Source organism: Aquarana catesbeiana, linkage group LG13 (assembly GCF_042186555.1).
Source record: "Aquarana catesbeiana isolate 2022-GZ linkage group LG13, ASM4218655v1, whole genome shotgun sequence".
Lineage (NCBI taxonomy): Eukaryota > Metazoa > Chordata > Amphibia > Anura > Ranidae > Aquarana > Aquarana catesbeiana.
The window spans coordinates 167164540-167236628 of record NC_133336.1 but is presented as its reverse complement, the minus strand read 5'-3'; positions in this window follow the sequence as shown (position 1 = coordinate 167236628).

Sequence of the window (72089 nt, the reverse complement as noted above, 5' to 3'; positions counted from 1 at the left end):
ATTTGAACAACCAGATCAAAATAGGATAATAATATAAACTAGGGGGCGCTATATTCTATGACACTTTGTGATTGGTTGAATTAAATATTCAAAAGACTAGACAAACCACAAAATCAAAACACCAATAAGTAAATTGCAATATGATTGCTGTGCAATTACCAAAGAATAATATTGTGTGGAATTAACATTCACAATAAAAAGTGAAAACCTTAATTGCAAAGGTAATGTTGACTATGTTGATATTAGTTATCTCAAACCAGTGACATATAAATGAGAAAAAAACAAATACAAATGCAAAAATATAAATATAAATTTCTTCATAGATGCATTCAATTCTTGCTGATAATGTAAAGATTCCGCCACCAAAAAGGAAGAGATACACCTTGAAGTAATAGATATCTGCTTACCAGATACCAATGACTCTTTTAACTAAAAAGAGAGTCATTAGCGCTTGTACAGGATTGTGCCTGTTCACATAGATAGCTGGATGGCTGCGTGGTGCTTTAAGCATAAATCCTTCCCGTCCCACTATAAAAGATAATAAAAATGGCCGAATGGCCGCTTACATTGAAAAGTGCCTACCCGGCACTGGGACTGCTCGCATGTCAGGGTAAATGGTGTCGGAGACACGTCGCATCACTTCATGTTCGGCGTGCGTACGCATAGTCAACCAGAGAAACCGGATGTGGGTAGGCAAGACGGCAAAAGGACACGTGACCACGTACCGCTCCGACGTACGTTTCATTGTGAACGTCTTCAGGGAAGCGAATGGATTTTAAGGGGAACCCCGCGCCAAAAAAAACGGCGTGGGGTCCCCCCAAAAATCCATACCAGACCCTTATCCGAGCAAGCAACCTGGCAGGCCGCAGGAAAAGAGGGTGGGACAAGAGTGCGGCCCTCCCCTCCTGAACCGTACCAGGCCACTTGCCCTCAACTTTGGATGGGTGCTTTGGGGTAGCCCCCCAAAACACCTTGTCCCCATGTTGATGAGGACAAGGGCCTCATCCTCACAACCCTGGCCGATGGTTGTGGGGGTCTGCGGGTGGGGGGGCTTATCGGAATGTGGAAGCCCCCTTTAACAAGGGGACCCCCAGATCCCGGCCCCCCCTGTGTGAAATGGTAAGGGGGTACTTACCCCTACCATTTCACTAAAAAACTGTCAAAAATTTTAAAAATGACAAGAGACAGTTTTTGACAATTCCTTTATTTAAATGCTTCTTCTTTCTTCTATCTTCCTTCATCTTCTTCTTCTTCTGGTTCTTCTGGCTCTTCTGGTTCTTCCTCCGGCGTTCTCGTAAAGCATCTCCTCCGGGGCATCTTCTATCTTCTTCTCCTCGGGCCGCTCCGCACCCATGGCATGGGGGGAGGCTCCCGCTCTTCTCTTCATCTTCTTCTTCATCCTCTTCTCTTCTTCCTTCTTCTCTTCTTCTCTTCTTCATTTTCTTCTCCGGGCCACTCCGCACCCATGCTTGCAAGGAGGGAGGCTCCCGCTGTGTGATGGCGTCTCCTCGTCTGACAGGTCTTAAATAACAGGGGGCGGGGCCACCCGGTGACCCCGCCCCCTCTGACTTGACGGGACTTCCCTGTGACATCACGGGGAATGCCACAGGGAAGTCCCGTCATGTCCTGTGCGTCAGAGGGGGGCGGGGTCACCGGGTGGCCCTGCCCCCCGTTATTTAAGAACCATCAGATGAGGAGACGCCATCACACAGCGGGAGCCTCCCTCCATGCCAGCATGGGTGCGGAGCGGCCCGGAGAAGAAAATGAAGAAGAGAAGAAGGAAGAAGAGAAGAGGATGAAGAAGAAGATGAAGAGAAGAGCGGGAGCCTCCCCCCATGCCATGGGTGCGGAGCGGCCCGAGGAGAAGAAGATAGAAGACGCCGCGGAGGAGATGCTGGACGAGAACGCTGGAGGAAGAACCAGAAGAGCCAGAAGAACCAGAAGAAGAAGAAGATGAAGGAAGATAGAAGAAAGAAGAAGCATTTAAATAAAGGAATTGTCAAAAACTGTCTCTTGTAATTTTTAACATTTTTGACAGTTTTTTAGTGAAATGGTAGGGGTAAGTACCCCCTTACCATTTCACACGGGGGGGCCGGGATCTGGGGGTCCCCTTGTTAAAGGGGGCTTCCAGATTCCGATAAGCCCCCCGCCCGCAGACCCCCACAACCACCGGCCAGGGTTGTGGGGATGAGGCCCTTGTCCTCATCAACATGGGGACAAGGTGTTTTGGGGGGCTACCCCAAAGCACCCTCCCAATGTTGAGGGCATGTGGCCTGGTATGGTTCAGGAGGGGGGCACACTCTCGTCCCCCCCTCTTTTCCTGCGGCCTGCCAGGTTGGGTGCTCAGATAAGGGTCTGGTATGGATTTTTGAGGGGACCCCACGCCGTTTTTTTTTTTTTTTTGGCGCGGGGTTCCCCTTAAAATCCATACCAGACCTGAAGGGTCTGGTATGGAATTTAGGGGGAACCCCATGTCATTTTTTTTTTACATTTTGGCTGGGGTTCCCCTTAATATCCATACCAGACCTGAAGGGCCTGGTATAGAATTTAGGGGGACCCCCCACGTCATTTTTTTTTTAAATTTTGGTTCGGGGTTCCCCTGTGGGGAATTCCCATGCCGTTTTTATCAATGAACTTCTATGTGTATTGTCGGCAATGCAATAGCCTCGGGTAGTTTTAAATGGGTTTTTTCCTTCGAAATGTCATTTTGCTGTCAGACTGTTCTAAACACGGGAAACATGCGCCCCTTTACAGGCATACTATAGACACCCCCCAGCTACGAAATTTAAAGGGATATTACACTTTTATTGTTTGACTTTAAGCATTATTAAAATCACTGCTCCTGAAAAAACGGCCGTTTTTAAAACTTTTTTTTGCATTGATCCATGTCCCCTGGGGCAGGACTCAGGTCCCCAAACACTTTTTATGACAATAACTTGCATATAAGCCTTTAAAATTAGCACCTTTGATTTCTCCCATAGACTTTTAAAGGGTGTTCTGCGGCATTCGAATTTGCCGCGAACATCCGAAATTGTTCGCTGTTCGGCGAACTTGCGAACAGCCAATGTTCGAGTCGAACATGAGTTCGACTCGAACTCGAAGCTCATCCCTACTCATAGCATATCCCGTTTGTTTTCCTTGTGCAATGTCACCCCAATATCTGTCTTCTATTATTGATCCCCACCGACATCTGTCCTTTGACATACATCCAGCTGGCCCAGAACCACGGTATCATCTGCCTTTATATCCGAGGGAACTTTCATATATCTCAAGAAGCAAAAGCACTTTATATCCCCATTGGAGTACTTATCTGAGCGCTCCAACAAGTTTAATCATGGAACTTTTCACTCCATATTTCACATAGTGAACTTCATATGATCGATATATCATGAATTAAATTCCAGATCTGGGTCTAGGATAATTAGTGTTTGTGTGTGAGACCGGTATGAGGTGTTTGGATCGGGTGTGGTGGCCACCTGTGTCCTATTAAGACGTTTGTCTTAATTTTAACTATGTGTTGGAGGTGGGTGTAGTTTTCTAATATTTCCGTTTATTTGAATTTGGATTATCAATAAAGATATTTAGCTTACACAGGTTTGTCCTTTTTGATGAACAACCTTTGGGCCTTTCCCTTTTTTTGTATGTAGTTCCACTGTGGTTGCACACCAAATTTGGGGTTCCTAGCACCAAGTGGCCCCGAGATACGGCCGGGGCCCCAAAGTTAGTCAACTGTGTCCATCTGCAGCAATGTCATTTCGGGACCCTTTGGGTCCAGAGACCCCAAATTTTGGCTGCAGCTAAGAGGCATCTAGGAACCCTTAACTACCGAGTTTGAAGTTCAGGGGACCTATGGCTGCAAATGGGCACAGTGAGGCATGCAAATGGGCATTGTTGACCCTCTTTTCCACTTACAGTATCTGTGCATTTCTCACCCTAGGCTTATACTCGAGTCAATAAGTTTTCCCAGTTTTTTGGTAAAATGAGGTGTCTCTGCTTATATTCTGGTTGGCTATACTCAAGTATATACGGTTCCTTTATAAATGATATAGCGTCTTGGATTAAAAGTAACATTTCTGTCTTTGCAGATGACACTAAGCTATGCAGTGGAATAACGTCCTTATAGGATGTCTCCAATTTACAAGCCACCCTCAATGCATTGTCTAATTGGGCAACAAAATGGCAAATGAGGTTTAATGTTGATAAATGTAAAGTTATGTACTTGAGGGCTAAGAATATGCATGCATCATACATACTAGGGGCAGTACAACTGGTGGAAGAGAAGGGCAACCAAACTGATAAGAGGCATGGAGGAGCTTAGCTATGAGAAAAGATTAGAGCAACTGAATCTATTCCCAAGGGACAAGGGGGCACTCTTTTCGTCTAGAGGAAAAACTATTTAATCTCCAAATACGGAAAGGTTTCTTCACAGTAAGAGCTGTGAACATGTGGAATAGACTCCCTCCAGAGGTGGTTCTGGCAAGCTCAGTAGATTGCTTTAAAAAAGGCCTGGATTCTTTCCTAAATGTACAGAATATAACTGGGTACTAACATTTATAGCAGTGGTTCTCAACTCCAGTCCTCGGGACCCACCAACAGGCCAGATTTTAATTATTACCTTGGGGGAGATGCAGACTAGAATATTGCAATCACTAAGCAGCAAATTATATCACCTGTGATGTATTTCAGTTATCTTGCAAACCTGGCCTGTTAGTGGGTCCTGAGGACCGGAGTTGAGAACCACTGATTTATAGGTAAAGTTGATTCAGGGAAAATCTGACTGCCTCTCGGGGGATCAGGAAGGAATTTTTTCCCCTGCAGTAGCAAATTGGAGCATGCTTTGCTGGGATTTTTTGCCTTCCTCTGGATCATCTGTGGGTATAGGTTCATATTATTATTTATTTATTTTATTTTTTTGGTTGAACTAGTTGGACTAGATGTCTTTTTTCAACCTTACTAATTATGTGACTATGTCAGAAAAGAGCTTCTATAACAGCTGAACTTTATTTGGGGTTAATCAGAGGCACTTTAAATGATGACAGGTGTGTTCTGACTCCTACTTAACATGAGTTTGAATGTGATTGCTTAATTCTGAACACAGCTACTGTACATCCCCAGTTATAAGAGGGTGTGCACACTTATGCAACCACATTATTTTAGTTTTTTAGTTTTACTTCCCTCCACCTAAAGTAGTTTTTTCAACTGAGTTGTACAGTTTATAAGTCACATTAAAGGTGGAAAAAGTTCTGAATTTATTTATCTTTGTCTAATTTTTTTACATCACAAAAACCTGCCATTTTAACAGGGGTGTGTAAACTTTTTATACCCACAGTGTATGATGTACAGTACAGTTTGCAGAGTGCAGTGGAATGGAATAGAGGGCCTTATCTACAACACAGTGAGCAGACAAGAGCTTACAGTACATTTATTTGGGAGATGTGTTAGTACATCTTTAAGATGGTCTGTCATTGGGGGATAGGGTAATTCTAATATAATATTTAAGAACCATCCATCACAGAAGAGAATGAGATGGTGTAGCAAGTGCTCATTTTTTGTGCACATGGGATGTTCACATAGGAGTTTAACAAGATCTGGAAGAACAAGAATGGGTGTGCACAAATGCCATGGCTCAGAGGTATTGGTTTCAACATGGAAATTGGATTTTGCTGGCTCCTCACTAAAGTTGGCCATACACTGAATGAATTTCACTCACGAGTGGACCTGTAGGCCGCCTCCTAAATGTCATTCCTTGATATAATAAATTAAAGGAGGTGTGCAGAAAATTGTCAGCTAATGCCGCGTACACACAAGCGGACTTCTTGTCCGCCTGAACTCTGAAAGACTTTTCAACGGAGTTCCAACTAAACAGACTTGCCTACACATGATCACACCTTGCGTCGTTTTTGGTCCATCGGACTAGCATACAGACGAACGGATTTTTTGATAGGAATCGAGTCCATCGGATAGATTTGAAACATGTTCTACTTCTAGGTCCATTGGAATTTTCGACAGAATAGGTCCGATGAAGTTCAGGTGAAGCCCACACACGATCGGAATGCCCGACGGAATCGTTCCGTCTGACCTTTTGTGCCGGAAAGTCCGCTTGTGTGTGCGCGGTATAAGAAGCAGCTGCATCCAATGAGATGAAGCTGACATTTGGATATTTCAACAGCTGGCAACAGACATAGCAGTCGATTTGGCCATCCACACTATATAGCAAGGATGAAGGAGTTTTTTTTTTCATTTAGCCTGCAGGTTGAAAGAAAAAAAAAAATTATGTATGGTCAACTTAACAGTGCACAGGTATATGCAGTAAACCTTTTTTGTCTTGCTTGTTAGCTTGTCTAACTGGTATGCTATTTTTTATTAAATTCATAAAATACAAACTAACTAACTTTAAATTTCACTTCATCTGTCATTGCTGAAAATGATAGTATATAGAGCAGCTGATGGAATGCTTTCGAAATTACCGGTAAATGAACAGCATTATAAATTGTGTAGGTGAACCTGTATGTGCTCATAGTGTCTTGAGAAACAATTTTTTCCCACCGTGTATTATTTGCACAAATCATATTTTAAGAGTTAAATTCTTCCTGTGGATCATAACAGCCAAGGCCAAATACCCAAAAATATCATAGAAAGATATTGTCTGGCATGTTAATCCAAGAAGCTCTGTACAGGAAGTTCTTAAACCCAGGAAGTTCTTTACTGTGGACTGTTACTTCTAGGGAGCCATTATATTTGTCAAGGAATTTAGGATAAAAGTAATCTGGAAGGCCATCCATTCCTTCTGCAGATATCCACACTTTCTCTGTTATATTAGAAGAACATGTTTCCAAAAAGCCAAGAAGTAAAATACGTGAGCAGTATGATATATTAACTTTGACAGAAGAGCTTGCTAGTATTTTTTGAACTTTTGGAGCATTTTCTTTGAAAGATTGTGGATCTAGTAAAAGGTATGTTATGAAATCTACACATATTCCATGTTTCTCCATCTCCTTTTTCAATTCTAAGCTTGCTTGTTGATTGATGTTTTGGTTTGATGTTATGATTCCTACCCAGGTCCATCAAAAATGGGTTAGCAGCTGAATGATGGCAAAAAATTTGAAATTTTGAAAATTGGGAACTGTATGGTAAAGTAATTTAAACTTGTCCCAATTAAGCAACACAGAGTCAAGTGCTCCATAACTAATCTGAAATAAGTAGATATTTCTTTAATATTTTTGCTTTGCTCACATCTCTAAAGAATGCAATACATAAGCATACCATCCCTTAAAAAAAGAGAGTGAGTTTGGTCTGGGACTCTAGAAGCAAGACCTTAATCACTGAATACCTCTCAAACTGGAGTAATGGTGGAGCTAGAAAAGTAACATGCTCATACAACACCACTTTACTTGAATAAAGCCCACAAGTCCTCTTGTGGTGTAACTGCAACATTTCTAGTTCAACATTGGAAAATAATATTTTACAGAAAATATGGAGGCAAAAATCCAGCAGAGGTAGTGAGTCAGCCATCAGTAAACTTAAGCACTTCACGACTGCCTCACGCAGATATACTGCGGCAGAAGGGCACATACAGGCAGATTAACGTACCTGTACGTAGCCCTTTAAGAGGCAGCTTGCGGGTGGGCGCGCCCACCGGGAGCTCTGTGAACGTGATCGCGGGTCCCGCGGACTCGATGTCTGCAGGCATACCCGCGATCGTCTCACGGTGAGGAAGAACAGGGAGATGCTATTGTAAACAAGCACCTCCCCGTTCTGCCTAATGACACTGTCACTAATCAGCACTCCCTGTAATTGAGAGCGCTGATCAGTGATGTGTCAAACACAGCCCCTCCTCCCACAGTTAGAATCACTCCCTAGGACACACTTAACCCCTACAGTGCCATCTAGTGGTTAACCCCTTCACTGCCAGTGACATTTTTACAGTAATCAATGCAATTTTTTAGCATTGATCGCTGTATTAATGCCAATGGTCCCAAAAATGTGTCAAAATTGTTCGATGTGTCCGCCATAATGTCACAGTCACAATAAAAATCGCTGATCACTGCCATTACTAGTAACAAAAACCTATCAATAAAAATGCCATAAGACTATCCCCTATTTTGTAGACGCTATAACTTTTGTGCAAACCAACCAATAAATGCTTATTGCAATTTTTTTTACCAAAATACGTAGAAGAATATGCATCGGCCTATACTGAGGAAAAAAAATGTTTTTTTAATATTTTTTGGGGGGATATTTATTATAGCAAAAAGTAAACAATAATGTGTATTTTTTCAAAATTGTCATTTTTTTTTGTTTATAGCGCATAAAATAAAAACCGCAGAGGTGATCAAATATCACCAAAAGAAAGCTCTACTAGTGGGAAAAAAAGGACGTCAATTTTGTTTGGGAGTCACATCACACGACTAACCAAACTGTGAGTTAAAGCGACACAGTGCCGTATCGCAAAAAGTGCTCTGGCCAGGAAGGGGGTAAATTCTTCCGGGGCTGAAGTGGTTAAAAATGCTAGGGATTATTGTAGATCTTTCCTTTTACAAAAATATTTTAAAAAAGCAGAAAATGCAATCAATGGTCAATGGACCACTTTGCTTTTTTCTTATACAGTGCCTTGATAAAGTATTCAAAACCCTTTGAAGTTTTTCATATTTTGTCATGACACAATCAAAAATGTAAATATATTTTATTGGAATTTTATGTGATTAACCAACACAAAGTGGCACATAATTATGAAGTGGAAGGAAAATGATAAATGGTTTTCAATTATTTTTACAATTAAATACCTGAAAAGTGTGTTGTGCGTTTGTATTCAGCTCCCTTAATCTGATACCCCTAACTAAAATCTAGTGGAACCAATTACCTTCAGAAGTCACCTAATTAGTTTATAGTGACCACCTGTGTGTCATTTAAATACAGCTGTTCTGTGAAGCCCTTAGAGGTTTGTTAGAGAACCTTCAAGAATAAACAGCATTATGAAGGCCAAGGAACACACCAGACAGGTGGAGAAGTTTAAAGCAGTGTTAGATTATAAAAAATATCCCAAGGTTTGAACATCTCACGAAGCACTCTTCAATCCATCATCCGAAAGAGTATGGCACAACTGCAAACCTACCACGATATGGCGGGCCACCTGAACTGACAGGCTGGACAAGGAGAGTATTAATCAGAGAAGCAGCCAAGAGGCCCATGATAACTCTGGAGGAGCTGCAGAGATCCACAGCTCAGGTGGGAGTATCTGTCCACAGAATAATTATTAGTTGTGTACTCCACAAATCTGGCCTTTATGGAAGAGTGGCAAGAAGAAAGCCATCGTTGAAAGAAAGCCATAAGAAGTCCTGTTTTCAGTTTGCGAGAAGCCATGTGGGGGACATAGCAAACATGAGGAAGAAGGTGCTTTGGTCAGATTAGACCAAAATTGAACTTTTGGCCTAAGAGCAAAACGCTATGTTTGGTGGAAAACTAACACTGCACATCACTCTGAACACACCATCCCCACCGTGAAACATGGTGGTTGCAGCATCATATTGTGTGGATGCTTTTCTTCAGCAGGGACAGGGAAGCTGATCAGAGTTGATGGGAAGATGCACATTCCTCACGCAGCAAATTCTGTGATCTTTTAACCACTTCAATACCAGGCACTTAGATACCTTCCCGCCCAGGCCAATTTTCAGCTTTCAGCACTGTCGCAATTTGAATGACAATTGCACGGTCATGCTACACTGTACCCAAACAAATTTTTTATCATTTTGTTCCCACAAATAGAGATTTCTTTTGGTGGTATTTGATCACCTTTGGCGGTTTTTATTTTTTGCGCAACAAATAAAAAAAGACCGAAAATTTAGAAAAATTCTGTTAAAATTTTTTGTAAATAAGTACTTTTTCTTCTTCAATAACAGGCACTGATATGGCTGCACTGATGGGCACTGATACGGCGGCACTGATGGGCACCAATGAGGTGGCACCAATGAGGTGGCACTGATGATGGGCACTGATAGGTGGCACTGATAGGTGGCACTGATATGCGGCACTGATGGGCACTCATAGATGGCACCGATGGGCACTCATAGGCAGCACTGATGAGCACTCATAGGTGGCATTGATTGGTACTTATGGGTGGCACTGATAGGTGGCACAGATGGGCACTGATGGGCACAGAAAGGTGGGCACTGATGGGCACAGATAGGCACTGACAGGTGGCACCGATGGGTACTGACAGGTGGCACTGATGACACTGATTGGTGGCACTGATTACACTGATTGGTGGCAATTGCTGGGCAGAACTGAAATATAATGGTGCCAATCAGTGCCCATTTGTGGGCACTGATTGGCACAGATTGGGCACATTGGGCAAATGTGGATGGCCATGGGGTACATACCTGGCCATCCATATGTTGCCCCCTTCCCTGGTGGTCCTAGTGGCCTCCCTGGTGGTCCAGTGTGGTCATCTGAGGGGGGGCTGCACTGATAAACAATCAGCGCAGACCCCCCCTGTCAGGAGAGCCGCCGATCAGCTCTCCTATACTCGCGTCTCTCAGACGCGAGTGAGGAAAAGCCGACCAACTGGTCTGCCTATTGACATCGTGATCAGCTGTGATTGGACACGGCTGATCACGTGGTAAAGAGCCTCTGCTGGAGGCTCTTTACCAAGATCGGTGGAGCAGTGTGTCAGGCTGACACACCACTCCACCGATCGCCACGGGCGCGCGGCGGTATGTTATCCTGCTGACGTCATATGATGCCCAGTCAGGATAACGGAACCACCGCCCGGCCATCAATCTGCTATAGGCCGGGCGGGAAGTGATTAATGCAGCACATTCTTTTCTTCTTTATAATGCTAGAATAATGAAGTTGTTTTGGTGCTAATATACACACAGAATTTCTCACAAACTTATTTCTTGATTATTTCTCCTGATCTAATGAATTATCTTTTAATTTTTAAAAGCCAGATCTCCATAATAATGTTTAGATTTTTTTTATAGTCTATTTTTTTATTTCATCAAGATCTCCTTTTTGGATTTTGGAAAAATTATTTTCTAGTGATCTCCATATATAATTTTATTTTTTGTGTATCAAGTTACCACAATAACATTATTATCTTGTATTTTTTATTAACCTCAAGGAGGTTGGTGTCCCTTGTTAATTTGACATTGTCTTTTAGAAATGTACCTGCCTACTCACAAACAAAATGTCCTTTTTGTAGAAAAACACATAGGCAAGTATTTTCAGAAAATAAAATCTCCATTTATTCTGGGTAACAAAATAAAGAGGAAGACAACGCTGGAGAAACTTTTGGAATTTGTGAAGCCTTTTGGCCCCCAGGGCACACATCAAGTCTGTGGAAAATAAAATTGGTAGCTTGAGGAGTCCATATAATTTGGAGTCCAATCTGGTCCAGGACTCCCAGATATTAGGACTAGCAGCAGATGCCATATATGTCCCCAGGCTGTGGTACTATACCAGCCTGCATCTTCTGTCAGACCAGACTGAAGCCAGGTCATCACTTTCTTCTCTTTGCTGCAGCCTTCCCTCCATGCTTCCCTGCAGCCTTCCCTGCACCCTTCCCTGCAGCCTTCCTTGGAGGCTGTGGCTCTGGTGGTGGACTTGTGGCAGGAGGAGGAGGAGGAGGAGGAGAATGGGCGAGCTCACATACGTGGCTGTTCTCAGTCAGCTGGCCCCTCAACCCCTTCTTTAGGGCCTCACCAAAAATTCCCTCACAGGTGAGGTGTTGGCCCTCCTCAAATTTAATCAATCTTGTGGCTAGATAGCAGCCATAGTACTCTTCAGCATTGGGGGGCTTCTGAGGACATCACTTGCTTCCCTAATGAGGCCAAGTGCTGCCTCCTCCATCATCGTCCCCTTCCTGGGCCTTTTTTTGTAAGGCAGAGGGGAGGCACCTGGGATTGGGTGAGGCTCCTACTGGGCCCGCCCACCTCTTGGCTGACACTGGGCCCACCCACATCCTGACTGACACTGGGCCCTCCCTCCTCCTGGCTGACACTGGGCACAGCCTCCTCCTGGCTGACACTGGGCACGGCCTCCTCCTGGCTGACACTGGGCCTCGGCCTCCTCCTGGCTGAGCTCATCCTGTGTATAAAAAAGGGACATAGTTTTAGTTTTGCTTCATCAATCACACACAATTTTCAGCTCATGACTTGCAAATTGAATGTTAATAAATAGAAAAAACTATCATTCTGACCCCAGCATTTTTCATTCTTGTCCCAAACATTTTTGGTCACTACTGTCTATCAATTATAACATCTAGTTAACATCATTAATATTAGGACAATAAATATGTCTAAAAATAATATACCTGACTCCAGCGGGGCACATCCACTTCTTCCAGGATGGAAGGCCCAGGTTGTGCCTCATCAGCCTCTGCTGGGGTTGAGGGAAGGGTGGAGGGAAGGCTGCAGGGAAGGGTAGAAAGTGATTCCCTGGCTTCAGTCTGGTCGTCCAGAAACCGCAGTTTTTGAAGTACCACAGCCTGGGTACATACACTTGCGCTGCTGATGCTCCTGATCTGAGTGATTTCTGGATCTTATTATGCTCCTTCTTATACATGTTCCTCAAGATCCCAATTTTCTTTTCCAAGAACATGATGGTTGCATGGGGGACCCGAGTCTTCACAAATTCCAGAAGTTTATCCAGCGTTGACCTCTAGCTTGTTTATTATGATATAAGCTGTGTTTCAACTCCCACAAATTCCTCATCTCCCTGTATTTGTCTATGAAACTGGCCATGAATTCTGGGTCCTTAAAGTGATTCATATTTGCTCTAAGACAATACACATGACAAAAACACTAATGTCAGCCTAAACTCTCATAATCTTATACCAATATAGGCCTCAATCTTGAATCAGTATAGGCCACAGATGGCCCAAGTTAAAATGTTACCTTCGTTAGAATGTTCGCCCTCTTTCCTCTGCACACAGAGCGTACGTACGACACACGCATGTTAACCTTATATACACTGCGCATGCGTGAAACTCCACCCGCATCGCCCGCCCCTGATGTTCTTTCTAGAATATTCCCCGCCCCTTCTCTTCGGTGCGCAGTAGGAGCGACATGGGGGAGACAGAGCTGGTGTGCGAGAAGAGCAGTAATGAGGAGGAGGAAAGCACGGAGGCCGAAATGTCCCAATCCCGGAGGTGAAGATTTAAGGCCTCAAATATGGCCTTTCTTGAGATGGTGGAGATGGTGGACATCTTGAGGAGGAACGACTATGATGGCAAGAATGGACCATACACCAACCCGAATGTGAGAAAGGACAAAATCATGACAAAAGTTGTGAAGAGTCTGCACACAAATTTTGGGGTATGACGATCAAAGGCGCAAATAAGGAAATGCTGGTCAGACCTGAAACTGAGGAAGCAGGATCAGTATAGAAGGATCAAGAAAGTGCTTCTAAAAAGTAAGTAATTGTTGTGTGTTCCGATTATTATTATTACTTGCATGCTGCGCCATGTTATTTTCGTTACTGTTGTACAGTTTAAAATGGCGACTTTCGTGTTCGTGGGCACATAAATCGGTTGTAGGAAACATTGTTCGCTCATTAAATATGATGTTTTGGGCAGATACAGTTTAAATACATTTGGTCAGGCCTATTTGTTTAAAAATAAGTATTCCAGCTTGGGTAAGGTAAAAAATCAGGTCTTCAGCTTGGAACTCTGCCCAAAACAGACAATTGTACCCAACTTCCCAGCAATGTTTCAAATTCCTATTTCTGGACTCAAAAATCTGTGTGCTAAGTATACCTTTTGTTTCATTCTCATAGGGGAGAAAAGACTCGGAGGACACCACTCAGAGGACACCAGGAACCCCCCACCTGAGAAAGAAGGGGAACTCAGAACAAAAACACACCCCAAGGATCTGGAGGAAGGAGAGGTGGAGGAAGTCGGTGAGATTGTCACCACAACAGGTGAGTGTCTGACACCCCAGCTTCAGGTACTATATGTATGTCTGCATATTTATAATACATGTTTTTAACCAAATTTTTAGGTATGTTCTGGTTGTTGAAGAGCAAGTTGAACATTTCACAAGTGATGGGGCGTACACACGGGTGGACTTTTCGACTGGACTGGTCCGACTGACATTTTAACTGACTTTTGACAGACTTCCCATGGACTTTTTAACGAACGGACTTGCCTACACATGATCACACCAAAGTCCAATGGATTCGTACGTGATGACGTACACCGGACTAAAATAAGGAAGTTGATAGCCAGTAGCCAATAGCTGCCCTAGCGTCGTTTTTTGTCCGTCAGACTAGCATACAGACGAGTGGATTTCTGGGTCCGGCGGAGTTACGATGTAAAGATTTGAAGCATGTTCCAAATCTAAAGTCCGTCATATTTTCGACTGGAAAAGTCCGCTGAAGGTCCGATGAAGCCCACACACGATCGGATTGTCCGCTGGAAAAGTCTGACTGTGTGTACGCCGCTTGACAGTGCACAAAGGCTAATCTGATGAAGCAAATATCAAGACATTTTTGACGCTATAATGTCTGATATTGTCTTCAGTTTTTCTACGTTGAACTTTGTAAGTTTCAGAGTTTTGTATGTTATGTTTCTAAACATGTGTGTTTATACCAAAAAAAAATTGTAAAAAAAAATTACATCAAAATTTTATAACGCACATGTGAATGTGCACAGAGTAAAAACTTTGCTAATCAACAATGTGTGGCTTCTTTCAATGGTCAATACCAGTTTTTGAAGTAATTTTGTGTTTACAGTGACAATGGGGATTATTTACTAAAGGAAAATCCACTTGGCACTACAAGTGCACTAGGGAGAACCTAGGAGACAGCCAAAAACAAACACAAACAATAAAGAAAATTCAAGATTTTATCAGATATTTTTTTTTTTATTAAAAAAATATTTACACATTGTCTGGCATAGCAATGGCTTCCCTACCTGTAAAATAATTTACATATTTCTGCCGAACTTCACGGGCGCTTTGGGGTGCCAAGCCAGGACGGCCAGTATCCAGGCCCATCAGAGGATTCTCAGGAAGTCCCGCCTCAGGCCCAACTGAGGCAATATAATTTTGGGCATTTTTCCTTTAAAAATTGTGCAATATGCAGCAGGATAATATGATGTGGTTGATTTTGTAGTCCACCATATGGATTGCTGTCAGAAACAGGCGGAACCGGCTGGCCATTATCCCAAAGGTATTCTCAATGACCCTTCTCACTCTGGCCAGCCGGTAGTTAAAAACCCTCCTCTCCGGGGTGAGGGTCATTTGGGGGAATGGCCTCATCAGGTGCTTGCCCAGACCGAACGCTTCATCAACAATAAAGATGAACGGGAGTCTTCCACGTTGACTGCATCAGGTGGCTGCCAGGCCACCAGTCTGGAGACGCTGGTAAAACTCCATCTGGGCAAAGACTCCTCCATCTGACAATTCTTCCCCACGTCCACATAGAGGAACTCATATTGTGCCGACACCACCGCCATTAACACTATACTATTAAACCCCTTATAGTTATAATAGTAAGACCCAGAATGGGGTGGTGGCACGATGTGGATGTGCTTCCCATCTATAGTCCCTCCACAGTTGGGAAAGTCCCAACGGTCGGCAAAATGGGATGCCACAGTCTGCCATTCCTGTGGTGTTGAAGGAAACTGTGGAGTCAAAACAGAAAAATATTAGTACTTTTGCACATAACGTTGCAAGCAGATTAGACACAAACATTCTTGGCCGACATCAATATAACATTTTTTTTTAAGGAGTATTTCAAGACAAAAATCTAAGGTCCACTTATCAGATTCCTCACCCCCTCTGATGGCCCATTGTAAAAAATTTAGGGGGGGAGGTTTTGAGCTGAGTTTGGGAGCCAAAAAAAATCCTATGGCACTCTGCCTGAATTTAAGGACACACATAACATTTGTACACATTTTAGGGGGTGTTTAGGGTAAAGCACTACAATGGAGCTGACAAAATACATTGTTAAGTGACTAGGCTATAGGTATATATGGGCCCAGGATAGCATGCTGGGAAGGTTAGTGAAGGCAAATATGCATGTAGGCCAAAAAGGTGCATTAAAAGCTTACAGCATGCATGAGGATAAAGGGGACATTCACAGCATATTCTAATCATGGTAATTAGGGAATGATGAAATAAATACAATACATTGCATAAATAATACAATACAATACATTATAAATACAATACATATAATGTGATGTTAAAGGATAAAACTTACCTTTAATTTAGTCCTTCTGCAGGACCTGAATGATGGCAGAACAGGTCTCTGGGATAATGATCCCCAGAGCCTGGGGGAAGATGCCTGTAGAGAACTTGAGGTCCTGTAGACTTCTTCCAGTCGCCAAGTACCGCAAGGTGGTGACTAGCCTCTGCTCGGGAGTGATGGCTTGCCGCATGAAGGTGTCCTGCTTCATAATATAAGGGGTGAGCAAAGCCAACAGACAGTGAAAAACAGGTCCGTCATCCAGAGAAAGTTCCTGAAATCATCAGAATTATTCTCCTGGATCTCATGCAGCAGAGGCATATGAGAGAATTGGTCACGCTGGAGTAACCAATTCTTGGTCTATGAACTCCTCCTCGCCCTGTTCATGGACTGGACTTGGGTCAAAGTATGAACCCCAACACCAAGCCCCCACACAGCACGAACTGTAGGACAAATAGGTACCTGCAACATGGTTTCATAACGGTCGGCTGGTCAGAACGAATTTAACAGAATGCACTGAAGAACAGCAAGACCTGTGAAGAGCGAGCTGAAAATCAGCAACGAGCGGACAAGAACACACTGAAAAACAGATACAAACTGACTGCACGCACTGAAAACCAGATTCAAACCCACAAGCACAAACTGAACAGCAGTTCAAACGATCTGAAAAGCAGGAAGTCCAAAAAGTGCGAATCGTCTCTAACCAAACTTCTAGTAAAACGAGATTAGCAGAAGGAGCCCAAAGGATGGCGCACTGGGTATTGAACTTCCTTTTTCTAGTCCCATTGTACGTGTTGTACGTCACCACCTTCTTGACGGTCGGACTTTGGTGTGATCGTGTGTACACAAGACAGTTTCAGCGGAATTCCGTCAGATAAAACTTCAGAGTTTATTCTGATTGGAAAACCAGTCATGTGTACACGGCATTAGAGTCTGCAAAAGACTTTAGACTGGAGCGGATGTTAGAGCCAGAGCTATAATGGAATGGTTTAGATCAAAGCATATTCATGTGTAATTTTGACAATTAATTTGAAAATATCCAAATTAACGAAAACTCGTTTAACAAATTCTTCCGAATATTTGTAAATTTGAATATTCTAAAATTCATTAAATTTGAAAATCCGTAAACTTGAAAATTTGAAAATCTGAAATAATAACTAACTAATAATAACTTAACTATTACTAACTATTAAATTATAGGTATTGGAATTTCCTTTCAAATTTGGCTGTTTATGAACGTAAAGAATACGAATTTATCCAAAGTTACGAATTATCCAAAATAATGAATGCCGTATTTAAACAAATGGAAGGTAATGAATTAATAATAAATAACAATAATAAAAACTTTTTATTATTATTATTTATTATTAATTTGCTCTGTTCCATTCGTTTAGATGCGGCATTTGTTATTTCTGATATTATTTTATCTTATTTTTGGATTTTCTCATTTTCAAATTTATGAATTTACAAATTGCGATCATAACAAAGGACCTGAAAATCTAAAAAAAAATATGTGTGAATAGACCTTAAAATTCAACTTCAGTTTAGTAAAAATAATTAGGTCATCAATCTTTAAAGTGAAACCAAACATGGACAACCGCTAGCATATAGATGTTTGGTTGGACTCTGCAGATGAACTGGTAATAACTCTGTATGTCTCTTCTGCGATAAAAATCTTTTTCTTTATTTTAATTTTTTACACAAATATGACACACACAAGCATATGTTATCTTTTAGACATGTGCACACTGAAAGATTTTGTTTCGGAATTTCGTTTTCATCCGAAAAATACATTTATTTAGTTACTCCCGAAATTCATTTTTATTAAGTTCGCTTTTTGTTAAAAATTGCATTCGTCTGAAAATACAAATTAATTAAGGTCGAATCTGTCATTGAAGGCTTATGGTGTCTGTCGAAAGTTCTAAGAAGATTCGACGGAGCAGCTAAACTGTACGTGTACATTTCCGGTCAAATTTTTCGCCTACAAGCTAGCTGTAGTAGAATTCTAATGTTGTATGGCTGGTAATAATTATATTTATTAATTATTTTACTAGTCAACCAACATTAGAATTTTTCTATAGCCTATAGGCAGATGCATTTGACCAGAAATGTACGATTGCAGCGTCGTACAATTTAGCTGCTCCTTCAAATCTTCTTAGAACTTTCGACAGACACCATAAGCCAAAGATTCAATGTTTGTATGTTTTTCGTTGCTTTGTCGAATCTTTGTCATTCATGTTGAATGGTCTACTCTACCCCAACAGTCAGCCAACTTTCACATTTGTTTCTCAATCTCCAAGTGCAATGGCTGGCATTCGGCGTGTCAGATATTGATATGGCATTATACTATAGAATCTATAATAATAAATCCCCCCCACAACACGGGCAGCCTCTGCGGCTATCACAACACTAGCAACACTAGTATCACTATCAAGTTCACAACACTAACACAATAGCAGCAGATTATTATAAAAAAGTTAAGTTGAACTGTAGCTTGCTTCACTATTGTTCTGCTGCTGTGCTTCTGCTTAATTGCTAAATAATTCAGGTTCTCTGACAAATGGACCAGCTAAGATTGACTGTCTTCTGAAATGATTCAGTGTGTGTGTCTCTCTCTGCTAGCAAATCGTAAGTGAAAGTAAGTTGGCTGTACTTGTGTACTTAGTTCTAGCTATTTTACTGCCCCTGCGCTTTGGTTACAATCGGCCAATAACATTCATCATCATCATTATTTTTATTTTACTCCCCCCACCCAATTCCAGCAGCGATCTTTTCTCTTTATCGAATCTTTTCTCTCTATTTCGAATCTTTTCTCTCTATGTAGAATAATCTTGGACTAATAGAGTTAAGATTAGGCACATTCGACCACAGGTTCGATAGACACAGATTGTTATTGTCAGTGTCATGTCGAATCTCCTATCTATATCAAACTGTTGTCGCAATGAAAATAAAGCATTTGTTTATGTTGGAACTTTCAGTTTTCGTATTCTGCACTTTTGTTATCGTTTGTTAAAATGATAACGAAAATACCTGAAATTGCATTCGGACAAAAAGGAATGCACATGTCTATTATCTTTCAATAATGAAATTAATCAAAAGTATGCCTCAGTATAACCTCTATTCACATATTGACCCCTACAAGAACGACAATAAAACCCCCTCTTTTTCTTATCTTCTTGTACCTCAGTGTGATAGCCTATAAGACATTCAGTGCAACTTAGCAATTCTTGCTACTACTCATCAACATAGTTAACAGTAGTCAAGGAGACCTTAACACCTCATCATACTTTGCATTATCAAAGAAGTAGGCTCCAGACCGGGTACAGAGAGCCAAAGTTCCCATAGCATATTAAATGTATCTAGAATATCCCTGTTTTGGTATATCAAACGCTCCTTAAGAAGAGTCAAATTGACATGGGGTCACCAGTAAAGAAGCAGCAAGCAAGCAGCAAGAAATAGAAGTCTGGAATTTGGCACTCCTACATTCCCTAGGATATGCACCTAGGGTGTAGAACAACTTACATTTGATAACCACTATTAATAATATCCAATATAAGACCCCTTTCACACTGGGTCATTTTGCAGGCGCTATTGCTCTAAAAATAGCCCCTGCAAACTGACCTGAAACAGCCGCTGCTGTCTCTCCAATGTGAAAGCCCCAAGGGCTTTCACACTGGAGTGGTGCGCTAGCAGGATGGTAAAAAAAGTCCTGCTAGCAGCATCTTTGGAGTGGTGTATACACCGCTCTTGCCCACTGAAATCAATTAGGCAGCGCGGCTATACCGCCAGCAAAGTGCTGCCGCAGCAGTACTTTGCGGTGCTTTTAACCCTTTCACAGCCGCTAGCGGCGGAGGTGAAACCTCCCCTACTAGCGGCCAAATACCACCGCTAAAACAACCTTAAAGTGGCGCTAAAAATAGCACCGTTTTACCACCGAAGCCGCTCCCGCCCCAATGTGAAAGGGGCCTAAATGTTTGTGTGTAAAATCTGCCAGGTCCCTTAGACATCTCATGCAAGCAGGGTATTTCCCTCCAACCCCATTTACATAGTTACATAGTGTGGTTGAAAAAAAAAAGACAAAAGTACATTTAGTTTAACCAATAGAAGAAAAAACCCACAGTTGATCCAGAGGAAGCCAAAAAAAACCCCAAAAACAATAAAGCATAAATCAATTTTCTCCAGCAGGGGAAAAAATCCTTCCTGATCAACTTTACCTATAAATATTAGTATCCAGTTATTTTATGTGTATCTATTTAAATAGTTTCAGGAGTATACTATCTTCCATAGATCATAAAAACCAGTTGGGTTAGTCTCTATATGGATAATAAAGACATATTTTCAACCTGTTCCAGGATACACTGCCAAGACTCTTCCAGCTGCGCTCCCAGGTTGTTTTCCCCATTCTTTTTTACTAGGGATGGTCAAGGCTTGATGACTTCCCAAAAGTACTTAATGCATTTTTGAAATAAGGCCTCTTTAAGGGCCGTTACTGAAAAAATATCTATGAATGGAGTCTTGGTCAGGGACATTTCACCAATTTTGGCTTGCAATGTATGTGCTTTGGCAGACCTGAAGGTACCGAAAGAATCTTTGATTAGGTATATTATAGTTCTCCTTTAAATCACAGAATACCTTCAGAGAGTACAAACTGATTCCCCATCAGATGCCAGAAGCCAAATTCTTTCAGCTTCAGGGATTAAAAGTAACATTTCTGTCTTTGCAGATGACACTAAGCTATGCAGTGGAATAACATCCTTAACCACTTCAATACAGGGCACTTATACACCTTCCTGCCCAGACCAATTTTCAGCTTTCAGCGCTGTCGCAGTTTGAATGACAATTGCGCGGTCATGCTACACTGTACCCAAACTAAGTTTTTATCATTTTGTTCCCACAAACAGAGCTTTCTTTTGGTGACCTCTGCAGTTTTTATTTTTTGCAAAACAAATAAAAAAAGACCGAAAATTTTGAAATAAAAGTTTTGCTTTTGTTTCTGTTAAAAATGTTTGTAAATAAGTAAGTTTTCTCTTTCACTGATGGGCACTGATAAGGCGGCACTGATAAGGCAGCACCGATGAGCGGGCACTGATATGTGGCACTGATGGGTGGCACTGATATGCAGCACTGATGGGCATTGATAAGCGGCACTTATGGGTACTCATGGGTGGCACTGGTGGGTACTGATAGGCGGCACTGCTGGGCACTGATACGTGGCACTGATGGGCACTGATATGCGGCACTGATATGAGGCACTGATAAGCATCCCTGGTGGCACTGGCAGTGTTAGGCATTGGAGTGGGCACAGATTGGCAGCTGCCTGGGCATTTATTGGCAGCTGCCTGGGCACAGATTGGTATTTCCCTGGAGGTCTATGGGGCACACCTGGCGGTCCAGTGTGGATCGCCATCTTGGTGGTCCTCAGCGGCTTCCCTGGTGGTCCTGGGTGGGATCCGAGGGGGGGCTGTGCTGATAAACAATCAGCAATCTCCTGTCAGGAGAGCAGTCGATCGTCTCTCCTCTACTCACGTCTGTCAGACGCGAGTGAGGAAAAGCCGATCACCGGCTCTTCCTATTTACATCGTGATCAGCCGTGATTGGACACGGCTGATCACGTGGTAAAGAGTCTCCATCAGAGACTCTTTACCTAGATCGGAGTTGCGGTGTGTCAAACTGACACACCGCAACAACGATCGCCGCGATGCGCACCCCCGGGGGCACGCAGCGGCTTAATATCCTGATCACGTCATATGACGTCCGGTCAGGATATTGAAACCACTTTGCCGCCATCATTTTGCTATATGGTGGGCGGCAAGTGGTTAAAGGATGTCTCCAATTTACAAGCCGACAATGCACTGTCTAATTGGGCAACAAAGTGGCAAATGAGGTTTAATGTTGACAAATGTAAAGTTATGCACTTGAGGGCTAAGAATATGCATGTATCATACATAATAGGGGGAGTACAATGGTGGAGAAGAATCTAGGGGTTTTGATAGATCATAAGCTCAATAATGGCATGGAATGCCAAGCTGCGGTTCCCAAAGCGAGAAGTTCTTTCTTGTATTAAGAGAGGTATGGACTCCAGAGAGAGAGATATTGTTTTGCTTCTGTACAAATCATTAGTGAGACCTCATCTGGAATATGCAGTTCAATTTTGGGCACCAGGTCTCAAAAAGTATATGCAAATGTGTTCCTAAAAAGGTATATAGAACTGAATGGGACTTTAATTGTGCCTCTAATAAGTATAAATAGATGAAAAACAATTAATAAAAAAATACATTATTTTATTTTATTCAATATAAAAACAGTTAATAATACATTAAATAAATTGTATGCAGCAAAGTGCATGAAGAGGACGCCCCTTTGGACTTTGTAGGGCAGGAAAAAAGTATGAAAAGTAGTTATGAGTAAAAGGCAAACATATGCCAACTTTATTAGTTTACAAAAATGAAAAATATCCAAAGGACAGAAATACAATAGACTAGGTGAATAATATAGAGATGAGTTGATATAAGACATACAAAGCATAAATATTAAATATCACCCAAAGCCAACGTGGGTGGGTATGGTGGGGGTTGGTGGCTAGTGTGTACATCCGGACATGTTTCGGAAAAAAAGTGATCACACTAGGGATGAGCTTTGAGTTCGAGTCGAACTCCTGTTCGACTCGAACATCGGCTGTTCGCCAGTTCGCTGAACAGCGAACAATTTGGGGTGTTCGCGGCAAATTAGAAAACCGCGGAACACCCATTAAAAGTCTATGGGAGAATCAAAAGTGCTAATTTTAAAGGCTTATATGCAAGTTATTGTCATAAAAAGTGTTTGGGGACCTGGGTCCTGCCAAAGGGGACATGGATCAATGCAAAAAAAAAGTTTTAAAAACGGCTGTTTTTTCAGGAGCAGTGATTTTAATAATGCTTAAAGTGAAACAATAAAGGGGAATATCCCTTTAAATTTCATACCTGGGGGGTGTCTATAGTATGCCTGTAAAGGGGCACATGTTTCCCGTGTTTAGAACAGTCTGACAGCAAATTGACATTTCAAAGGAAAAAAGTCATTTAAAACTATTCGCGGCTATTAATGAATTGCCGGTCCGACAATACACATAAAAGTTCATTGATAAAAACAGCATGGAAATTCCCCACAGGGGAACCCCGAGCCAAAGTAAATAAAAATGACGTGGGGGTCCCCCTAAATTCAATACCAGGCCCTTCAGGTCAGGTATGAATATTAAGGGGAACCCCGCGCCAAAATTTTTTAAAAAATGGCATGGGGTCTCCCCAAAAATCTATACCAGACCCTTATCCAAGCAAGGAACCTGGCAGGCCGCAGGAAAAGGGGGGGGCGAGAGAGTGCCCCCCCTCCTGAACCGTACCAGGCCACATGCCCTCAACATTGGGAGGGTGCTTTGGGGTAGCCCCCCAAAACACCTTGTCCCCATGTTGATGGGGACTAGGGCCTCATCCCCACAACCCGTGCCTGGTGGTTATGGGGGTCTGTCGGCGGGGGGCTTATCGGAATCTGGAATGTCACTATATGGAGTAACCAAGTGCATAGTACTTACATAATCAGACTCATGTGAGGGATAAAAAATATATACAAATAGGGAGTCACATGCTGACTGCGGGGGTCCACATATGGCAAGGGAGGTCCATGTGTCAGTGTGCAAATTCACCAAAGCGCTTTCACAAGGGACGCCTGATCCTCCCTGCAGCGAACAGATTAGTGCCACTGTAGAGAGAAATTATACCAAAAAGGGGGTATATTAAAAATAAAGAAATATAAAGGAAGTCTCACAGGGTATAAAATAAAAAAAAGGAAAGAAACATAGGAGCTGTGGCAAGCGTATAAAGTGAACAGCTATACCTATATGTAACCTAGAAAGGGCATGGTTCTTACCTTAAGCTGAGCATATAAATGTGCTGCTGACAACCCAGTATTGGCTGGTAAATTAACACAGGCTGTCCGGGTGTGAGCACTAAAATACCTGAGTGTTTGTGAGATCAGCCAGTAGGTAGGGGCAATCATGTCGGGACCGCTGTGTGTGAACACAGCAGAACGGCGCTAGGATTGGAGCATATCTCAGATGTCAAGGTGCGCGGGGGGCCACGCCCACTGAGGATCAACCAATGGGGTACAAACAGAAAGCCCTGCCAGCGCAGCTGTGTGTAAGCACAGCGCGATGGTACAGGTATCAGGGGCGTACCTCAGGTGCAGGGGCGCGTGGCCCAACCATGGCCACAGGTGGCGTGATTACGTCACGCATCAACACACCTCCGGCGGGTGAGCATCCACCGATCATCATGGAGACGACGGTGGGAGCGTGGAGATGCTCGTCCCCGCACAGCTAACCAGAGGCAAAGATGGAAGCTAGTCCGTCATTGGCCCCCGCTGCACAGGTAGGGCCCACCCGCCGGGTGTCAGCGCCAGAGCAACAGGGCACAGGAACATAAAACCACATGCCATCTAGTGGACAGAGTGAAAAAAGCAGCCAGCAGGTTCACAAAGGACAAAAAAACAAAAAACAAAGGGGGAAAGAGAGTAAAAAGAAAAAAGGAAATTACATTGGATGCATTGTTGAATAAACTGACATACAGTCATGCTAGGTGAATGTTTGAACATAGCAAGAGTGGCCGCTGTTGATAATCCAACATTACCGAAACAGGCCATATGAGTAGAGTTCAACACTAGTACAGCAGTCCATAAGAAAGTATATTGTTACACATAATAAGTAATGTGAAGAATACGGTAAGTAGAAAAAATATAATCTTATGAGCAGAGGGACTACAGGAGGGGAAGAGAGAAAGGACCAGAGGGTTCACAGATTCAGCTCACAGACCCCGGAAGAGAAGCCAGGGAGGAATGATCTAAAGTTGAAGGCCTTGCTCAATCCGGGTGGCGAAGTAGCTCGTAAATTGTTAATCCACCTGAGTTGAAGGAGGCCCTTGTTGAAGTCACCACCTCTAGAGTGAAAATAAATGTGATCAAGTCCCAGGAAATAAATCTTGGGGATTGAAGTTGGATGTGCTAAGGCCATAGGTCAGCCAATTGGCACATCGGGGTTATGTTTGGAAATAGTTAGAATATGTTGATATATTCTTTTCCAAAAAGTGTTGATAGTCTTCCCAATGTAGTAACACCCACATTCACTTGTGAGTAAGTATACCACGCCGGAAGTTTTACAGTTAATAAAGTGCTTAGGGCAAAATAACCATCCATTTGGTAAATGAATGTCCCTACGTCTGTGTATTGACAGCATAAGCACCCACCTCAGGGGAAAGTGCCTAGGGTTTTGCATGTGTCCCCTCTGTATGATTTATATTTGCTCATGACCACCCGATCACCAACAGAGGGCGCTCTCCTATCAGTCACAGCAGGTGTATCTGTGACAAATGGAGATAGTAGAGGGTCCATCGTAAGCAAATGCCAGTACCTATTAAGAATTTGTTTTAGTTGTTTATGCTGTGTTGTATATGTAGTGATGATTCTAATTGTGTCGTCAGCAGGGGTTTGTTTGTGTGTAAACAGTAAGGCCTGACGTGACAAATTTAATGTCCTTTTGTATGCTTTTATAAGGCAGGAGTGAGAGTAACCCCTTTCAATTAGTCTTAACCTTAATTTGTCAGCTTCATCTTTAAAGGTGGAATCATCAGAGCAATTTCTGCATACTCTAAGGTATTGTGTATAAGGTATGGAAGCCAGCAGGGGTTTGGGGTGGAAGCTGGTCGTGTGTAGAAGTGAGTTTCCTGCTGTAGGCTTGCGGTATAGCTGGCTCGAAAGACTGCCATCAAGTTGTTTTTTCACAAGCAAATCCAGGAAAGTAATCTCTGTTGTACTATACGACATGGTAAAACTGAGGTTGAATTCATTTTGATTGATTGCGACTAGAAACTCATGTAAAAGCTCAACTGTGCCGTCCCATATAAGGAACACATCATCTATATATTGACGCCATGTAAGAACATGGCACATATAGATAGAAAAAGAGTCGTTAGTAAGCAGTGAATGTTCCCACGCCCCCGGGTACAGGTTGGAGTACGATGGGGCACAACATGTCCCCATCGTAACGCCCTGTACCTGGAGGTAGTGGGAACCATCAAAGCAAATTACATTGTGAGATAGTATGAATTCAAGAGAGTTTAGAATGAACTCAGTATACTCAGGCTTACATTCACTGAATTGTGACAGTGCATGGTGCACCATCGCAAGACCTTTGGTGTGAGGTATACTGCAACACAGGGACTCAACGTCAATGGTGACTAGTAAGGTGCCATCAGAAATATGTAGGTCTCGAAGAGCTTGTAAAAAGTGGACAAAAAAAGGGCTAAAAACCACCCCTTATATGAATCCACACCTGTGCAATGTGCTATAGGACTGGATCCAAACAGTTCGTCAATAGGACGGGCTCCCTCCCACCTAACAAAAAAACGGGGACTAGAAAAAGGAACGAGGGACCAGGTGGCCCCAAGAAAGCTAACAAAGGGAGAAGCTACCACGTTATGGGATCAAAAAAACACAACAAGCTTTATTGAAAAATTGCACAAAAACAAAAAATATATAAATAAATAAGGGATCCCACGTAAGCGGAAAATTCCACACAGGTGGGGTCTGTACCTCCACAATATCAAGGGACTGTAGAAGATAAAAGGTTAAACAACATGGATAAAAATAGACCCTAAAGGGTGAAACTGCCCCCCCCCGAACCCCGTACACGCACACACAAGGTCCTGGATCGTAGCTGCTGGTGAATGTGCTAGGATCACGACTGAACAGCATACAGTAATGTTCGCTAAAGATACCTCAGATGTGGAAAAGGGGATATTCCCTATGATAGGTGTGCCCACACCTGGGCTTCCAGTGATATGAATCCCCACAGAGTATCATAAAGTGTATTCAGTCAGTTGCTGATTTACCAGAAAGCACAAACACAAATTAAAGAGTTAAGGCAGGTGTGCCCAGTAATTCAATTTTCATGGTTCACAATGTATAGCCAGAATCAGCAGTATTCACCGGGTTAATGTATATTGACCAGAGCTCTTGGTCAGGCAGTGATATAGGTGTACCCTGGTCACGACTTAATTAGTGCATTTAGGCATGATATTCTGTTCAGGTAGGAGGTAAACAGTATGGCTTGTGATAGGTGATACTCAGAAGGCAGAGACCATAGCCTCCCATTCACATATAATCCATGTACTTGGTCTGAATGAGAGAATGATCACTCAAGTCCCCTGAGGTCAGGAGATGGACAGTGTAAAGTCCCGGGTAGGTTACTGTCTCCCGGGGTAACCAAGTGATCACTGGTGGGGAGCATCCACGTGGGGCAGTATGGTTGGACCGGCGGGTCTGAACATGAGGGGTAAGGTATGTGTGCACCATGGAATCAAATGGCAGTTCATAAAGTGTTCTTACCCCTCCTGTAGTTGAACGTTGTCACCACTCAGTTCCCTCCGTGCGTCCACCGTGTGTGGTCACAGGACAGGCTGGCATCCGAGTGCCCCGCTAAGGCACCGACAGCGAGGATCAGCTGTACATACTAGAACATCCAGGTACGATGTGTTGAGATCGCGGGACACGCTTGCGTCCAGGTGCACACCTTGCTTCCAATTGTAGAAGTCAGCTGTGTGTGCTGATACTTCGAGGCCTCTTTGGGATGGTCCATTTTAATAAATTCCCACACCTGTTTAGTTATAACATTATGGTGGAATGCTGTGTCCACAAAAAACTCCCATGTAAATTTATCTAGTGAAGACCGTTTAATGGGTCGGTACCGCTCTTTGTTATGAAGTAGATTCAAACACATTTCAATGTACTGAGTGTTATCCATGACCACAACATTGCCACCCTTATCGGATGGTTTGATCACAATGTCGTGGTCACGGGCTAGAACATCGAGAGCAGCTCGTTCATCACGATCAAGATTACTGTTTGATCTATGGAAGTTTCATCTTCTCAGTGTCAGCTGTCACAAGTTTCAAAAAGGCAGAAGCATTAGGATTGGAGCTTGGTGATGGGTAAAGTGTAGACTTCTTTTTCATCTTAGGTAATGGGTCAGGAGTGGGCAATGGCATCTGCGTAAGGGGGGCCCTATCTGTCATTGAGAGGATTGACACAAGGTCAACCGAGTCAATGAGAGCTTCAGAATCGGCCGAGTTAGTGGAATCCTCAGAGTCATTCGACACAGTAGGGTCATTCTCATCCATTAGAGCAATCAGATTAGCCAATGCTAGATTGTCCTGATCTGACCGCTCAGGATCAGGACTAGGTTTCTTGGCGTACATTTTTTTTAGTAAGATCTTACGGATAAAGAGGTGGATGTCCCTGATGGCGCCAAATCTGTCCAGACAGAGGTCAGGGCAGAAAGTGAGGCCACATCCAAAGACATCCATCTCTTGTGTGGTAAGGAGACGTGAAGATAAGTTAACCACATTTAACAACGTTTTTGTTTGTTGGATTTGTGAGTTTTTGACGGATGTGGTTGCAATTTCTTTTGATGAGCCTGTGAGTGGCTCCTCATTTGATCTAAAAAAGTACCAGAGGGTACAGATTGTGAGCGTGTAACTATTGAAGTGGTGGGTGCATGTACAGAACATCTAGGTGCTAAGTGAGGCAGATGTGTCTGATATATCACTACTAGTAACAGACCGGGAGTGATTATCATTACCCATCCTGGGAGGGGAACCCTCCATGTGAGAAGAGTCATCTTGTGGTTCGGTTCCCTGACGGTGGCGTTTTTGTCGTCCCGGCCTCTCTGTTGGAAAGGAAACTGTGGGGAAGAAAAGGTATGTGAATGTACTGACAAATCATAGTATTTATTATGTCCATTCCTACCATGTTTAAACAGAGATCTACCATGAATTTGGTCTGTTTGCCATTTATAAGCTTTTCCTTCTTTGAAAGCTTTTTTATCTCTTTGTAGTTTCTTATCTTTTTTGATTAGGACGTTTTTATTGAATTGCTCCAAATGACATTTGAGTTTTTCTTCAGATTCGGAGTAGAGGGGATGTGTTTTTAGGTGTAACATTTGCATTTGAATTTTTTCCAATTTCTCATCCAGATCCATTATTCGTGTTTTGTACTCATCAAGCAACAAGGTCATCATATTCTTAGAACATAATTTTAAATTTTCTTCCCAGGCAGCCTTAAAGCCACGGTCGATGCTATCAAAGGTAGGAAAGATTTGCACTCTGAGTTCAAATGGATTCAGGTTTTTAGTAATATACTCTTCAAAAGACTTAATATGCCAATATAATAAAGATTTTTTCTCTAGGGTCTGGTTGAAAGTGGAGAAAACCAATGTGAGTTCGGAGTCAAGAGACTCTTTTTGCTCAAACTCCGTATGTACTCTGGACATAAGAGTTGTCCATTGATCTCCCTGATAAAACGCCATAGTAGGGAAGTGGGAGGAGGAAAAGAAAGGAGGAGGAAAAAAAAAGAAGTCTGGGTAAGTACCATAAATAGTTTAAAATAAGCACGCCCAAATTCTCAAAGAGTGGGGGACTCACACAGGTATTTACTACCCAGGGGTTAATAGAGAATGGAAATATATGAGAATTAAGTGGTGTGCAGGCCTGCCATCATCCTATGAAATATTCAATAATTTGTATGCAGCAGACTGCATGAAGAGGACACCCCTTTGGACTTTATAGGGCAGGAAAAAAGTATGAAATGTAGTTATGAGTAAAAGGCAAACATCCAACTTTATTAGTTTACAAAAATGAAAAATATCTAAAAGACAGAAATACAATAGACTAGGTGAATAATATAGAGATGAGTTGATATAAGACATACAAAGCATAAATATTGAATATCACCCAAAGCCAGCAAACCCAAGAAACCAACCCAACGTGGGTGGGTATGGTGGGGGTTGGTGGCTAGTGTGTACATCCCGACATGTTTCGGAAAAAAACGTGATCGCACACATATATTCCTTCTTCAGGGGAGTTTACACAGATGGGTAGAAATATTTCTTGTTTCTGAAACATAGATACATAAATATGTAATAATATTACAACAGTGACATAGCAAAAACCTCTAATAATGGCTTATTCATGCCACTATATGGAGTAACCAAATGCATAATACTCACATAATCAGACTCATGTGAGGGATAAAAAATATATACAAATAGGGAGTCACATGCTGGCTGTGGGGGTCCACATATGGCAAGGGAGGTCCATGTGTCAGTGTGCAAACTCGCCAAAGCGCGTTCACAAGGGATGCCTGATCCTCCCTGCAGCGAACAGATTAGTGCCACTGTAGGGAGAAATTATACCAAAAAGGGGGTATATTAAAAATAAAGAAATATAAAGGAGGTCTCACAGGGTATAAAATAAAAAAAGGAAAGAAACAAAGGAGCTGTGCCAAGCGTATAAGGCGAACAGCTATACCTATATATAACCTAGAAAGGGATGGTTCTTACCTCAAGCTGAGCATATAAATGTGCTGCTGACAACCCGGTATTGGCTGGTAAATTAACACAGGCTGTCCGGGTGTGAGCACTAAAATACCTGAGTGTTTGTGAGATCAGCCAATAGGTAGGGGTAATCATGTTGGTGCAGCTGTGTGTGAACACAGTAGAACGGCGCTAATATTGGAGCATATCTCAGATGTCAAGGTGCGTGGGGGGGGCAACGCCCACTGAGGATCAACCAATGGGGTACAAACAGAAAGCCCTGCCTGCGCAGCTGTGTGTAAGCACAGCACGATGGCACAGGTGTCAGGGGTGTACCTAAGGTGCAAGGGCATGCAGCGCAACCATGCCCACAGGTGGCCTGATGACGTCACGCGTCAAGGCACCTCCGGCGGGTGAGCATCCACCGATCATCATGGAGACGATGGTGGGAGCGTGGAAATACTCATCCCCGCGCAGCTAACCAGAGGCAAAGATGGAAGCTTGTCTGTCATTGGCCCCGCTGCACAGGTAGAGCCCACCCACTGGGTGTCAGCGCGAGAGCGAGAGCAACAGGGCATAGGAACATAAAACCACATGCCATCTAGTGGACAGAGTGAAAAAAGCAGCCAGCAGGTTTACAAAGGACAAAAAAACAAAAAACAAAGGGGAAAAGAGAGTAAAAAGAAAAAAGGAAATTACATTGGACACATTGTTGAATAAACTGACATACAGTCATGCTAGGTGAATGTTTGAACATAGCAAGAGTGGCCCCTGTTGATAATCCAACATTACCGAAACAGGCCATATGAGTAGAGTTCAACACTAGTACAGCAGTCCCTCAGAAAGTATATCGTTACAGATGATAAGTAATGTGAAGAATATGGTAAGTAGAAAAAATACGAGGAAAGCAGAACAGAGTAGATGTGAGTATGTGGGGAGCGACAGGGGAGAAACAGAAAGAAAGTGAAAACAGATTCAAGTCAAGAATGGTGGGGTGGGGGGAAAAGGGTAAGAGGGGGAAAGAAGAAAAAGAGGGAAAGTAGAAATGGGAAAAGGGAAAAGAGGAGGGGATGGGAAAAGGGAGGGAGGGGAAAGAAAAGGAGGGGAGAGGGAAAGAGGGAGCAGAGAGGGAAGGGGGGAGAGAGAAGAAGAGGGAGAAAGACGTGGAAAAGGGGGGGAGGAGGAGTGGGGGAGGGAGAGAAAGGGAAGGGGAAAGGGAGAGGGGAGGGGGAAAAAGGGGGGGCAGGGAGGGGAAGGGGGGAGAGAGGGAAAGACGGAAAGGTAAAAAGGGGGAGGGGAAGGGAAGGGAAAGGAGGGGGGGTGGGGGGAGGAAAAGGAGGGAGAGAAGAACAGAAGGAAGGGTAAAGAAAGGGGGGAGGGGAGAAGGGAAAGAAGGGGGGGAAGGGGGGAGGGAAAGGAGGGAGAGAGGGAAAAAGGAAAGGTAAAAAAGGAGGGAGAGGAGGGGGAGGGGAGAGAGGAGGAGGAAGAGAAAAGAGGGGGAAAAGAGAGAAAAAAAAGTGATGTAGATCAACAAACTGAATATTCATGGTACTTGCTTACCAAGTGGTTTTTGTAGAGATATACACTAAATTTAAATGAAAAATAAGAAATATAAGTGTAATCCTGGAAAACAGAAAGATTTTTGTTGCTTGGATAGTTGTTTTCCCTTTAAGGAGAAGGGGGAGTGTATCAGTCAGAGAAGAGGCATCCCAGAGTGGAAAGAAAAAGACTGATTTCACAGATTGCTGGGGATTAAATTTAAACAAGCAACCATGAGTTCATGGACAAAGGCTCCCTGAGCATATAAAAGGAAGAACTGTTACGAAGCAATGCCCAGAGTGAAGGAGAGATTTACATACCTTAAATCATGCAAAAGCCATGTCTCCTGAGCGTTCCGCATGCAAACAAGCAGGTGAGCCACTGAAGAGACACTGAAACAAAGTGTCTTATATAGAGAGACACAGCTGCTCTAATTGTCCCTGGAGGGGTAGATCAGTGGGAGGAGATTCCTGGGGTTGTTCGAGTCGCCAGATAGCACGGAGGACATGGAATCCACACCATTTGTACCACTTGAAGTCACAAACATTTCCCACCCTCTCCAACCCGAATCTCAAACTTTTTGTCGATCGCACTACTCAAGATATTTGCAAAATTAATACTATCTGAACACGATCCTATCTAACTCAAAACCAAAGAACAGTTTTGAATAAATTAAAAAAAAGAGATGATATAGTAATCAAATCATCCGATAAAGGAGGAAACCTTGTCATCCAAACCACAGAAGGATATATGGCTATGTGTTATAGGATTCTGGAGAACTCCTCTTGGTATCGTCGGATCTCGCCCACGAAGATCCACGACTACCAACGGGAGTTCATCAGAATCATAGATACAGCTTTCTCAAAAAACCTTATTACAAAGAACACACGTGATTACTTAAAGGTACAACACCCTATCACCCTTACGTTTTACACCCTTCCAAAAACTCACAAATAGCTCTCTCAGCCTCCAGGTAGACCCATCATTTCAGGGGTAGGATGCCTCACCCAACAAGCCAGTTCTTTGATAGACAATTATCTACATCCCCACGTTGAAAGTCTATCCACCTGCCTTAAGGACACTATTCACATCTTAATACAAAAAATAATAAATAATACAGTGCTGCGTAAAAGGAGTGAACAGCTGCCATCACACCTGTAGACCCAAGTAGTAAGTAAATGTATAAAAAGGTATGGCGCTATAAACTCCAAAAAATGACATCTCAAAACCAAATAGAGTGTATATATAATGACATATCATATGGTTAGATATTAGTATGAAGAAACTAGATAAATACATGTATTGTATACAAAAAATGTGAACCAATGTGCAAAAAGCCCCTGCAGTATTGATATAAATAGAAATGGTACACTGTGTATATAGTATATAAATTATAAAAACATCAAACCATGTGAAAAGTCATGCAAATATAAATAAACATGAAAAAAAGGCAAGTACAGTCGAAAAAAGTCTTGAATAGGATTGAATAGGAAAAAAGTTGACTCGCGCTTAAAACAAAAAAGACTAACGTGTATAAGGCTGAAAAATCCCAGCCTATTTGTGATTATTTAAACATTGGAAAATGTGGCAAAAATATATCAGGATGGGAGATTAGTCCCACCTCCCCTTAAAAGGTATGTATAACCAATAGCAACTCAAATTGGTACATAAACCAAACCAAAAAAAAACTTAAAATGTTGCAAAGTAAATTGACTGATTTTGGGAAAAGTATAAAAAAGGAAGTCCATATACAAAAACACCAAACGTGCTGTGATTAAACCAAAAAGTGTCCAATTGTATACAGTCCCAAATGTGTGGGTCCACCACCATGAATGAAGTGCCTGACCGCTTACCGGAACCCCATGACCCCCCGTTACAGAGGGTCTAAATGGGCATTGAAGTCCTACTGCTTCCGACAGCCTGGGGACCCGAAAGGAAACTGGATTGGAACCTCTGGAGTTGTGGTGCTGTAAAAGCTGTATTGCAGGTGGATCTCCAGGGAAAAGGCAAAGCTCAGCCCTCAATGGAATATTAACATCATGTGGGGGAAACAGAAGGAGGCTCCCATAGTGTAAAATCACTTAATATTTATTAAAAGAATATAGTAAACACTCACATTAAAAAAGCACTTGTCCTCTGATGAGAGGCAGTCTGTGACAATGGCCGGATGTACACAGGCCGCCCGTCCTACTGGAGTACCAACGACAGAGGGAGGTGACGCAATGACATCGTTCAGCGGTGGGCTGAACACGTTAGTCTTTTTTTGTTTTAAGCGCGAGTCAACTTTTTTCCTATTCGATTTTTGTGTGTTTGTGTCATATATAGGACTCTGCAGCATAGACGGTTAATATTTTATTTTTGTTGCGCAGTTAATTCGACATCTTTCCTGAATAGGATTGTCACCACAGGGAACCAAATTATCAAAGTCCACCAATGATGTAGGAAATTATAGAGGAAGTGAGAAAGCCACCACCCAGGGTCTTAGGGTGCTTACCAAAAATAAATGACCTGGAACGACTTATGCCGGCCAAGTCACAAGAGGCTGTGAGACCAACAGGTCACAAGAATATAGCTCCTTAGACACACATGTTGACTTGCAGATTAAAATTGAGGGTATGTGAGGAGGCTGTGTAGAAGTTTAACGGCGACCAAAATAACCAGGAAGGATAATAATGGTGGAAAGAGCCATCACCTGAAGATATTAAAGGCTTACCAGAGGTTGTTGACTTGGGGAGACTTATGTCATCCAAGTCAAAAAGGCATGGAGACCAACTGGTCAGAAAGGTACAGCCCCTTTCGATAACCTCAATAGATTCCAAAACAGGGCGGCTATTTAACATCCACAGTTATCCTCAACATTCATGGAAAGTGATATCTCGATGGAAGGCCACAAACTAAATTTCATATGCCATGCGAGAAATGGATGAAAAAACTCACATAGCGTAATAACATAGACACTGGTTTATTAAAAATATAAGAAATAAACTCACATATTCGTAGATCTTCAAAAAATTACAAAGATCAGGTAGCGGTAATTATGAAAGGTCCACCCAACGCGTTTCTGCTAAAGAGCCGTCATCTGGGGTGTGCACCTGTTGGTCTCACAGCCTCTTGTGACTTGGCCGGCATAAGTCGTTCCAGGTCATTTATTTTTGGTAAGCACCCTAAGACCCTGGTTGGTGGCTTTCTCACTTCCTCTATAATTTCCTACATCATTGGTGGACTTTGTTAATTTGGTTCCCTGTGGTGCCAATCCCATTCAGGACTTTTTTTCGACTGTACTTGCCTTTTTTTCATGTTTATTTATATTCGCATCACTGTTCACATGGTTTGATGTTTTTATAATTTATATTCTATATACGCAGTGTACCATTTATATTTATATCAATACTGCAGGGGCTTTTTGCACATTGGTTCACATTTTTTGTATACTATATATGTATTTATCTAGTTTCTTCATACTAATATCTAACCATATGGTATGTCATTATATATACACTCTATTTGGTTTTGAGATGTCATTTTTTTGGAGTTTATAGCGCCACACTTTTTTATACATTCACTATCCACATCTTAACAATTTTAGATGGTTTATTTGTCCCCACCAATACCATTCTTGCATCCATACATGTGGAGGCCTTACTCTAGTATTCCACACGACCAAGGCATCACTATGACATTGGGATTTCGATGCTCTTCCTTACAGTGCTTTCATTATCGAAATGTTACATTTCATCTTGACCCATAACACTTTTACCTTTGATGGCTCCCAATACCTCCAGGTAAAAGGCATTGCAATGGGGATCAAATGTGCCCCCTCCTATGCAAACTTGTACTTGGGGGGTGGGAGCGAGAGGTTTTTGCCTCAGATGTCTTTTCGCTATACCTGTGCCACACTCTGCTGTGGCACAGGTATATCGATGACATCCTCATTCTATGGACAGGCACTCCAGAACTCCTGACTGAGTTTGTGGAGGAACTCACTCATAATAATTACAATTAAACCTTCACTTTTAACTGGCATAAAGATACCCTCCCTTTCCTTGATTTAAATATACACAAAGACCTAGAAGGAGCCATAACTACCAATTTGCATTAAAAAGACACAGCGGGCAACTCACTATTACACTCCACAAGTGCCCATCCTTCTGACCTAATTAATTCCATTCCTAAAGGCCATATTTACGGGCCCGACGGAATTGTACCAACGAAGAGGATTTTAAAATTGAGGCCTCTGAGTTGCAAAAACGCTTTTTAGATTGCGGTTATAGCAAAAGATCTCTCAAGAAAGCATATAAAAACGCCAATGATAGCCCATGGGATCTCTTGTTGTTTCAAGGCGAGAAAAAAACCATACCCCAACTGCAAGGTATCCGCCCGATTACTAAATTCAACAATCAAGTCACAACTATAAAAAGAATTTTGAACAACCACTGGCACCTTCTTAGGGACGAACCCGTTCTGAATTTATTTGTCGAACCCCAACCACATGTTGTTTATAAACGCAACCAGTCTCTATGAGACATTTTAGTCTCAAGTCATTTTATGCCACAGGGCTCTAGGGACCCCTGTGGCACCCTACCGAAAGGCACTTTTCATTGTGGTAACTGTGACTTTTGTAAATACATTGTCACAGGCAACAATGTTATTCTACCTATTGGGGAGAATCCAACTATGCAACATTTTGTTAATTGCAACACCATGGGCATCATATACTTACTCACATGTGGGTGTGGAAATTTTTATGTTGGTAAAACCAAACGGAATTTTTGGAGACGGATAAAAGAACATGCTGTGGACAGAGATAGGTATCACTGAAAAACCAATACCGAGGCATTTTGCGGCAGTCCATGATTACAGCACAACAACACTGAAATTCCAGGTACTAGCCCGCATACACCCCCACACTAGGGGTGGTAACTTTGACCAGAAAATCCTTCAGGTAGAGGCCAGATGGATCTTTAAACTGAGGACAACCTCTCCACCTGGAATGAATAATGCTTTTAGCTATGCCCCTTTTTTGTAACTGTAAAATTCAAACTACAACCTCCATTTACTCCCACTACTTTACCCCCACTCTTCGATTAATAATAGCCATAAGCTGCAATGTTAATTTTGTGAGATATACCAAACAATGCATATGTCCATCCTTGATGCGAACATTTACATGTGATTTGCTCTTTATTGTTGTTTTAATATGCGGTTATATTGTGGACGTGTACCTGGCAGTGATCTACCTATATAGTATATTATACTACACATCCTCCTCAGAGAGGTGTCAACTTTGTGTATGATTATTATCCAATTGTTCTGTTTTTTGATCACATGAATTTTTAATGCTTGTGCGTTTTGATGTTTCCCCATATCTCACCGCGATCACCAGTTTTGGAGCGGTTCCCAGCACGGGGGGCCTTTTGTCTCTTCACTGCCTTCACCATGTCCCCCAGAGGCGCTCCCATAAATTTTTCCACCTGGGGACACTAACCACTTGCTGCCACAGGGTGGGCGGTTATGTGGGTTGTCACCCCCTTTTTTATGAGAAGCGCAGCATCGCCAGCCCAGGCTCTTCCAAGCCAGTCCTGGCTTATTGCTATGCCATCCAAGTCCCGCCTCCTCCCTACATTGCGGGATCTTTTCTTCCTTTGACCGATTCATCACAATCGGTGTTAGAGGGACCCTCCCCTTTTTACATCCTAGAGGGAATAGGAGAGGACACAGACCGAGGTGTTTCCTGCATGCATTGCTTGGCATGCAAACCCCACGGCATCAGTGCTGAGATAGGCTTGTCCCTGTCCCTCCAGATCCCCCGAGCCTACTCCAGCTCCATGCTATCCATGTGACTCGAACAACCCCAGGAATCTCCTCCCACTGATCCACCCCTCCGGGGACAATTAGAGCAGCTGTGTCTCTCTATATAAGACACTTTGTTTCAATGTCTCTTCAGCGGCTCACCTGCTTGTTTGTATCCAGAACACTGAGGAGACATGGCTTTTGCATGATTTAAGGTATGTACTGTAAATCTCTCCTTCACTCTGGGCATTGCTTCATAACAGTTCTTCTTTTTATATGCTCAGGGAGCCTTTGTCCATGAACTCATGGTTGCTTGTTTAAATTTAATCCCCAGAAATCTGTGAAATCAGTCTTTTTCTTTCCACTCTGGGATGCCTCTTCTCTGACCGTCTTCTCAAGACTCAGTGATACACTCCTCCTTCTCCTTAAAGGGAAAACAACTGTCCAAGCAACAAAAATCTTCTGTTTTCCAGGATTACACTTATATTTCTTATTTTTCATTTAAATTTAGTGTATATCTCTACACAACCACTTGGTAAGCAAGTACCATGAATATTCATTTTGTTGATCTACATCACCTTTCTCTATTTCTTTCTCTCTTATCCCCCTCTTTTTTCTTCCCCTCCTCTCCCCTCCCCCCTTTTTTACCTTTCCTTTTTTCCCCTTCCCCCTCCTTCCCATTCTCCCCTTTCCCCCGCCTTTCTTTACCCTTCCTTCTGTCCTTCTCTCCCTCCTTTTCCTCCCCCCACCCCCTCCTTTCCCTTCCCTTCTCCCCCCTTTTTACCTTTTTGTCTTTCCCTCTCTCCCTCCTTCTCCTCCCTGCCCTCCCCTTTTCCCCCCTCCCCTCTCCCCTCCCCCTTTCCCAATCCCCTTCTCTCCCTCCCCCCCCTTTTCCACGTCTTTCTCCCTCTTCTTCTCTCTCCCCCCTCCCCCCTTCCCTCTTTGCTCCCTATTTCCCTCTCCCCTCCTTTTCTTTCCCCTCCCTCCCTTTTCCCATCCCCTCCTCTTTTCCCTTTTCTCATTTCTCCTTTCCCTCTTTTTCTTCTTTCCCCCTCTTACCCTCCCCCCCCCCCACCCCACCGTTCTTGACTTGCCTCTGTTTTCACTTTCTTGGTGTTTCTCCCCTGTCACTCCCCACATACTCACATCTACTCTGTTCTGCTTTCCTCAGTTGTGGTTGATACCTCCATTTGTCTTTGGAGGTGTCTATTATTACTATTATCATCTTTCAACCATTTAGTTTACCATGCTCTTTCATCTGCATATATAGGGGCCTGCCCTTTTTCCTCTCGGTTGAGGAGGGTTGGGGTTGGAGTATTCCCACGAGCACAAAGGCCTTACATTGTCCCTCCGAGCCAGTACCCTCCAATTACAGTTCCCGGGTGAGTGGGAAAAAACTTTTTGATAGAATAATATGACTCATATTTATAAATATATATATATATATATATATATATATATATATACATTCTCTTTTCCTTCTCGTATAAAATCACAGCATTATCTGTTTAAACATTTAATGCTCCTTACACACGACTGGACATTGATCGGACATTCTGACAACAAAATCCATAGATTTTTTCTGACGGATGTTGGCTCAAACTTGTTTTGCATACACACGGTCACACAAAGTTGTTGGAATTTCCGATTGCCAAGAACGCGGTCACATACAATGTGAAAGTGGAAACTCCTGTGCTGTCGGGGGGGGGGGGGGGGCTATGCTAAAAGGACACTGCTGCAACACCTAAGTACTGATCCAAGGCAGGACAAATGGGACAAAAGTGGGGGAAGATGGTAGTTGCGCTGTGATGAAGGGGGGGGGGAAGCTACAAAGATGACTAAAGTGGCAAAGTGAACTAAAAAAGCAGAAACGGGCCAATGCATGAACAGATCCTACATGCTAAAAGAACATGGTGGGGATGCAGTGCAGTGCAACGTAGCTACATGTTGCGGGCAGACAAAGCCTAATATATAAAGGTAATTGTGAAACAGTGACTGCTTGAATATAGCAAAACAAAAATGCATATACTAACACAAATAGGATGAATAATGACACAATGCAAAAAAAAAAAAAAATATATATATAATGCAAGAAAAATATATGTGGGCTAGTGCCCCATTAGCAAAAACGTGCCAGATCCTGGTGAACTACAAGTGACAAATCCCTAGGACAAACATGAATATTAGTTCTATCATCCAGTCCAAAAAACAAAAACACGTGATGAGAAACACAAAACAAGTCCAATCGTGAAGGGAGGGGGGATCTTCAGTGAGGACACCTCCGTGTTTGCAAGCCACTTACCTTACAGCTGTAAGGTGTACAGCCTGTGTTGCAAATGACCCGCAGGTGTAGACGTTCCGTGTATACAGGCAGTGACAATGATGAACATGCCAAGCGAAATATAAAAAATAAAAAGTATACAGCATGTAAAATAACTCTGCAACGACCACAGTGGAGGGGGGGCAAGACACACACAGGGGGAGGTTGCACTTACTTTCATGAAGTGAGTGTGGGCATCAATCCACGAGCGCCGAGCTCGTATGCCTCCAGGAGTGTCACCAATCTTGAATCTGTCCCCGTGCCTGGAAACTGGAATATGTCCCCATGCCTCTCTCCTCAGTGTTCGTCAGGTAGAGTAGTGATGTACAGTGTGAGGGGGAAAGAGACGCACATAGCGTGATCCCATATAAAAGGTATATTTATTTAATAAAACAAGTCCAATCAACTTACATTTAAAACAATGCTGCAGTGTGTAGTAACTACGAGCGCCGAGCTCGTCTCCTGTTGTTTGTCTGTGGCAGCGTCCCGTGCTCCAATCCTAATGCATATCGTCACGTCACGTGACTTCTTCAGAGGATGACCACACCAAGTACGACCGACGAGACTATAAAAGGGCAGTTCAGAACCAAGCGTGGCACCCTTTGGGCTCCTTTTGCTAATCTCGTGTTAGTAAAAGTTTGGTGAGAGACAATTCATGCTTTTTAAGACTCGTGGTTTTCAGATCGTTTTCTGCTGTTCAGTTTGTGCTTGTGGATTTGTATCTGGTCTTCAGTGCATGCAGCGAGTTACTCTTGACTTTGTCATTGTGTTCTTGTTCTTTCGTTACTGTTTTTCAGGTTGCTCTTCACATGCCTTGCTGTTTTTCAGTGCGTTCTGTTAGTTCGTTCTGAGCAGCCGAACGCTTTCTAGCCATGTTGCATATACGTACTCATCGTAGAGTTCGTGCTGTGCAGGGGCTTGGTGTTGGGGTCCTTACCTTGACACAAGTCCAGTCCATGAACAGGGTGGAGAGGAGTTCATGGACCAAGAATTAGTTACTCCAGCGTGACCAGTTCTGTCATATGCTTTTGCTCCGTGAGTTCTGTGAGAATAATCCTGATGATGTCAGGAACTTTCTCCGGATGACGGACCCCGTTTTTCACCGTTTGTTGGCTTTGCTGACCCCTTATATCAGCAGGCAGGATACCTGCATGAGGCAAGCCATCACTCCGGAGCAGAGGCTAGTCGCCACCCTGCGGTACAATGGGGAGAAGTCTGCTGGACCTCAAGTTCTCAACAAGCATCTCCCCCCAGGCTCTGGGCCCCAGACTCTGGGGATCATTATCCCGGAGACCTGTTCTGCCATCATCCAGGTCCTGCAGAAGGACTATATTAAGGTAAGATTTTTATCCTTTAACATCACATTTTATTGTATGGAATTTTTGCTAATATATTGTATTTCTTTCCTCATTCCCTAATTACCATGATTGTAATATGCTGTGAATGTCCCCTTTGTCCTCATGCATGCTAGATTTTTATGTAATTTTTTTTTTTGTCCTTCATACATATTTGCCTTCACTTACCTCCCCAGCATGCTCTCCTGGCCCTATATTCACCTTGTGTAGTCACTTAACAATGTATTTTGTCAGCTCCATAGTAGTACTTTACCCTAAATACCCCCTAAAATGTGTAAAATTGTGATGTGTGCTTAAAATTCAGGCAGAGTGCCAGATGCTTTATTTTTGGGTTTGATTTTGCCAAACCCATACACACTATACCCACCTCTTTAGTGGTCAGATTGGATGAATTCCCCAAAGCATGTAGTGCAAGGGCCTGCCTGAATACTTTCAAATGGTACTTTTTTGTATCCTATTATTATCTTGATAGGTAATAGCAGAATGTAAAAATGTGCTCAAATGTGTACAGTGTGTATTTTTCTCTTTGTATTACGACACTTCTTACCTGTCCAGTGGGCAGCCAATAGTGTAAGTAAGGAGGGGCTGACCAAAGTAATCCACATTATTTAGGCATGTATCTCTCAATGAAGTGGAGAGGGTTACCTGTCCAAAACATATCCCCCCATAAAATTTTCCAAATGGCCCATGAGAGGGGGGAGGAATCTGATAGGTGTACCTTTATACCTTAGTCTTTAAATACTCCCTAAAATAAATGATATACTGATGTTGGCCAAGAATGTTTGTGTCTAATCTGCTTTCCATGTTTATGTGCAAAATTATTAATTTAATTTTCTTGTTTGACTCCACAGTTTCCTTCAAACACACAGGAATGGCAGACTGTGGCCTCCCACTTTGCCCAGTGGTGGGACTTTCCTAACTGCGGAGGGGCAATTGATGGGAAACATGTCCACATCATTCCACCACCCAACTCGGGGTCATACTATTACAACTATAAGGGGTTCAATAGTATTGTGATGTTGGCGGTGGTGTTGGCTACTTACGAGTTCCTGTATGTGGACATGGGGAAGAATGGGCGGATGTCAGATGGTGGAGTCATTGCCCAGACGGAGTTCTACAGGCATCTCCAGAATGGCAGCTTGGGCTTGCCACCTCCAGAAGACAATGTGGAAGGACTCCCATTCGTCGTCGTTGCGGATGAAGCGTTTGCACTGGGTGACCATCTTATGCGGCCATTCCCTATGAGGACCCTCACCCCGGACCAGAGGGTTTTTAATTACCGGCTGGTCAGAGCCAGAAGAGTGGTGGAGAACACGTTTGGAATAATGGCCAGCCGGTTCCGCCTATTTCTTACACCCATACACATGGCAGAGTATAAACTCAATCATATCATCCTGGCTTGCTGTGTTCTCCACAACTTTTTAAGGAGAAATTCTGCCAACTATGCTGCCTCAGTTGTGCCAGAATCCAGAATTCATGTAAATGAACCAACCCTGACGGCGCTTGAGCCTGGCCGTCCTGGTTTGCCCCCCCTGAGTGCCCGCGAGGTCCGTCTAAGATACCTTGAATACTTTGCGGGTAGGAGGGCCATCAATATGCCAGACAATGTCTGAGACCTTTTTAAAATAAAATACAAATTTAAACTACTAAAATATGTGCTGACATTTACTGCTTGTGTTTCTTTTAGCTGACCCTGACATAAATTTGGGGAGTCCTGAAAATGGTGTGATTGTGTAACATTAGAAAGCACTGTTGGGTGTTATTTACTAAAGGCAAAGACACTTTGCACTACAAGTGCACTGGAGACTGCACTGAACCTGCACTTGTAGTGCAAAGTGGATTTGCCCTTAAGAAATAACCCCCATTGTCACAGAAAACACCAATTTTACCACACCCAAAGTTTTGGAGCATTGAAAGAAGAATCCACACATTCTTGATTATCAATCTTTTTAATATCAGCACAATCACATGTGCATTTATAAAAGGTTTTTAAAACAAACCAACAAGTTTGTTTTATAACAATTTTTGGGTCACATTAATAAAAGTAGAAATGTCCTTTTAAGGTAAAACAGGCATGTTTCAAACCAGCAAGAAATACACAAATCTGGAACTTACAAAGTTCAACTTTGTTCGAAATTGAACGCAATATCAGACATGAGTATTTATAAACTGTGTTTGATATTGCGTTCAGCAGATGGGGTAAAGTCACCCCTGGAAAAGCCAAATTTTGAAGATGCACACAAATTGCCGAATGTCAACATGTGCTAGCTGCCATCACGGGGGATCAAGGGACGTGTTTTGGGGGTGCAACCCCTTCCTCTCAGCTACTTTATTATTGATCTCCCGTGATGGCGGATAGCACATGTTGACACACTGTTTGCATCTTCAAAATTTGGCTTTTCGACAATAGGTAAAAAAAGGTGCAACAATTTCTAATCGGGGAGATCATGGGGTGTAATAGGGACTTGGAAAACATCCAGAAAAACATCAATGATGTTAAAAACAAAATGAAGAACATCATTGATGTTCTAGGGAGAGTTTAAAACCCCTGGAAATCCCTAATGTAGTTGGCATTTTTAGGGGTTTTAAACTCTCCCTAGAACATCAATGATGTTCTTCATTTTGTTTTTAACATCATTGATGTTTTTCTGGATGTTTTCCAAGTCCCTATTACACCCCATGATCTCCCCGATCAGGATCTGAGCACTTTCACTAGTGAAATGACCTGGATCCACAACATCACGATCCCCTAAAAATATAGAAACAAAAAACACCATGTATTATAAATATGCTGGCATCCATCTCTTACCTGAGCCTGTGGTCGCAGACACTCACCTGTTGTGGTGACAATTTCCACCACGTCTCCTTCCTCCTCCGCCTCCTGTTGGCTTTGGGGGATTTCCCCTTCTTCTTGAAGTGGGGGGTCTGTTGTCTCCTCGGAGGAGTGATGTCCTCCGAGTCTTTTAGCCCCTAGGTAAAAAAAATAGGTATACTTAGCACACAGATATTTGATTGCAGAAATAGGAATATGAAACATTGCTTGGAAGTGGGGTACAATTGTCTGTTTTGGCAGAGTTCCAAGATGAAGAAATATTTTTTTTCCTTTGTCAAGCTTAAATACTTACCTGTTTTGGACAAGCTTCACAGATGGAGACACCCCTATAGTATACATTGGAGCACCTGTGTGGGCCCCCTAATAAAAAGGATGTTCTGGTGTCCCACACTAGTGCTCTAGCGTCCAGATGTGTAAACAGCTGCTGAGTGTCCTCTCCTTACACAGAATCTAGTTTGCATTACATTCTAGTTACAAACCCATCTACACTCCCAAATTTTTGTGAGATGTAGGCTAGCAAAAATGTATTCAAATGCATATGTCCAAACATTGTGTTTTCTATGCCAAATGAACAATATTTCATACGAACGAATAATGTGCCCATGAACATGAAAGTTGCCATTTTAAACTGTACAACAGTAAAGAAAAGCACATGGAGCAGCACGAACGTTATAAAAATCAAGAATAGGAACACAGGACAACTACTTACTTTTTTGCAGCACTCTCCTGATCCTTCTGTACTGCTCATGCTTCCTTAATTTGAGGTCTGACTACCACTTCTGGAGTTGATCCTTGGATCGCCGTACCCCAAAATTCCGGTGCAGACTCTTGACTACTTTCGCCATGATCTTGGCCTTCCTGACATTGGGGTTGGGGTAAGGTCCATACTTCCTGTCATAGTCGGCCCTTTTCAGGATGTCCACCATCTCCAACATCTCCACAAAGGACATATTTGAGGCCTTAAATCGCCTCCTCCGGGATCGGGGCATTTCTGGCTCCGGGCTTTCCTCCTCCTCCTCGTTGCTGTAATTAGCACGCACCTGCTCTGTCTCCGCCATGTGCTCTTCCTCACTGCGCCGAACGAGAAGGGGCGGGGAATAGACTAGAAAGAACATCAGGGGTGGGCAGAGTTTCACGCATGCGCAGTGTATATAAAGCGTAACACGCGTGCGTAGGACATACAATCTGTGAGCAGAGGAAGGAGTATCTGAGGCGCCGATCGTGATAACGAAGGTAAGATTTAAAATTGGGCCTATACTGCTTCTAGATTGAGGCCTAGATTGTGACAAGATTAGGAGACTTTAGCCTGACATTAGGATTTGTCTTGTGTTGTGTCTTGCAGAGAAAATGGATATCTTGAAGAATCATGAGTTTATCTGCATATTCATAGATATGTTCAGGGAGCTGCCCTGTCTGTGGCAGGTAAACCACCCTGATTATAAGAACCAAATAAAGAGGAAGGCAGTGCTGGATAAATTGCTGCAATTTGTGAAGCCGGTGATCCCCACTGCAGACATTCCCTATTTGAAGGGCCTAATTGGTGGCATGAGGAGCACTTATCTAAGGGAGCGCAAGAAGGTCCAGGATTCCCAGAGATCAGCAGCTGCAGATGACCTTTATCTCCCCAGGCTGTGGTATTATGACAGAATGCATTTTCTGGCAGGTCAGACTGAACCCAGGCCAGCACTCTCCACTCTTCCTTCCACGCTTCCTTACCCCCCAGCTGAAGCTTCTGACATCCAACCTGGGCCTTCCAGGCAGCAACATGTGGAGGAGCCCAGCTTGAGCCAGGTATAGCATTCTTCTAAATATTTCTGGTTGTCCAATCAATGATGTTAAATCTAATTAGTTTGGAGTACTAATTTATGATTGTGATTGATGAACCAAAAACTAAAACGATGTCCCTTTTTCATACACAGGGAAGTCTCAGGCAGGAGGTGGTTGGGCCAAGCAGGCTGCCCGATACCCAGGTCCCTCTCCTCTGCCTTCAAAGAAAAAGTGTCAGGAAGAGGAGTAACCTGGAGGAGGCTGCAATAGGCCTATTTTGAAAGACTACTGAGGCCCTCAGAACACCCCACAGTGTGGAAGAGGATTTTGCAGACCTAACAGCCTGCAAAATGCTGCAAATGGAGGAGGGCCAACGCCTTTTATGCAAGTTTGTAATTTTAGAAGCTCTAAATAAGGGGTTGAGGGGCCAACTCACATGTGAAAGCCACATTTGTGAGCTCACCCATGGTCCTCCTCCTCCTCCTCCAGGTCCTCCTCCTCCTCCAGGTCCTACTCCTCCTCCTACCACACCTCCAACACCAGAGCCACAGCCAGGAGAGAAGCGTCTAGGGAAGACCAGAGAGTGATGGCCCTGGGTTCAGTCTGGTCTGACAAAAGATGCAGGCTCTTGTATGACCACAGCCTGGGGACAATACATGTCATCTGCTGCTGTTCATGATCTCTCAGACTTCTGGACCAGACTACACTCCCTTAGATAAGGACTCCTCAGGCCACCAATTTTGATGGCAAAAAATTGATGTCTGCCCTGGGGGTCAAAGGCTTCGTCAATTTCTGATATTTCTCCAGCATTGCCTTCCTCTCTTTTGGTTATAAGCCCTTAATAAAGGAATTTTTGCTTCAATTATGCTTGCCTATGTGTGTTTTCCTTCAAAAAGGACAGTTTGTTTGTGAGGAGGCAGGTACATTTCAAAAATACAATGTGGAATTAACAAGAGACACCCAACAATCTCCTTGAGATTAAATAATACAAGATAATAATGGTGTTGTGGTAACTTGACACACAAAACACACACAAAACTATTCTGGAGTAAAATCATAAAATAATTTAAAAAAAAAAGATCAGGCTTGAAAAAAATACAAACAGAAAAAATAAAAATAAAAAATATGGGTCAGATGTGACAAATCAAAATATATTGATGAAATCACAAAAAATAATCAAGAAAGAAGTTTGTGAGAAGTCTGTGTGAATATGAACAGCAAAACTACTTCATTCTTCTAGCATTATAAAGAAGAAGAGAGTGCGCTGCTTTAAACAATTTAAAACATTGCAGCCTGACGAAAGTGCTCTATCCATTCCGAACGCTAATTTTACCTGACCGAGCAGTTCCGTCTCTGAATTTCTTCTGAGCACGCGTGGCACTTTGTGCGTCGGAATTGTCCACACACGGTCGGAATTGACGCGATCAGATTTTGTTGTTGGAAAATTTTATAGCCTGCTCTCAAACTTTGTGTGTCGGAAAATCCGATGGAAAAAGTCCGATGGAGCTCATACACGGTTGGAATTTCCGACAACAAGCTCCGATCGCACAAGCTCTGATTGCACATTTTCCGTCGGAAAATCCGACCGTGTGTACAGGGCATAACAGTATAGAGTTGAACACTGGTTAACCTCACACGTTGACTAGCATCGCCATACACACCCCTATTGCACTGATAATGCAGCTATATTTGTCTGTTGAATACTTTATAAAACATCTAATTCTGTTTAGTTAACAATTTCTCATTAAACACATACCTTTGTATACATTTATGCATCAATGTCTATATATATTTTATATTCTAGCCCTCACTGATGTAACTTTATAAATCTATGCAATATTAATTGATGTTCTATTTGTAGAATCTACACGTGATCACATTGTGCCATTCTCAAAGGCCCTGACAAAGTGGCGAAACGCGTAGGCCATAACTCTGTGTGTCACGGTAATTAAACGGTGTCTAAACACGCATTGGAGCCACTCCTGGGCTCATACAGGGTATGCTGGTGTACACTCCAACTCTCAAGGCCTTCAGATGTGAGAACTTGGCTTGCTGCCGCCATGTTGGTTTGAGAGTTGGAGTGTACACCAGCATACCCTGTATGAGCCCAGGAGTGGCTCCCATGCATGTTTAGACACCGTTTAATTACCGTGTCACGCGCTTAGAGGTGAGCGCAAGCACAAGTGGGGGGTCACAGAAGAGCACTGAAGCATGCTGTAGTGTGAACACCATTAAGGAGGAGCATGAGGAACACTGTTTTTTGTGGACACCATATGCCTGCACTCTACGTCATGTTATCAATGAGCTGAATTTTTTTGGATGTGGACACTTGATTTTGCACTTTGATCTTATATTGATCGTGGATGTGGACACTTGATTTTGCACTTTGATCTTATATTTATAATCATGCATATATATTGTTTTCCTTTTTTGCATGTTGCACTTTAAGGGATACCTTCACAAAAGGATTGTATTCATTTTATATATTACTAGCACTTTTTTGATTTTAATATATGGAATTTTTGGAGCACAGTTCTATATTATATATGCACCTTTCAGCAATTGGGATATATCTGTAATTTTTAGCGCAGATACAATTATTTATATAATTTTGGTTTATGCACGTGGTCAGTGTTTGCAGCCTGTCTATAATTGTTTCATCTCATAGGGGCAATAATCCATCTTTGGCTCACAAGACCTTCACATAATTGGTCCATATAGTGAACTTGGTGTTGCGTTATTCACTTTAACCGCTTGTCGGATTTACCGGATTTACTTTGGCAGAATGGCTCTGCTGGGCGAAACCCCGTATGGGTACGTTGTACCCTTTAAGAGCCACCAGAGGGCACACATGCACTGCACAGCGGGGACCCAATGCGCGTGGCTGGCGGGTGCGATTGTAGGCATGAGCTCCAGTTACGGAAATGTGTGTGTCAACACATATATCCCTGTTCTGTCAGGGGTGAGTGTTGTATATGTTGTAATATGTTCACCGATTTATGTGGGACATTATTATATGTATGTACACATACGGTCAATATTGACCAGGCCAGAATTCAATTGATAATGGTTGATTTGTCCAAGTCAACTGAATTTTAACATATCAAGGGGACAGCTGAAGGCTCTTTGATGTGTTGATCTTAGGCAAGTCTACATAGGTGTGTGAGGTGAGGTATGGTCTGGAAACCTAATTGAACATTTCAAAGGGTACATTGTTTAAAGGACCATAGAAGAAGTATTTATTGATGATAATTAGACTTGAGGGGGTAACAATAAGATCAAAGAGTATTTTGGGTTGACCTAGCAGAAACTCCCTCCTAGTGGACTAGTATTTCAGAGAGGACATTCAAGCTGGCATTTAGTTTTAAGTTAGGCTTGTCTGTGTATGCACACACAGACCTAAGAAATGGGTTTCTGAATTATATCTACTCTGTTGGATTTTTTTGTCATCTGTGGACTTTGGACTTTGTTCTGTGTTGGAAGTCAATAAAGTGCATCTCTCTGGAAGAATTGGGTTGCTGCGGAAGAGTACTTACTAATTAATTATCATACCCACGATACTATCCACCCAATACATATACCCGATTACTACATTGGTGCCGTTCAAGTGACCAGAAGAGCATTTTCTGACTTAGTAACAGAAGTCGGTGGCGACAACAATCCTGTGAGGTGGACAGAAATCTGATGAAGAACCAAGAGCTGTGCTGTGACTCTAATGTCTGGTTGTGACATAAGAGAGTCTGATCTACAAAATTAAACAAGTTGGGAATGCCAGAATTATTCTCTGGAGACAGGAAACAACAACAAAAAAAGGACTGTGTCGTGTACCAGAAGACCTGAACTGGAAGCTGAAGAGTAATTAATGTGGTGAGTAAAATATTTCCTATTTTTTTAATTATTAGTAATATAGTCAAAATGCTTACTCAGTGTGAAGCTAGTGTCAGTTCTGATAAAGTTAACAGATGGGTATTAAAATGTATTAAGCGCCATGGCGGTCCTTATGAAATTCCAGAAAAATGTAAGCAGACGTGGACGATGATGAAGGAATTTTTAGAGAAAAATGTTTTTGATAACAAAATTTCAGAAAGTAAAAGGAAAGGTTGTATTATACAGGGCTTATTATCTTGCTGTTTAACAATGGAAAGTTCTTTAAAAGGTAAGGTTGAGGAAATTACCCAGTTACAGAAGGCAGTTAATAATAGCAACAATGTTTGTGAGAGGTTACAAAACCAGACACCGAGACAGTAAATTTAAAATTGCATGCAGTTACTATTGGGGAAGCTTTGCTTGAGAAATCTAAACGTTGTGATGAATTATCAGAGGAAAATGAGAGATTAAACTTAAGAATTATGGAATTAGAGAAGAGATCTCAGGAATGCAGATATGCATCAAATCTTGGATTCAGCAATCTGCAGCAAACAGAACCTCATATTAAATCTGATAATTCCTTACCAGCTGCCCCCACTGTGACTACCACAGTTTATAACAATAATAATAATACAGGTGAAGTTCAGCTTGTAAGGAAGCATTTGAAACCAAAAGAATTAGACGTAATTCTTAACCACTTCAATACCAGGCACTTATGCACCTTCCCGCCCAGACCAATTTTCAGCTTTCAGCGCTCTCACACTTTGAATGACAATTACTCAGTCATGCTACACTGTATCCAAACAAAATGTTTATCATTTTCTTCTCACAAATAGAGCTTTCTTTTGGTGGTATTTAATCACCACTGGGTTTTTCATTTTTTGTGATATAAGCAAAAAAACTGCGAAAATTTTGAAAAAAACGTACTTTTTTTTAGTTTCTATTGTAACATTTTGCAAACAAGTCATTTTTCTTCATAAATTTGTGCCAAAATGTATACTGCTACATATCTTTGGTAAAAATAACCCAAATTAATGTATATTATTTGGTCTTTGTGAAAGTTATAGAGTCTACAAACTATGGTGCCAATTACTGAAAATTGATCACAACTGATGTACTATCTCACCTGAAGGCCTATCTCATTTCTTGAGACACTAACAAGCCAGGAAAGTACAAATACCCCCCAAATGACCCCTTTTTGGAAAGTAGACAGTCCAATGTATTTACTAAGAGGCATGGGGAGTTTTTTGAAGCTGTAATTTTTTTCCCACAATTCTTGGGAAAATTAAGATTTTTTTTTTTTTACACAAACTGGTCATATTAACAGGTTATTTCTCTCACACAGCATATGCATAATTGCAACTACACCCCAAAATACATTCTGCTACTCCTCCTGAGTATAGCAATACCACATGTGTGAGACTTTTACACAGCCTGGCCACATACAAAGGGCCAACACTGAAGTAGAACTTTCAGGCGTTCTACAAGCATAAATTACACATATCCTTTCTCAACCACCTATTACACTTTTGAAGGTGCTGGAGCACCAGGACAATTGAATTGTCCACAAAATGACCCCATTTTGGAAAGCACACACCCCAACGTATAATCTATGAGGCATAATGAGTCTTTTGAACGGTTCATTTTTTTCCAGAAGTTTTTGGAAAATGTAGAAAAAAAATGAAAATGCATTTTTTTTTACACAAAGTTGTCCATTTATAAGATATTTCTAACACATAGCATGTACATAGCAAAAATGACACCCCAAAATGCATTCCTCTACTCCTCCTGAGTATGGCGATACCACATGTGTGAGGCTTTTACACAGCCTGGCCACATACAAAGGCCCAACATTGAAGTAGCACTTTCATGCGTTTTACAAGCATAAATTGCACATATCCTTTCTCAACCACCTATTACACTTTTGAAGGCGCTGGAGCACCAGGACAATTGAATTGTCCACAAAATGACCCCATTTTGAAAAGCACACACCCCAACGTATAATCTATGAGGCATAATGAGTCTTTTGAACAGTTCATTTTTTTCCAGAAGTTTTTGGAAAATGTGGAAAAAAAAAATGAAAATGCATTTTTTTTACACAAAGTTGTCCATTTAGAAGATATTTCTAACACATAGCATGTACATAGCAAAAATGACACCCCAAAATGCATTCCTCTACTCCTCCTGAGTATGGCGATACCACATGTGTGAGGCTTTTACACAGCCTGGCCACATACAAAGGCCCAACATTGAAGTAGCACTTTCATGCGTTTTACAAGCATAAATTGCACATATCCTTTCTCAACCACCTATTACACTTTTGAAGGCGCTGGAGCACCAGGACAATTGAATTGTCCACAAAATGACCCCATTTTAAAAAGCACACACCCCAACGTATAATCTATGAGGCATAATGAGTCTTTTGAACAGTTCATTTTTTTCCAGAAGTTTTTGGAAAATGTGGAAAAAAAAAATGAAAATGCATTTTTTTTACACAAAGTTGTCCATTTATAAGATATTTCTAACACATAGCATGTACATAGCAAAAATGACACCCCAAAATGCATTCCTCTACTCCTCCTGAGTATGGCGATACCACATGTGTGAGGCTTTTACACAGCCTGGCCACATACAAAGGCCCAACATTGAAGTAGCACTTTCATGCGTTTTACAAGTGTAAAAATGTGGAGAGGGTGTAAAAACCTTCTCTTCTCACAGACACGTGTTATGTCAACAGTGTCTTAGGCGTTTTGTTCAAAAGTTCAGTAGCCAGGCTGTCTTAAAACAAAGTGTGAGTTTATTTGGTCACACTTGGCAACAACTTGAAAATATATACAAAGTTAAATTCTTCTTACAGCTTGATGTAGTAAAACAAAAATAATAGGAACAAAAATCTGTATGAAAAGAGTTCAAGAGATGCATCAGCTCTGTCTGTTTCTTCTATGTCAGAGAGGTGTCTGCTCTAGCAGCTGTTTGTGACGTAGGCTGTGTATAGGCCTAATGTAAACAAAATGCCTTCTGTAGTATAAGGATGAGTGTGTCCTTCCTTGTATGTGTGAAAGTAGTGAAGTCCTTCTGTGTGTGTGAGTGAAGGACATGTGTAGTGTCCTGTAGTGAAGTGTCACTCTGTTTTTATACTATTTCAAATCAACTAGTCAGCAGACTAAAGTCATAGCCATATACGGCTAGAACTAAATATGAAATGATCATATTCGTGATTATTCTAAATATTCTCTTTGCCAACAGCTGACACATCTCTTAAACCTCTTTGATTGTCAGTAACACACAACAGATTCTTATAAAAAACTAAAGGTGAATGACCTTTCCAAATGGCCGAATTCTTGTAATGGATATTCTTTAAGCTACAGAAATGCAATTCTGTACCAAACCTTACAAATGCATATTAAACTACAATTGGATACATATAAACATATATTACTTCACACAAACTCAATCTAGCTAACTAATTAAATAACTATATCAAATAACTAACTATATTATAGATAATATATGTTTTTACTTTTAAAAAGATCTTTACAATAAAGTCTATGACAGATATACTGAGTATATTCTTATCTGTGAAACCACTGACCTACTGACCTTAGTCATTAACTCAGCACATGTAGAACAACTGTTACAAAAATGACATGCACACAACCTAGCTATTTCAAGATTTGTCTTATGCTGAGCTGAGTGAGCTTTTTCAAAGTCAAAGCATAAAAGGGAACCCAGACTGCATACTTACAGATCTTGATTATAAAGCCGAATTAATATAATTATTCTACAATTCCCCCTGAATATAATTTATTATATTACCTAAATCACGCACACTCCATTTATGGCCCTTTCATACACATTTTGAATCAGTTGTTCCAGATGTACCACAGCCAATCACAGGATCAGATAAGCCAGAAGTAATTTTCCGACTAAAAATACCTGTCATAATTTTTTCACCTTTTTTCATTTCTTCCTTAATCAATTTATAAAATCGTTTCATTCTAACCATAATACAGATTTGAAATAAAATACATAATATCATGATAATAAATATAATAACTATAGGATGCAATAATATATTTCCGGCAGCAGTTGTCACTGAGGTATTTCCCCAAACTGATACAGTTTTTTTAAAATTTGACCACCATGAATTAGCTGACATTTCAGACCATTCATGTTCTATCACTTTCAGATTACCCTGTTCATGCTTAAATATTATTTCTGCTTTTTGAAGTTCTTCAGATAAAGCAATTAATAAACCCTTATCCTTTTGTATGATGTCTGCCCATTCCTTCCATGGGAATTCATCTACTTGAGATATATTATATTGTATAGGAAGAACACCCACATTTCGCATAAGCATATTAGTTAAATTTACTCTAACTCCATTAATACTGATTCCTGTAAGGTCTCCTTCTATACAATACAAACCTCGACTCAGGATTTCTGTTTGTGTGCAGGATAGGAAAAAAGCTTTAACTGTTTCAGTACTAGTCATAACTTGAAAGCAAACCTTCCTTTTTCCTACTGAAGTTACTAAGTCAAAGGAAGTTCTTACTTTTTCAATTCTTGCTGTACATAATGAATGATTATGGAAACAAGAATGAAAAATTCCTTTATCCTGCTTAGGCAAACAGAGTATTTTAGATTGAAAATGTAAACAGGAAGATAGATCAAGTTGTTCTGGTTCTGAATAATTATTATCCAGAGCAAAATCTGTAAACTGCAATTTATAATATAACAATTGAGTATCACTTACTGGTAATCCTAAGACTGTAATAGGAACCAATATTTGTTCCCTTCCTGCAATAGGAATCATTGAGGTACTAAAACATTCCTGCTGATTACATCCTACCCATTTATTTACCCATAAATCTGTATGATTTTTTGCAAATACATATTCATTAGGTAAACTTTGTAAAATACCTAAAGGAGTTATTCCACTTTGGAATGCTTGAGCTGTTATTTTAAAATTGGTAGAATACTCTGTCTGTATCTCTAAACATGTTCTGGCTATATGGGAATGTTGCTCGCTGTTCATTAAATCTAAAGTAATATTTTGTAAATGGACTACAGATGGGCCTATAACCGTTGCTGTCTTTATTATCATATTTTCTAATATTTGGTTTAAATTTCTCTGAACTTTAATACTTTTACTACCCATTAAGCCTGTTGATTCTAGATCAGATTTTAACATATTAATATCCATACTATTGGTAATGCTACCAATTGTTCCCACTCCTCCAAGAATCCCTTCTACAATACCTCGTTTATTCCTGTTATTTTTACTATCTGTTCCAAACCATTTATCGATACCCAATTCCATATTAACTAAATACTCTTGACATTGAGGATACCTTGATGAAATTTTCCATTCAGAAATGTTAAATTTCCAAAGTATGATCATAAAACGTCCTTCCCTTAATAGATGTCTGGATTGGAAATGATTAATTTGAAAAGGACTGGCGGAAATAAATTTTCCGTTAGTACACTTAGTTTTTTCAGGGGATAAATCTACAACATTTGCATTATCACATTTCATAGGATAATTTTCCAAAGATAGGCAACACTCATATATACCCGAGTCATTTAGATTTGGACTAGCATGATGATAAATCAAGCTATTATTTGTCCAATCCAAATAACCAAAATTACCCTTATGAATAATATCAGCTGACCTATGAAAAAGACTACCCAACAACTCACCATTTCTCTTCCAAGTTAATAGTGAATTCTGAGGTAAATCTATTTGCATAGTACACATTAAAATTAAATTATCCTTTCCTTCTGTAACTGTAAGAGACCGCGGTGATACTTTTATGTCTGGAATAATCAAATCCACAACAGTAATCATCACCATCACTTTAACTTGAGCTAAACCTCTTACTATTTGAAAATCCCATGTTCTAGTTACATCTCCTTTTTCATCTCCTGTTACTTGTAAATGTTCAGGATCTACAAACTGTAAATAATATTGTGTTAGAAACCAAATATCAGTTTTGGATCCTCCTACAGAAGAAGAATGTATCTTACCATTAGTTACATCACCAGTCCAAGTTGTAGATTCATTTCCTTTTAAAACTATAACCCAGAATCCCATATCTGTTAAATTACACTCATATGTACCAGTCTTATTATTATGTACATATGATCCTTGCATTTTTACAAACTTTGTCTTGGATTCTATTCTAGCATAAATTTCAATATTGTTACTATGGAAAAAATAAAAATTCATGCAACAAGTAACCCCATATCCTATACAAGCGTATCCATATATGTCGTTACTTGTGTCAAAATCACTGTATCTGGGAAAGTGTCTCTTATTTCTGGATAGCTGCAAGTCTCTTTTATGCAGAATCTCAGTCTTGTTTTCTTCTGCTGGGCTGGAAAAAGTCAAGTAAGTTTTTATGAAGAAAAATGTCATTAACAGAAAAAGGAGTCCTGAGATGATAAATTTTCCCCCTTTTATGTATTTTCTTTCTTTCCGATTTTCAGATGTTTTCTTAATTTCTTCTTGGAGCTTGTTGTTCCTCCATGTTTGATTATCAGATACCATATCTGCAAAAGAAAAGCAGTATCATTATCTTGGCATAAACAGTTTGCATTGATCAGTATGAACCCATATTTTTTGTTGCCTCCGTGCATTTTTCACAGAATTGAGAGGCCTTTGGACTTGTAACATTACACCTAGTGTATCCAAAATCTCATAAGGACCTTCCCAATTACTTTGCCATGGTCCAGTTTTTCGAAAAGTTTTAATCATGACCTGTCCACCTTCCTCAAATTTTGAGGTGTGTGGAGGAATCATTTTCTGCATGTGAGAAGCTGCATGTGGCAAAATTGTTTTCAGATTGTCTTGCAACATCTGTAACCATTTTGTTTTCTCTCGGAGTAGACAAAAAAGGTTCATGTGGAAACACAAGCGGCATTTTTCTACCTGTCATTAGTTCAAATGGACTATATTGAGTAGATGAGGATGTTGTACTTCGTATGCTCATCAGAACAAACGGTACAGCATCTACCCATGTACTTCCTCTGTCTAGTAACATTTTTGCAATCCTGGATTTGATGGTTCTGTTCATTCTCTCCACAATACCTGCAGATTGTGGATGGTATGGAACATGAAATCTTTGTTGGATACCCAGAATTTTGCACATTGCTTGCATTACTTTACCTGTAAAATGTGTTCCTCGATCCGAACTGAGGTCCATTGGGATCCCCCAAGTTGGAAAAACATGATTAACCAACATTCTTGCAGTTGTTAATGCATCATCTGTGCGTGTAGGTAAGATTTCTACCCACTTCGAAAAGACGTCTACCAGTATAAGTGCAAACCTGAATCCATTTTTACCTGTAGGCAATGGTCCAATATAATCAATTTGTAATGTAGACCATGGACCATTAGCTGGAGGAATTCTTTGTAAGGGAGGTTTTTGTCCCTTAGGTCTGGGATTCACTTGAGCACAAATAAGACAAGATTGAATTACATTGTCCACAGTTTCTTCCATTTTCTCCCAGTAAAACTTTTCTCTGAGAATCTCTAGCAATCTTTGCTTACCTACATGGCCTAAGCTTTCATGATTATATTTTGTGAACTCTCCTTGTAAATGTTTTGGTATTACAGGACGTAGAAAGCCATTTGAATCATGACACAATATCCCGTTTTCATAAGCAAAGGAAGAATTTGAATCAATCTGAGAAGCAGATAAGGAATGATCCTTTTTCTGCTCATCTGCAAAAGAAGGGACCTGTGTATCTGTCTTTCTCACTACACTCACTGAAACTGGCTCGGATGGAATCTCTGACTGCTCATTGACAGCTGCTTCTTTTGCTAATGTGTCAGCTGCTCTGTTACCAATGCTTACTTCATCATTCTCTTTCTTATGAGCTGGTACTTTCACAATTGCATAGGCACAAGGCCTTTTCTCTGCAAGTGTAAAAATTGATTCTAGAATTTCTTTATGTGCCAAAACTTTGTTTGAAGCATCAACAAAACCTCTTCTTTTCCAAATTGGCAAATAGTCAGTAAGAGAACGCACAACATATGAACTGTCACTATAAATTACTAGTGGACCTTGGTTCTCTTCCTTGTCTACTGCCAACACTGTTTCCACAGCTAAAAGTTCTGCTTTTTGTGCTGAAAAATGTCCTGGAAGTCTGTGTTGTATGGCATATCCTCTTTTAGGAAACCAGATTGCATAGCCTGAAAAATACTCCCCTGAAATACAGTAACGTGAACCATCCACAAACACTGGTTCATCAGTCTTCTCTGCTTCTCTGCGAAACAGAGGAGAATAGGCATCCTGGACTTCACATGAACACTCATGTTCTAATCCATTATATTCCATCGTGGAATGCGGTGTTTGTAAAGTAATTTGGTTAAATCCTACTATTTGTTCAGTTGCCTTTACTGCATAGTGGACTCCTACCAATTGTTTTACACATGTGTCAAAACCTCTCTCAACTGGGGTTAAAATCCTAGAGAAGTATCCCAAAATTCTCCAATTTCCTCCTTGCAATTGAAGCAACACAGAAGAAATAGCATTTTCAGATGTATACACCTGCAAAGCAAATGGTGCTTGCCTTTCTACTGTAGCTAGGGCTGGTGCTATTTGCAAATCCTTTTTCAAAGATTCAAAAGCCTTTTGATGTACTTCTGTCCAAGGACCAAAACCATTTTCCTCATTGGTCTTTAGAAGATCGTACAAACTTTTTGCCTTCTCAGCAAATGACTCAATGTACTCTCTGGAAAAATTCACTAATCCTAGGAATTGTCTCAGTGCTTTAAATGTAGTCGGTACAGGAAGTGCAGCAATAGCATTAATCCTTTCTTGCAGAGGTTGACGTTTACCCGGACTGATTTGAATACCGAGAAACTTGACCTCGCGTTTCATGAGCTGTACTTTACGAGTATTTAGCTTAAGACCTGCATCTTGCAGCAGATCAAACAATTCTGCTAAAAGGATCAAATGCTCTTCCTCACTTTCCGATAACAACAAGATATCATCCACATACTGCAAAATACAGTCTGGCCTAGAAAATTTTGATAAGACTTTCGCTAAGGCTTGATGAAATACGCTAGGACTTAGATGCAGGCCTTGAGGAAGACGATTGAAAGTATATTGTTCATTCATAAATGAAAATGCAAACTTATATTGGCAGGATCTCGTCAAAGGAATCGAAAAAAATCCGTTTGCCACGTCAAGCACAGAGAAAACTTTGGCTTTAGCATCAATTCGAGACATTATGTCAGGTGTTTCTGCAACTATCGGGGCACAATTTGGGGTATATTTATTCAGCATTCTGAGATCTACCAGAAGCCTGAAAGAATTGGGGTCATCTCGTTTAGGTACTACCCATAACGGATTGTTTGTCACTGAATTTGTTTTCCTAATAATACCCTGTTGCAAAAGTTCTTTAATAACAATAGATACTGGTTCAATAGACTCTGGTGGCAATTTGTATTGCTTCTGAGCTGGTGGATCCCGCCCTTGCACGTCTACCTCAATGTCTTTGAATAAACCTGCCTCATTTTTCCCTTGGCTCCATAGATTTTTGTAAGATTTGACCAATTGTTCCAGATCTTGATTGTCACCAATATCTGGCCATCTATGGTCTTCAGTAACCACTTCTGCTAAACAGATGCTGCCGACTTCACAATAATCTGCTGGGTCAATTACCACAGGCTTACGATTAATGGAACCTTTCCAGATAACGCCATTACCTAGATCAATTATCCAACCTCTTTGTTGAATAATATCTGTACCAATTATATTCTCAGCACCGGGAGAATACCAAATGTCAATCTCAGTATCCAAATAATCAGGAATTTCAAATGAAACATTTCTACACTTTGAAGCTTTTGAATTACCTGATCCGTTAAATCCAACAACTGTACAAATTGCTGCATTTGTCAAAAGAGGTAATTTTGTACCTGTAATTGATATTTCAGCGCCTGTATCGATTAGAAAACTTAGCTTTTGTCCATTTAATTTTGCTTTAATATAAGGGCGTCCACATTTATCTAGACTTATTGGTGTAACATATTCTAGATAATGAGACTTTATTTCCCTTGTATCATTTTGTAGTCATGGGGTAGGCAATAATGCATTTGAATCACCATTGGTTGATTGCAAGTGCTTTTCATTCATGCCAGTGCTGATAGACAATTCTCTGATTTGTTTTATCAGAGGAGCATAAGGAGAAGAAGATTGAGTTACGTTAGGACGAGGAGGAGCAGATGGTTCAAGAGGTATAAGTCCATTTTCTTTACCTATATTTCTTGAATCTTTTATCTGCACATCCCTTAAGAATTTTTTACATTGATAACGTAAATGACCTGGTCTCTGGCAATAATAACAAGTGATGGGCTCTCTCTGTTTCACTTGCTTGCACCTGTCATACTTACCACTAGCTGTCCATCCTGTCTTGTCTTTTGTCTGACTATTCCGTTTAAAAGTGTCATTTTGAACCAGAGCTATCCTAGACTTAAGATTGCCCTGTTTCATTTGTCTTCGAACTTTATCAATGAAACTTGACGCTTCTGATAAAGAATTTTTCTCTTGTGCGATAGCTAATGAAGCTGGATCAAGATATTTAAATTTTTTTACAAATGCTTTGATAATCCCTGAATCGCTTTCATCATCTACCCCCAAAATCATTTTATACGCTTTTGAGAATTTAATTTTGAAGGCAAATGGGTCTTCATTAACAGAAGTCTGTAAAGAGTCAAGTGTTTCAATTGATGGAACATCTTCACCCGTAGTACATAATAACAATTGTCGCAATCTGTCTGAATCGTCACTATGTATCTCCTCTCCATCGTCAGTAATCATAGGTGACTTTGTTAGTCGTCTAGCATAATGTGCAGGTAACCAAAGATAAAATATATGATTACGCTGTTCGTCTTTAAGGTTGTACCGATCAGTGTAAGACTCAAATATGTCTGCGTTATAAAAAGCATCCGCCTTTAAATCGTATGCTGGGATGTCTTTTAAAACTTTCATTAATTGGTCATGTATTTGTAACTTTAATTTTGCTGCACGGTCAAGTAATTTTTTTCTTCTAACCTCTGTTTGGTCTTCAGCGGTGTCTTCATTTATTTCCGAATTATCAGGAATATAAGAAGACGGAGCTTTTGTTTTTGATGTAGAGGCCTTCTTTTTGTCTTCTCTAGTTAGTACAGCAATCTGTGTCAATCTACTGTCATTCTGTAGTTTTTCCAAAAGATTTGTTTTAGAGTCAATTTGTTCCTCAAGATTCTCTATATAATTACAAAAAATCTCACAATTTGGACAGTCAGGAGAATCTTGAGACAAATTTTCATGTTTCCCTGTGTTCTGTACAGTGTTACATTCTGTCTTCTGTAATGTACACACATTTTTAGCAGGTAAATCAACATTAAGAATCATTTTGTTAAATATACTTACAAGCTTTAAAATATTAGATATTTTTTTACGCTGCTTATTTATAGTAAACCTAGCTGAGTCTATCTGGACATTAGCCTGTAGACATTCCTTGTACATATATGCCCAAAGATGACTGTCATTTGGATAACAAGACACATCTTTAAATTCTAGCTTACTGTCTCTAATTAACTCATCAATAAAATCCATAACTTTTACTCACCGTATTTAGAAGAATTTCACGTCTTCAACTGGCTCAGTTCCTTGGACCTTTCGTCCTCGTCTGATGGAACACAAACGCCTCTTTCTAGGTTCTTTGATCGTTTTTTTCCTGAGACTTGATCAATCATGAAAATGTGTGAGTCTCCCCCCTTTGTCGAGGAGCAGGGAAAAAAAACTAAACTGGCTGGCAATCGCCAATGTAAAAATGTGGAGAGGGTGTAAAAACCTTCTCTTCTCACAGACACGTGTTATGTCAACAGTGTCTTAGGCGTTTTGTTCAAAAGTTCAGTAGCCAGGCTGTCTTAAAACAAAGTGTGAGTTTATTTGGTCACACTTGGCAACAACTTGAAAATATATACAAAGTTAAATTCTTCTTACAGCTTGATGTAGTAAAACAAAAATAATAGGAACAAAAATCTGTATGAAAAGAGTTCAAGAGATGCATCAGCTCTGTCTGTTTCTTCTATGTCAGAGAGGTGTCTGCTCTAGCAGCTGTTTGTGACGTAGGCTGTGTATAGGCCTAATGTAAACAAAATGCCTTCTGTAGTATAAGGATGAGTGTGTCCTTCCTTGTATGTGTGAAAGTAGTGAAGTCCTTCTGTGTGTGTGAGTGAAGGACATGTGTAGTGTCCTGTAGTGAAGTGTCACTCTGTTTTTATACTATTTCAAATCAACTAGTCAGCAGACTAAAGTCATAGCCATATACAGCTAGAACTAAATATGAAATGATCATATTCGTGATTATTCTAAATATTCTCTTTGCCAACAGCTGACACATCTCTTAAACCTCTTTGATTGTCAGTAACACACAACAGATTCTTATAAAAAACTAAAGGTGAATGACCTTTCCAAATGGCCGAATTCTTGTAATGGATATTCTTTAAGCTACAGAAATGCAATTCTGTACCAAACCTTACAAATGCATATTAAACTACAATTGGATACATATAAACATATATTACTTCACACAAACTCAATCTAGCTAACTAATTTAACTAATTAAATAACTATATCAAATAACTAACTATATTATAGATAATATATGTTTTTACTTTTAAAAAGATCTTTACAATAAAGTCTATGACAGATATACTGAGTATATTCTTATCTGTGAAACCACTGACCTACTGACCTTAGTCATTAACTCAGCACATGTAGAACAACTGTTACAAAAATGACATGCACACAACCTAGCTATTTCAAGATTTGTCTTATGCTGAGCTGAGTGAGCTTTTTCAAAGTCAAAGCATAAAAGGGAACCCAGACTGCATACTTACAGATCTTGATTATAAAGCCGAATTAATATAATTATTCTACAACAAGCATAAATTGCACATATCCTTTCTCAACCACCTATTACAGTTTTGAAGGCCCTGGAGCACCAGAACAATGGAATTATCCACAAAATGACCCCATTTTGGAAAGCACACACCCCAACGTATAATCTGTGAGGCATAATGAGTCTTTTGAACAGTTCATTTTTTTCCAGAAATTTTTGGAAAATGTGGAAAAAAAATGAAAATGCATTTTTTTTACACAAAGTTGTCCATTTATAAGATATTTCTAACACATAGCATGTACATAGCAAAAATGACACCTCAAAATGCATTCCTCTACTCCTCCTGAGTATAGCGATACCACATGTGTGAGACTTTTATACAGCCTGGCTACATACAAAGGGCCAACACTGAAGTAGCACTTTCAGGCGTTCTACAAGCATAAATTGCACATATCCTTTCTCAACCACCTATTACACTTTTGAAGGCGCTGGAGCACCAGGACAATTGAATTGTCCACAAAATGACCCCATTTTGGAAAGCACACACCCCAACATATAATCTATGAGGCATAATGAGTCTTTTGAACGGTTCATTTTTTTCCAGAAGTTTTTGGAAAATGTGGAAAAAAAATGAAAATGCATTTTTTTTTACACAAAGTTGTCCATTTATAAGATATTTATAATGCATAGCATGTACATAGCAAAAATGACACCCCAAAATACATTCTGCTACTCCTCCTGAGTATGGCGATACCACATGTTTGAGACTTTTACACAGCCTGGCCACATACAGAGGCCCAAAATCCAAGTAGCACCTCCAGGCATTCTAGCAGCATTAATTACACATATCATTTTCTGACTACCGATCACATTTTTGCAGGCCCTTCATATTTCTAACACATAGCAGGTACATACCAAATAACAAAAGATTACCTGTGGTTTTAGAAGTGCAGTGGTCCACAGAGGAGAGCATCGGTCCAGGCAGCAGGCAGGAATGAGGTCAGCGACAGCAAAAGCAATCATCCAGGCAGCAGGCAGGAATACTGTCCATAGTTCATACAGGCAGAGATACTGTCAGCACAGCCAGAGCACAGCCAGAGCACAGCCAGAGCACAGGTCCAGGTAGCAGGCAGAGGTGTCCCGGCAGAAATACTGTCCAAAGTCAGTAGAGGCAGCAGGCAGATATATGGTCAACACAGCCAAAGTATTGGTCCAAACAGCAGGAAGAAACATGGTCCATAATGTCATGGGTCTTTACAGGCAGCAATATGGTCAGCACAGCCAAAGTATTGATCCAGGCAGCAGAAAGGACCATCAAGCTTAGGGCCAGGGGGACAGGGGTAGAGGCTTCTCCCACCCAAATCGCTTTGAAGCCTCCGGGCAACCAGACCCTGTTCTGGGAGCACAGAAAATGAAAAACTGGTTTTCTCTACTCAGAACGCTATTCTGAAGCCCCTCACATATGTGAGACCCCTGTGTACTGAAGTAGATGGCCAAAAGATCAGTCCAAGTGGCAGGCAAAAACATGGTCGATTAACAGGCCAAGGTCGGTACACGAGGAAGTCAGAAACGTGGTTTAAATCGGCAGGCAGAGGCATCGTTGGTAAACAGGCTGAGGTTGGTACACGTGCAAGTCAGAAATGTGGTTTAAATCGGCAGGCAGAGGCATCGTCGGTAAACAGGCTGAGGTTGGTACACATGCAAGTCAGAAACGTGCAGAAACGGCAAGCAAAGACATCGTCGGTAAACAGGCCAGGGTCAGTTAATTAACATGGTAGCAGGCAAATGGGGAAATGGCAGTTTGGTAATAATACAGGGAACTAATATTGGATGAATGCATGATAATTTCTGAAGCAATCTCCGATGCACAGGCCAGGTTGGGAGGGACATTGGGGACAATAATAGCTGGAATCTCTTCTTACTCCTCCTCTGCTGCATACACGGCATTTCTTTTGGCGTCTTCTTCCGGATTCTGTGGGGGGAATGCTATAGGGAAGGTGTTGCTCGTGAAGTCTACTCACAGCATCCGAGCGAATGCTTCCTGGGGCGGGACCTTGTTGGTAAATGAGGGCAGTGACGATCGATTCAAAATACTTGAGGTAGGTGACTTGTTGGTTTTGAGTTGCTTTTTGGTAGCAGACAAACGAATTAAAAAGGGCCATGTGAAAAAGGTGAAAGGCAACTTTCTTGTACCAGTAACGGGACTTTCTGTTTGATAAGTAGGGCTGTAGCATCTGATCGTTTAAATCCACCCCCCATATACATATTGTAGTCGTGGACACATTCGGGCTTTACAATGGGGCCGCGTCTTCTTTGGATCTCCACCACAGTGTCATTGTGGATGGTAGAGAGCATGTGGACATCTTTCTTGTCCCTCCACTTCATGGCCAACACCTCCTCGTTCCTCATGAATGCCGATTCTCCCTTTCTTAATTTTTTTGCCAACAGATTTAGTTGGAATCCCTTACGGTTTTTTTTGAAGGTACCACAGGCCGGGGTTTTTTTATTATAGAGATGACGAAAAAGGGGCAGGCTGGTATAGTAGTTGTCGACATATAAATGGTATTCTTTGTCGAATAGGGGGTATGCCAGCTCCCAGACAATTTTCCCACTGGTTCCAATATATGTGGGGCAATCATGGGGCTGGAGCTGGGAATCTTTGCCTTCGTAGATCCGGAATGTGAAGATATATCCAGTGGCTCGATCGCATAATTTATTTAACTTCACCCCATACCTGGATCTCTTGCTTGGTATATACTGCTTGAAGTGCAGTCGGCCAGTGAAATGTATGAGGGACTCGTCCACACAAATTTTTTGGTCTGGGATGAAAACTTCTTTGAATCGCTGGGAAAAGGAATTGATTAGGGGGCGTATCTTGAACAATTTGTCATGGTTGGGATGATCTCGGGGAGGGCACTGGGAATTGTCACTGAAGTGGAGAAAATGCATAATCATGTCGTATCTTGTCCTGGACATGACAGCGGAATATATGGGCATGTGTTGGATGGGGTGGGTGGACCAATATGCATGGGCTTCATTCTTTTTTGTAAGCCCCATATTAAAAGTTAGGCCCAAAAACATTTTAAATTCATCCAGTGTGACACATCGCCACTGGAACATGCGGGCGTAGGAAGAATTGGGGTTGGCAGCAATAAATTGGGATGCATATAAATTAGTTTGATCCACCATATTCTGCAGAAAATCTTGGGGGAAAAATAAAGAAAAATAATCGAATTCAGAAAAATTCGTAGTGTCGGGCTGCACACCTGGCTGCGCGGTGAAAGGGGGGATGATAGCAAGTCCTGAGTTGGCAGGCAACCATAAGGGGTTTGCCAGGGCATCGGAAAGGTAGGACTGGGGCGGGGTTCTTCGGGTTGGGCGGGTAATTCCAGTGCTTGTACTGGGCTCCTCTTCCTCTTCCTGGGGTCTGGCGCTGCTGGTGGTGGGCAGATCTCCTGATCTTGGTCCTGATCTTGGTCCTGATCTCAATCTTTTGGGAGGGACGGTTTCCTCCGCGGACTCGGACTCTGATCCACTATCCTCCACTGGCTCGTATTCCGAAACAGATGATGTGAGCTCCCATCATCCGACATGGTAAGAATCTCATATGCCTCCTCAGGTGTGTAAAGCCTTTGGGACATTATGGCAATTCTTATTGGCGGGCCTGTGTGGTGGTACAGATGGCGGTATGGGTGGTGGTACCGATGGAGGTACGGGTGGTGGTGGTGGCGGTACCGGTGGCGGTACGGGTAGTGGTGGTACCGATGGCGGTACAGGTGGTGGTGGCGGTACAGGTGGTGGTGGTGGTACAGGTGGTGGTGGCAGTACCGGTGGCGGTACAGGTGGTGGTGCTACCAATGGCGGTACGGGTGGTGGTGGCGGTACAGGTGGTGATGGCGGTACAGGTGGCGGTATGGGTGGTGGTGGTACCGATGGCAGTACTGACGGTGGTACGGGTGGTGGTGGTACCGATGGCAGCACTAGTGGCGATACTGGTAGCGGCCTGTGTGGCAGTATAGATGGTGGACCTGATAGAGGTACTAGTGGCATTACTGGTGGTGGTACCGATGGCGGTACTGGTAGCCTGTGTGGTGGTACCGATGGCGGTACTGGTGGGCCTGTGACAGATGGGCTGGTTGACAGATGGGCTGAATAACGGGCTGATTGACAGATGGGCTGATTGACAGATGGGCTGATTGGCTGGGCTGTGTGACAGGTCCTCTTTATTGGAGGGGCCGTGTTGTGCACAGTACAGTACAAACAGTATTGTCAGACAGACACTGAATAACTCACTGATCCCTGCTCTCTCCTCTCATGATCGGTGTGTGAGGAGAGAGCAGGGATCAGATAGTAACAGCAACTTTTTTGTTTACATTTGTGACAGGCTGTGATTGGACACAGCTGGTCACCTGGTAAACAGCCAATTTCATTGGCTGTTTACCGATCGGGGAAGCGCTGTGTCCAAGGGACACTCGCCTTCCTCGATCACTACTCTGGATGCCTTTTCTTGTGACAGGTGATCGGCTGTGACTTTGACACAGCCGATCACGGGGTAAACAGCCAATAGAATTGGCTGTTTACCTAGATCGGGGAAGCGCTGTGTCCGGGGGACACGCGCCGCCGCCGATCGCCGTGCTGCGTGCTCCCGCGGGCACGCGCCGACATGTTATCCTGCTGGACGTCATATGACGTCCAGTCAGGATAACTCAACCACTTCCCGGACGTCAATATGCTATTGACCGGGTGGGAAGTGGTTAAAGAAATAGGAATGGTTCCATACCATGATTTCAACAGATTTTTAAAATGTTATTTTGACGTGCAGCAGGTCATAGATATGTACAATCTCAACCCATCTGACTTAGAAAGAGTTTTGCAACATTCTTTAGGAAGTGGTCTTTGGATGAGAATTAAACAGATCTGTATTCAGCCTCTGAGGACAAGGGACATATTGCTGGAATTATTATGTGTTTTGTATGGTGTACGTTCTGATGTTACTATTCATGGGAGGATCCAACAGATGCAAAATGAATCTCCATATGAATTGTCACACAGGATAGCAACTATTATGGAATTATTGGTCGGTAATAATCTTGCATTTGAGCGCGGGGGCTTGATACATATGAGTATGTTTCTAGATGCGTTGCATGAAGATATCAAACAAAATATTTTATTAGTTACCCCAAATCCTCATGATTTAAAAGACATATTGTTGAGAGCAGACCATTTATGGAGAAAGTCAAATGAGCAGGCTGTCAAAATTGATTTAGCCACCTTGTTTAAGACAAATACTGAGCATAAAGATCAGAAGATAATATCCTATGATAACACCCAGAGAGGACACACCGGGTCAAACATAAGTGATATTAATATGAAAAACAGAGCTGACCAAAATAAGAAAAGGTCCAAGACTTGGATACCGTTTTCTCAGTTAAAACATAAATATGACCACCTGAAGATTGAGTATGACAAGATGAGAGGGGAACGTGATAAATTATTAGAGCAGTTAAAAGGGGTACAGGGTGTCATGATTGTACAAGATGTACATTCTCCAGATCTGTTTTTGAATGCAAATGACACTTCTCTAGCAGTGGGGGTGAATTAGCTCCAAACTGTAAACGTGTAAATAGTGTTTTGTTTTAACTTCAAACAACGTTTAAGGACCTTGCTAATTAGTTTTGTTGGAGAGTTTTTTTGTCTTTCAGATATTGACATTTAAATGACGGTGAATAGCAGAAGCACAGTCTGAAATTGCTGGCTAGTGGGGGAGAATTATGGAAGAAATGCTGAATAGACAACAAGGAATTATAAAGAATTCATCAAGCAATGGACCTTTTTTTCTTTTTTCTTTAACTCCCTAATTTTTAATTTTTCTCCCTTTTCCTGATATATTTTGCTTTTCATTTTTTTATTTTGTTTGTTTTATTTCTTGAACTTTATCTTAAAACCAAAGAGAAGCATTTAAACCTAAAATAATTTTCATAACATCTGTACATATTACATAATGCGTATTGATTTGTTGTTTGATTTATGGGTCAGTTCTAGTAGTTAGAACCGACCCAAGTGGGGGTATATGTTGTATATGTTGTAATATGTTCACCGATTTATGTGGGACATTATTATATGTATGTACACATACAGTCAATATTGACCAGGCCAGAATTCAATTGATAATGGTTGATTTGTCCAAGTCAACTGAATTTTAACATATCAAGGGGACAGCTGAAGACTCTTTGATGCGTTGATCTTAGGCAAGTCTATCTAGGTATGTGAGGTGAGGTATGGTCTGGAAACCTAATTGAACATTTCAAAGGGTACATTGTTTAAAGGACCATAGAAGAAGTATTTATTGATGGTAATTAGACTTGAGGGGGTAACAATAAGATCAAAGAGTATTTTGGGTTGACCTAGCAGAAACTCCCTCCTAGTGGACTAGTATTTCAGAGAGGACATTCAAGCTGGCATTTAGTTTTAAGTTAGGCTTGTCTGTGTATGCACACACAGACCTAAGAAATGGGTTTCTGAATTATATCTACTCTGTCGGATTTTTTTGTCATCTGTGGACTTTGGACTTTGTTCTGTGTTGGAAGTCAATAAAGTGCATCTCTCTGGAAGAATTGGGTTGCTGCGGAAGAGTACTTACTAATTAATTATCATACCCACAATACTATCCACCCAATACATATACCCGATCACTACAGTGAGGAGACATATCATTGTTCCTACTAAGTAGGTACAACAATATGTCTCCTCCCCAGTCAGTCACATCCCCATACAGTTAGAACACATCTAGGAAACACACATTTAACCCCTTGATCGCCCCTATTGTTAACCCCTTCCCTACCAGTGACATTTACATAGTAATCAATGCATTTTTATAGCACTGATCACTGTATAAATGTCAATGGTCCCAAAAATGTGTCAAAAGTCTTGGATCTGTCTGCCGCAATGTTGCAGTACCGCTAAAAATCGCATATCACTGCCATTACTAGTAAAAAAATAAATAAATAAATAAAGTGATAAAAATGCCATAAATCTTTCCTATAGTTTGTAGTCGCTATAACTTTTGTGCAAACCAATCAATATACGCTTATTGCATTTTTTTTACCAAAAATACGTGGAAGAATATATATTGGCCTAAACTGATGAATAAATTTGTTTTTTAAAAACATTTTTGGGGATATTTAGTAAAGCAAAAAGTAAAAAATATTGTTTTCTTTTTTCAAAATTGTCTTTTTTTTTTTTTAGCGCAAAAAATAAAAACTGCAGAGGTGATCAAATACCACCAAATGAAAGCTCTATTTGTGGGAAAAAAGGGACACAAATTTAGTTTGGGTACAGCATTGCATAACCACGTAATTTTCAGTTAAAGCGACGCAGTGCAAAATTGTTAAAAGTGCTCTGGTCAGGAAGGGGTTCAAATCTTCCAGGGCTGAAGTGGTTAAGGTCATCACAGGACAAGGAAAAGATGCAGGAAAAAAGATTTAATCTTTTTAATATGGAAAGGTTTCTTCAAGGTAAGAGCTGTGAAAATGTGGAATAGAATCCCTCCAGAGGTGGTTCAGTAGATTGCTTTAAAAAAAACGCCTGGATTCTTTCCTAAATGTCCATACGAATATGAAAACTGGCTGAAAGACTGAATTCAGAGAGTAGAGGTTAATGATTCTTACTTTGAATGGTCTAAAGTTATCAATGGTGTACCCCAAGGTTCAGTGATGGGACCCTTACTTTTTAATATCTTCATAAATGTTATAGCGTCTGGGATTAAAAGTAACATTTCTGTCTTTGCAGATGACACTAAGCTATACAGTGGAATAAAGTCCTTACAAGATGTCTCCAATTTACAAGCCGACCTCAATGCACTAATTGGGCAACTAAGTGGCAAATGAGGTTTAATGTTGATAAATGTAAAGTTATGCACTTGGGGGCTAAGAATATTCATGCATCATAAATAATAGGGGGAGTACAACTGGGGGAATCATTGGTGGAGAAGGATCTAGGGGTTTTGGTAGATCACAAGCTTAATAATAGCATGCAATGCCAAGCTGCAGTTTCCAAAGCGAGCAAAGTCCTTTCTTGTATTAAGAGAGGTATAGACTCCAGAGAGAGAGAGAGATATAATTTGGCCCCTTTACAAAGCATTAGTAAGATCGCATCTAGAATATGCAGTTCAGTTTTGGGCACTGGTTCTCAAGAAGGATATCTGGGAACTGGAGAAAGTGCAAAGAAGGGCAACCAAACTAATAAGAGCCAGGAGCTCAGCTATGAGGAAAGATTAGAGCAACTGAATCTATTCCCTCTTGAGCAGAGGAGACCAAGGGGGGATATGATCAACATGTACAAATACATAAGTGGTCCATATAGTGAACTTGGTGTTGAGTTATTCACCTTAAGGTCATCACAGAGGATAAGTGGGCACTCTTTACGTCCAGAGGAAAAAAGATTTCCAAATACGGAAAGGTTTCTTCACAGTAAGAGCTGTGAAAATGTGGAATAGACTCCCTCCAGAGGTGGTTCTGGCAAGCTCAGTAGATTGCTTTAAAAAAGGCCTGATCAGGAAGGATTTTTTTCCCCTGTAGTATAAAATTGGAGCATGCTTTGCTGGGATTTTTTGCCTTCCTCTGGATCAACTGTGGATATAGGTTTGTATTATTATTTTTTTTTTGGTTGAACTAGATAGCATTTTTCACCCTAACTGTGTAACTATGTCAGGAAAGAGCTACTAGAACAGCTGAACTTTATTTGGGGTTAATAAGAGGCACTTTAATTAATGGGAGTTGTGTTCTGACTCCTATTTAACATGAGTTTGAATGTGATTGCCTAATTCTGAACACAGCTACTGTACATCCCCAGTTATTAGAGGGTGTGCACACTTATACAACCACATTCTTTTAGTTTTTTAGTTTTACTTCCCTCCACCTAAAATATTTCAGTTTGTTTTTCAACTGAGTTGTACAGTTTATAGGTCACATTAAAGGTGGAAAAAGTTCTGAAATTATTTATCTTTGTCTCATTTTTACATCACAAAAACCTGACATTTTAACAGGGGTGTGTAGACTTTTTATATCCACAGTGTATGATGTAAAAAAAAAAAGTATTGCAGTAACACATGTTTTGCTATACACATATTTGTTCCCTTTG